The sequence below is a fragment of the Bactrocera neohumeralis genome, chromosome 6 (genome assembly GCF_024586455.1).
Source record: "Bactrocera neohumeralis isolate Rockhampton chromosome 6, APGP_CSIRO_Bneo_wtdbg2-racon-allhic-juicebox.fasta_v2, whole genome shotgun sequence".
Classification (NCBI taxonomy): Eukaryota; Metazoa; Arthropoda; class Insecta; order Diptera; family Tephritidae; genus Bactrocera; species Bactrocera neohumeralis.
The window spans coordinates 45630042-45702130 of NC_065923.1; the positions used below are offsets into that span (position 1 = coordinate 45630042).

Here is a 72089-nt window from a genome sequence, read left to right on the forward strand (position 1 = left end):
TGATCCCACAAAGCAAAGAGCATTTCCTTCTTTCCGAATCGATCTATCTTGCGTGATAGAGCATGATCACTATATGTCTCGATAACTCGATACGACTCTGTAATTAAAAACAAAAAAACTAATGCTTTCCACAAATATGCTATCTACGCTGGGCGGTTTCTACACTTTCAATGACGCATTTTATAGCTCTTAGAGTTGATCTGTCGGATCTTAAGACGTGTTGTCTAGAGGAGAGAACTCGAACTTCATTGATAGCCGCTGCAAGCCTGGGCTTAAGTAGCCTTTCATAAAGCTTGCACGCAAGCATTCATAGTGAACGGTATGCTGATGGCAAGTTGGAATCTCCTTCCCCCTTACGGATTAGTACCAGCCGTTGCTTTTTCCAGGGTTCAGGGAATATTCCGGATTCAAGGCAGACATTGTATATGTTCAATAGTACTTCCGGTCATTCTGCAGCGCTTGTTTTCAGGATTTCTGCTGGGACCCCGTCCGGGCAGGGTGATTTAGTGCCTTTGAGCTTGCCAGTGGCTAGTTTCGGCTTTTCGAGGGTAAACTGGGGATTTGCGGAAATCTTAGAGTCTGTTTATGGATCACTAGCTCTTTTTTCGCATTCTTGCATTTACGATTTTCTTCTTCATTACTATTCCATACACAAGTTCATAGTGATGTTTGTTAATATACTCACGTAGTTCCTCTTACTTTTTCTTTAAGCATTGTGTGCTCGACAATTTTCCTTGCAAAAGCTGCTCGATGGGTTGTGGTTGTCTATTTAGGGGATTAATTTCAAGGTTTCGAAATGTTCCACTTCCGTGTTCCAGTATTTTTCCTGTTCTGGTTCTTTGTTCCGGTGCCGATCGTGAAAGAAATGTACTGATGATCGCTGCCAGTTTAATGATTTATATTTAGTTTGCCACGATGTTTGTAACACCCAAAAGGAAACGTCGTACCCGAGAAAGTATATGTAAATATAAAAATTAGCGGGAAAAGCTAAGCCGTCCGACTGTAAGTCTGTATTAGGGCGACCTATTGCCTCGTTTTCATTTGTCGGAACCGCCGATGTCGGACCACTTAGTATACAGCTTCTAAACAAACTGGACGATCGGAACCAAGACCTTGTATGGAAAGCTTATTTGACAAGGCATATTCACAAAATATGAAATATAACAATATCAAATAATAAATCTAATAAACAAATACGCTGCTATTAAATTGAATGAAATACCGTTTTTAATTTGTTTCACATAGCACCAAACCCCAGTAACACCGTCGTCCTAAAAGAGTTTAGCTTTTGTTCGTCGATAGTGGACTTTACTTTTCAATTGCCCACTCAGTCCGAAGTAGCACCTGTTGGCAAGAGTTATCCTGCGTTGGATTTCCAGGCTGGCATTGTTGGTGGTGTTTACACTAGTTCCAAGATAGACGAAATTATCTACAACTTCAAAGTTATGACTGTCAACAGTGACGTGAGTGCCAAGTCGCGAGTGTGACGACTGTTTGTTTGATGACAGGAGATATTTCGTCTTGCCCTCGTTCACTGCCAAACCCCCTTTTTATTGCTTCCTCGTCCAGTCTAGAGAAAGCAGAACTAACGGCGCAGGTGTTAAGGTCGATGATATCAATATCATCGGCGTACGCCAGCAGCTGTATACTCTTATAAAAGATTGTACCTGCTCGATTAAGCTATGCAGCTCGAATTATTTTCTCCAGCAGCAGATTGAAGAAGTCGCACGATAGGGAGTCGCCTTGTCTGAAATCTTGTTTGGTATCGAACGGCTCGGAGAAGTCCTTCCCGATCCTGACGGAGCTTTTGGTGTTGCTCAACGTCAGTTAACACAGCCGTATTAGTTTTGCGGGGATATCAAATTCAGACATCGCGGCATAAAGGCAGCTCCTTTTCCGTGCTGTCGAAAGCAGCTTTCAAATCGACGAAGAGGTAGTGTGTGTCGATTCTCCTTTCACGGGTCGTTTCCAAGATCTCAGCAAAATCTGAATACAAATATTCTTACTTCTTTAATAAAGCTGAGACAAAGAAGTCCAATTAATTTTTCTTCACTTCCAGAATAAATGGTGAAAATTAGCTCAAATTTTTAGGGCTTTAACCGCCTTAGGACTTTAAGCAATTGTCTAATAAGTTAACAAATTACTAAAAACCTCAGCTTAATGAATACTTAGGATCATCCTACATCATATTTTTTTCCCTTAACATAGGTCGCTTCAAAGATAGTTGTGCGCTATTATAAAAGCCAATTAGCTAACTTGTTCTGTGTTTGAAAAACCTGAACACTGCTCGATTCGTTTCCCATGCTCTAAAGAAAAAAGCAATCAATGTCAGCATTTGCTCCTCCCACATGAGTCAACACTATGGTCGTTGATTTATTAAAATGTCACCTATACATATACAGTGTGGTTGTCAGTTGAGCTTTTGTTTATATTTTTATTCCAACTGTTATCCATTACCGATACCTCCTTTTAATTGCATAGGCTTCACTGCTGCTTTTAGTCACCTTTCAAATGTATCGATGCACAAGGGCAGTGTTGCAACAAACATTTGTATGTTGTTGTTGTGACTGTCTATCTGTGTTCATTGGTGATAGCGCACACTGTGCAACTGCTTTCTCCCCCAAGCATAGTTTCTGTTTTGGACAGCAGTACTCGTACATCACTATTTCTACGTTTGCTCCGTTACTATTCAGTTAGTGTCTGTGTTTGTCTGTCTGCTCGTCACTTCATTTGCCGCTTCGCCACATCTCCCGCCAGCATCTGTCACTTACTGCCATCAACTTTTATTAGCAATTTGTACATCACAGCAAAACACTCTTACTATTTGTGTTTGTGTGCATGTGTGTGTGTGTGCGTGCGTGACTCCGGTGAACGTGATATGTGTTAGGAACTGTCATAAATGTATGTATGAATAGAAATTTCGCTGGTTGCTGAATTTTTTGCATTAATTTTTTCACGGTACAAACACAGTATTGTGCAAAATATATCCAAAATGTCTAAAAACTTGCTACCCCAACTAGAAAATAGGATACCTACTGAACTTCAGCGTCCCATAACACCGTTAACTCAAAAGTGTATTTTGTACCATATATTCTCCTTGATGGCTGCGTTTTGGCGTGAGCAAGCGGTTGTATTCGCCGATGTTAGAAACATGGAAAAAAAGTGATATTGGTCGGTGTTTAGATTCTTCTTTTCTTAGCTAAAACTGCGACGTTGAATCAAGAAAAAGAGCTCTTTCTTCGATGGTAATCGTCAAAAATTGTTATATCATGCCGCGAAAATGACTACCATCAAGTTAACATTACAGAACTCTCCTTCTCTCGGTTATAGTCGAGTTTATAACAGCACGCCAGTCGTTCTTCCTTTTCACAGTTTGGCGCCAATTGGAGATTCCACGTGTAACCAGGTTCATTTCCACATGGTCTTTCCAACAGAGAGGAAGTCTTGCTCTTTTTCTACATTCTCTGGTGGGTACTGCGTCGAATTCTCTGAGGGCTGGAGGGTTTTCATCCATTCGTAAGGCATTACCTAGCCAGCGAAGCCGCTGTCTCCTAATACAGCTTCGTTCCATCGTCTGCGATATTCGCCGTTGCCAACGCGCAAAACACAATAAATATTTCGCAGAACCTTTCTCTCGAAAACTCGTAATGTCGACTCATCAGATGTTATCATCGTCCATGCCTCTGCACCATATAGCAGGACGGGGATGATGAGTGACTTATAGAATTTGGTTTTTGTTAGTCGGGGGAGGACCTTACTTCTAAATTACCTACTTAGTCCAAGGTAGCACCTCTAGACTGGATTTATTCTGCATTGGATTACGAGGCTGACGTTTTTTTTGGTGTTAATGTTGTTTTTTCAAGATAGACGAAATTATCTACAACTTCGAAGTTATGTGTGTCAACAGTAACGTGTCAGGAGATTTTTCGTCTTTTTCGTCTTGCCCTTGTTCCCTTCCAGACTCAATTGCTTTACTTCCTTATCCATTCTGGAGAAAGCAGAACTAAAGGCGCGGTTGTTGAGGCCAATGATATCAATATCTTTAACTTATTTTTTTTTTTAAATTTATAATAACAAATAAATAAACAAATATGTGTCATTTTAGTCGTCCACTTTTTGCCGTTACCGCTAGAGACATTATTCCATCAGTGTAAAACTTTCATCAGTGTAAATCGAAATTTCAAAATTTCCAGAACGGAAACGAGCGAACCATTGTTGTGCTACACGAACTGATACTGCATCGTCTCCATAAACTTCACAAATTTCATTGGTGTCTTGCGTGGCATTTTTTCCTTTTTTATACACAAATTTTAAAATAAAAGGAATTTCTTCATTATTTTCACTCATTTTTGAACAGCTGTAACTTTTTTTCAACTTCCGCGAATTTAATTTTTTTTTATTAAATGAAGCTTAAAATACGAACTACCCAATATATTCAGCTAATGAAAAAGCGTTCACATATTGTTCTAAATATCAGGTATGTATTATAAAATTATGTTAAAATAATATTTATTTTAGAAGGTGTTTTTGAACCACTAAGATGGCAAGGAAATGGTTCATAACCCTTTTCAAGATTCTTCCTTACTTCATAACTTCTTACAACAGATTCAAAAGACCATGCTGAAGGTGTTTAAAGATTACTCACACAAATTCGTACAATTTTATAGTTCATAAGTAAATATTTACTCGTCAGCAGCACACATTATAAATAATTGGTTGATGATCATATGACTAATATAGGAATTACATTGTATATACCGCATTCACAAAATTCGGTTGTCGTCATTTTACCACAGTATTCGAACTCTGAATATTTCAACGAAATATGTCGAAAACCTATATTTGGCCTCGACATACTTAACAAATAATTTATATTGATTATCTAAATGCATTCGAATATGCAATATACTCGTACATATGTCACTCTATTTTATCCATCCATTACTATTTTAATAAAGACAAAAGCTTGAAATCGGCTTAAATGAAAAACCTAAATTGAACGAAAGTCAAGCCGAGATAAGGGTAGCAAGTCAAGTGCAAACCCAAAATCCACATTTATGCTTACAAACATACAAACGTGCATATTTTCCACTGCTATATATGTAGGTGCAGGTATGACCTATATGCATTGAACAAATTACTAAAGAGGCGCTTAATTACAAATTCGCGAACGCACAAACAAGCATGCATATAAATCTGTATATAGCCACACAGACTTACATATATACATACATCCATTCTCTGCTGCACACCCACTAAAGTGAATTGCTGTCACCAGCCAGAGCCACGAATTCGTTGGTTGGCAGGCAGCCCGCTGCGTCATTTGGCCTAACGAACCGCGTCGAGTGAACGCAACCAGGCAAATGCACACTGAGCACAGCTCGACACCGAAAAAGAACGGAGCCGGGTGCAAAGAGTCTAACAAATAAACACTCAACACCAACTTACGTGCGTTGGAAGCCTACATAACCACCTATGCAGCAGCCATGCGGCACACAAGCACCAAAGGTGGTGAAGGTATGTAGTGGGCGTCAGAGTCGGCCTAACAATGGCCATAGTAGACACAAGCTGCCGGTTCGAAAGCTGTCAAGCGGCGCACAGGATATGGCGTGCGGTGAGCGCAACGAGACGCGCACTTAATTAAGAACTCATGTTAATTGTAATTATTTGGCACATGAAAATTTTATTAATTTCCACCGCATCGCGAGCTCAGCAGCAGCGCTGATGCAAATGACTGTATACAAGCGCTTGCATAAATAAATATGTATTGTAGTATAAATGAAACATTTTACAGTAAAGTCACAATAAATTGTTTAGTATGATTATTCAACGTACTAAAATATTTTATTTTCAAATGTGAGACAGATAAAAAAAACACTCGATGTATAAAGAGCTGCAAGACTCTGAGAAAATTAAATAACATATTCTCAGATTGTGAATCTCATTAATAAAGCTCTAAGTTTTTCTATACTTTTAAAGTTAGATTTCTTATCAAAAATTACTGAATGAAAGTTATTGGGCTCTAGCCCTGACCATGCCACCATTCGTAACGAGATCACTAAATTCCTTACAAATTATTAGAGCACCGACAACCGCAGCAGACATGCGATGTGTGGTCAGAGCTTCTTGATCTGATCCCCAAACACCTTATAAACCCATGACTGCCTCTTTGCTTGACTGTAAGCCGAATGCGAAGTGTGTTCAAAAAATAATGACAACTTTATTTTTTGTTTTAAATATTTATTCATTTGTCTACACTATTGTTGTCGCCTTTAAAATAGTCTCCATTCGCTACTTTCAATCGTCGAAGCACTTCTCAAACTCGATTTCAGCAAAGCATTTTTAATGTCATCTATGCTTGTAAAACGACAGCCCTTTAAGTTTCTCTTTAAGTTTGGAAATAGAAAAAAGTCACACGGAGAATATAGAGACTGGGGCAGCCTTGCAGCGTTCACAAGAATTCCCGAACAAATTCATTGCTTACATTATTATTTAAAACATTACAGTAAAAGATCTTCTAAGGATAAAACACTTGCATGCTGAATGTTTTTATGCTCATCTTAGCGGGCGGCTAATGTGTACAAAAAGCTGTACAAAAAGCTGCAACTACTACGATCCTGCATTCAACCAAAAGTCTTCATTTTGGGTATTTTAATCTCAAGGGCATAAGCCGGTATATACTTGTATGTATGTTGCACAGAGTTCCCATGAAACTACAACATCAATGCACCCATTATAACATTCAACACACCAAGTAAAGCTATACATACATAATTTATTTTCTCTGCAATACTGAAATTAACTATGAAAAGAAGAATTTTGATGAATTAGTTTCTATAGCGATTTAAACTAATTTTATTTGAGACCTAGTGATCTAAACCATAGCAGGAAAACTTAACAAAGATAGAACTTTTTTATACTCTCGCAACAAAGTTGCTAAGTAGAGTATTATAGTTTTGTTCACATAACGGTTGTTTATAAGTCCTAAAACTAAAAGAGTCAGATATTGGTTATATATACCAAAGTGATCAGGGTGACGAGTAGAATTGAAATCCGGATATCTGTCTGTCCGTCCGTCCGTCTGCCCGTCCCCATATACAGTTCAAAAATGAAAGAAATCGGATAATAACCACGCCCACCTCCCATACAAAGGTTATGTTGAAAATCACTAAAAGTGCGTTAACCGACTAACAAAAAACGTCAGAAACACAAAATTTTACGGAAGAAATGGCAGAAGGAAGCTGCACCCAGGCTTTTTTTTAAATTGAAAATGGGCGTGGCGTCGCCCACTTATGGACCAAAAACCATATCTCAGAAACTACTAGACCGATTTCAATGAAATTCGGTACATAATATTTTCTTAACATTCTGATGACATGTACGAAATATGGGTGAAACACAACGCCTTCTTCCAATATAACGCTATTTTGAATTCCATCTGATGCCTTCTCTGTATAATACGAGTATATACATTAGGAACCAATGATGATAGCGGAATAAAACTTTACACAAATACGGTATTTGAAAAATATGTAAATGACGGATAATGAAATCTCGATTATCACTTTATCATGCGAGAGTATAAAATGTTCGGTGACACCCGAACTTAGCCCTTCCTTACTTGTGTTATCTATATTTGACATTAAACAGAGTTAATTAAGGAAACTCACATATTTAGAAAATCCAACCGAAAGAATGAAAAAACTCATTATAGTATTTCAGGCTACTTTAATTCATAGACCGATTTAACTCAGAGCTCATATTAGGGCTTATACGAAATAGCATGCTTTGGCATTTATTTTTTTTTTACATTATCTCCTTCAAATGCATTTATTTTTATACTCTCGCAACAATGTTGCTAACGAGAGTATTATAGTTTTGTTCACATAACGGTTGTTTGTAAGTCCTAAAACTAAAAGAGTCAGATATAGGGTTATATATACCAAAGTGATCAGGGCGACGAGTAAAGTCGAAATACGGATGTCTGTCTGTCCGTCCGTCCGTAACTTGAGTAAAAATTGAGATATCATGATGAAACTTGGTACACGTATTCCTTGGCTCCATAAGAAGGTTAAGTTTGAAGATGGGCAAAATCGGCCCACTGCCACGCCCACAAAATGGCGGAAACCGAAAACCTATAAAGTGTCATAACTAAGCCATAAATAAAGATATTAAAGTGAAATTTGGCACAAAGGATCGCATTAGGGAGGGGCATATTTGGACGCAATTGTTTTGGAAAAGTGGGAGTGGCCCCGCCCCCTACTAAGTTTTTTGTACATATCTCGGAAACTACTATAGCTATGTCAACCAAAGTCTACAGAGTCGTTTTCTTCAGGTATTTCCATATACAGTTCAAAAATGGAAGAAATCGGATAATAACCACGCCCACCTCCCATACAAAGGTTATGTTGAAAATCACTAAAAGTGCGTTAATGGACTAACAAAAAACGTCAGAAACACTAAATTTTACGGAAGAAATGGCAGAAGGAAGCTGCACCCAGGCTTTTTTTTAAATTGAAAATGGGCGTGGCGCCGCCCACTTATGGACCAAGAACCATATCTCAGGAGCTAATCTAGACCGATTTCAATGAAATTCGGTACATAATATTTTCTTAACACCCTGATGACATGTACGAAATATGGGTGAAATCGGTTCACAACCACGCCTTCTTCCAATATAAAGCTATTTTGAATTCCATCGAGCCCCCCGACCGCGCGCTACCTGCTAAAACGGCTGTAGAAGCTAAAATAATGTGAATATCCTTCCAAAAATTTTACAGTATATTCTTAAAGGACTATACTTTCGAACTATCAAAAAAAATCGATTTTTTGAAAATTCTAGCCCACCGGGACGTTGTGAAAAATATTCACACGAAAATGTTCACCATTTTTTGGTCAAGATGAATATTTAAGTTACTTTAAAAAACACATATAGTGATCGTATGTCAGAACGTTCTGAGCGTGCATCAAAAACTTGTCAAACTTTATGAAAAAGTTGAGAGTTTCCATATTGCAACAGTAGTGTTGCCAAATCCCGAAATATTAAGCCAACCAACTTAAGTAAGGTATTTATTTAATAAAATAGCTCTTCCGAAAGAATTCCGGAACATTCACAGTTTTTAAACTTGCAACTAGGCATAACCCCTTAAGTGACCTCCAAACGAATAATGTACTATATGCTTAAAAGGCGTTGCTTGAGTGGGAGAAGCCCAGCTCTATTTAGCACTAAGTGCTGGCAGACACAATCCTTCTTCAGTTAATCCAAAATTTAACGGAGAAAATCAATCAAGATACAGTTATAATGAATTTTTCGAAATTTTTTCTAAACATTTAAATATTCAAGCTTTTCTCACTTTAAATCTTTAAATACGAGTACTGATATACGGGACTCTAATACTAATATTTTTTCGATAATGAAACCGTTATGTGCATGTGCGCTTTTCTTTATTTAGATACCCATCCTTTGTCTATATTGATTGACACCAAAGTGATTTCATTTGCTCTTTTTCCAATTCGCAATCAACTTTTGTCGGCGCACAGCTCGTTTTCGTGCTTTTGTATTCTGGATATTGTTTGTATTGTGATATTTTTAATTGTCATATTGGAAAAAAGGCACAAACGTGCCACTCCTATGTATGTATGTATGTACATACGGTTGGTTGTGTGCCGCACGATGAGGTTGTCATTATACTGGAATTCGCATTTTGTTTTTGCAATTTGTTAGTGTAATCGCTGTCAGTTTGCTGCTATTTGTAACTGCAACATTCTTATTGTCCTATTTGCTTGTTGTTGTTGTTTGCTGTACGTAGCACATTTCATTTGATTGCAGTTGTTGGAAATTGTGACATTAGCGGAAATGAGATTTTGCAATTGTATTTACACGCAACTACAGGCACATGCACACTCAAACGGATAACTGTATATGCAAATTTGCCGTTTTGTACATTTGTATGTGTGTGGCACTATTGTGTCTATCGGTATGCGTGTGTTAAATTAAGCGCATTTTATTTTGTTATTTGCGCATTAACATCATCATCATCGTGCCCCTCAACAGAATGACGAATGCGATGCTCGTCTAAGCGTACAACCAGCATTTGTCTGTTCGGGCCTGTGTTTGTGTTAACTGATTAAAAGCACTTGTCTCTGAATGCAATTTGATGCGAACACACGCAGCTTCGGCCGCATGTAATGAGCTAGCTAATCCCATACGCTAGGCGACAATTTCGCCCCAAAGCAGTGAAAGTAGCATTATGACTTCGGCACTAGTTCAGAACGAGTTCTAAGCCACATTTAAAAATAACATTTATATATTTTTGCCTTATGAAAAAAAATTTGATTAAATTTTTATTTCTGGAGTTCATCTATTACCCGCTTATATACGAAGTATGTTCAAAAAATAACAGGAATTTTCGTTTTTCGAAAAAAATGTTACAGTCTTCAGTATAGTCCCAATTTACTATTGTGCACTTAGGCCACGCTTCTTCCAATCGTCAAAACACTTCTCACACTAGATTATTGGAATAACCTTTACCTCTTTTGGCCATTTTCATCTGTCTGTCTTGTAAAACTACAGCCCTTTAAGGCTCTCTTCATTTTTGGAAGAAAGAGTTACACAGAGCCATGTCTGGTGAACGTGCCACCGTTCAAGTATTCAAGTATAAAAAATATTTGGTCTTTCAAACCATTGAAATTTAAAATAACGGATGATTCAAGTAGTTAAATTTCTTTCCTAAGCTTTTTTTTTTGAAAGATCATGCGTGACTTATGTATATCAAACTGTCAAGTTATTTTTGTTCAGTATTGTTTGACATTTCATCATGAAAATACTTACGAAAGAACAACGTTTACAAAGCGTTCAACTTCATTACGAAAATTCACGTTCTGTAAAGAATGTGTTTCGCACACTTCGCTCAACTTATGGTCAACATAATAGGCCTATTCACAACACCATCACCCATCTTGAGACCCAGCATTCATTATTGGATAATACTGGACCGACTAGAATACAGCCAGCACGCAGTGAAGAAAATATAGCAGCCGTAGTTGAGAACGTACTCGAAGTCCATAGAAAGTCGATTCGACGCCGTTCACAGCAACTCGGACTGACGAAACAAGCAAAATTGCCGCATTTGGGACGAAGAGCAACTTGAAGAGGTTCAAGGGCTACCATTTCATCTAGAAAAAACAACGGTTTGGTGTGGTTTGTGGGCGGATGGAATCATAGGTCCATATTTCTTCAAAAATGATGCCGGTGAGAACACAATGTGAACGTAATGACGACCGTTATTGATCCATGACAACCGACTATATTGCCTGAAATTGAAGCTTGGTTCGAACACGACGGCGCCACTTTCCACACATCGAATTAATCAATGGATTTATTGAGAGACCACTTCGGTGAGCAGATAATTTCACAAAGATCGTGTGATATCACACCGTTTGACTTCTTCCTATGGGAATATGTAAAGTTCAAAGTCTATGTGGACAATCCCGCTTCGATTCAGGGCTTGGAGCAAAACATACCGCCTGTCATTCGCCAGTTACCAATCGAAATGCTCGGACAAGTCGTCGGATATTGGACCCAACGGAGGAACCATCTGAAACATAGCCAACATTTGAAAGAGATAATCTTTCAAAAATAAATGCCGAAGAATGTTCTTTCCAATTATAATAAACATTGCCCAATAAGTTTGAAGTTTCTGTGTTTTTTTTTTTTGGTTTGTTAGAAAAAAAAGTGTGAATAGTTCACGAGAATCTTAATCTCACATAATGGGTCATCAATTCAATTAAAATTTTATGACCAACATTAACATATCGGTAAAAGGTTTGTTAGAAAAAAAAATCATTCAATTTATGTATTACATGGGAGTTGGGGTAGTATCGACCGATTTTATCTATTTTTGCCAATACCATACACTACTAGCATACCACATACTAATAAAATGTTCCCTGGGTTTGATTAAGGTACCTCACATACAATCATCAATCATATGAAGTAAAGTCACCCGAATGTTTCACGTTTGTTATATGGGGTCTAGGTCAAACTTCGCTCAAATTTATCTATTTTAGGCGCAAAGGTACACTATTATGAGTAAAATACGCCTTCTCATTTTCATAGAGATAACTCATATAATGGGCGATATATGCGGTATAAAATCACCCAAAAGTTCGAGAATATTTATATTAGGTATATGGGGCTAATGGCAGTATAGACCCGGTTCAACATATTTGTGAGACACAGAGATAGTACTATCAGAAATAATTCTCTCTGAATTTCAATTGTAACTATATTCCATATATTGACCAATATTTTAGGTGAAAAGTGAACTATACATATCTACTGGGGTCCACATATTGGGTACCTAGGGGCTTGAACAGTTTTAGCTGAATTTGGATAATTTTTAGTCACAACTTGGCATACTCTAAGAGCATTATTCCAACAAAGTTTTATCCCATTATATATATTGCTTCTTGATTTGTGTACTGGAAAGGAAAAGAATCAAATGGAATTTAAAATTTCGCGCTGTGGCTTAGGAATGTGATAAGAATGTCACGAACCGAAATCGAATTTAGTCGAAATCGGTCAGTCCGATCCCGTGATATGCGTTTTCACCAAAATGTGGGCGGTGCCACGCTCATCGTCCAATTTTTAAAGCAGTTCCCATAAAGCACTCTCATACCATCTTGAGTTCGGAGCAATCACCGAATAAATTGTTCAGATCCGATCACCATAACATATAGCTGCCACACAAACTAATCGATGTATTATTTAAAGAATTGTTTGTATTTTTAAAAAGTAAAACCGAAGAAAACGTTTTGTTTTTGTTTAATATTTCGTCGTGAAGTTTTGATTAATATCTTATGGCACTAGCTGGTAAAAAATAAGTCTTAAATCTATAAACGCAAGAAGGTATTTCATATAATTTAAGAAATAATAGATTGTCAATTACATGTTGACTGTATTTCAATAATAATATAATAAAAAAAATACTTCTAATTTTTATATTTTCAGACCCTTAGAGAATTTAAAAAATGCTCTCACTCTACTGTTCGCAATTTTACTTTCCGAAAAATATAAAAAAGTACTAAATTTAATTGACTTTTTTAAGAAATAGAAATACAAGTATATCGACAAAGTTGAGATCACACAATAATTACCTAGTTTTTCCAAAGACGTGGAAAAACTAAGTATAACTATATATTGATGTATTCCAAAGCTAGAAAGAATTGTGTACTATTGGATGACGTATGTATGTATGATGATGATGTACAAGATTATAGAAATATCGTTAGATCGAATCAACAATCAAACAAATCGAAACAAAATTATCACTTCCCTGTGCCTTGTGATTTGTAGAATAGCAAGTGCTTGTGTGTATTTGTGAACGAAAGGATTAGATATTTGTTTAGTTAAGTAAAACGAATGGCAGAGGTTGACAAGCCCGCCATGACAAGCATATTGAAATCAAGTTGATTTTGGTTATTTGCACGACTTTGTATGTTTGAGGTGTATATACATTTATATACAAGTATGTGTGCGAGTAGTTGTGTACAAAAATGTGTATTTTGGATTGTTTGCTTTAATTTTGGTTTCTCACTCGCATTTGTTTGTTTACGAAAACATGACACCGCTACACCCAAACTTATGCACCCATCAGCCCTCACTTCTTAGCTCTCGACTCACTCATTCATAATTTTGTTTGTACTATATTTATGGCGCACCCTGTCATCGCTGTGACCACGTTAAATTCACAGGATATTAAAATGTTCATTTTTGACGAGGGCACAGAATCCTGCAATTTCACATCAACTTAAGCGTTAATGTCGGCGATGGCAATGATCGCTGCATTGTCCATTTTGTTGACACAATGTTGCCTTTCGGTTAATTTTCACTTTATTCGCTCCTTTTTATACCCTGAACAGGATATATTAAGTTTGTCACGAAGTTTGTAACACTCAGAAGGAAGCGTCGGAGACCCTATAAAGTATATATATAAATGATCAGTATGTTGAGCTCAGTCGATTTAGCCATGTCCGTCTGTCTGTATATATACGAACTAATCCCTCAGTTTTTAAGATATCGTCTTGAAATTTTGCAAACGTCATTGTCCCCTCAAGCAGCTGCTTATTTGTCAGAACTGCCGATATCGAACCACTATAACATACAGCTGCCTTATAAACTGAGCGATCGGAATCAAGTTCTTGTATGGAAAACCGTCACATTTGACGATATATTTTCACAAAAGTTGGCACACGTTATTTTCTAAGGCAACTATGTAATCTCCGATGAAATTGTTCAGATAGGATTACTATAGCGTATAGCTTCCATACAAACTGAACACATAGTTACTAAAAGAAATGCACCTGTGAAGGGTATATTAGCTTCGATGCAGCCGAAGTTAACTTTTTTTCTTGTTTCTTTATATAATGGATGGACGTGGCACTACTGCAGTGCGTCAGTACCGCTGCTAAATGACAATTTGGATTAAATATTAATTTTAATTGCAACAAAAAAAGCGATAACTCACAATATATACGTACCTTCGGCGACAGTAAGTGAAATTTAAAGAGATAAAATAATTCAATTTGAAACTTTAAACTGTGCTTTACATTTTCATTAACTTCAAAAAGTGAGTAGATTTTGAATTACTGTTTTGTTGACAAGTAACGCTTTCAAGAGGTTAATTTTGAACGAACTAATGTATAACTATTGTAATGTGGGTCTCATGTATAAATGAGTTAAGGCAAAAAACAACTCGGCGTACGAATTTTCATCTACAGTTTTCATAAAATCGCTGTTGTTACCAGCAAAATGGAACCATTTCTGAAGAAAGTTAGTGCTGAAAAGTAAATCACTTACGATAACGTCAACGTAAGCCTTTGCAAACGGTGGTCGAGCCATGATTGACGATGATTAACAAGGAATTATCTACTATGAGCTGCTCACCTCTTAATTCTAACTGGTTCTGTCATTAATTCGATCGTCAGAAGGCAGCATTCGCCCAGAAACGGTCATCTTTAACCAGGAGATGAATTGTGTTCCATCAGATTAATCCCAGGTCACACACATAGACAGTGACTCGTCTTAAAATAAAATACTTTTATGACCGTTGACCGCGTCCTACTGAAGAAACCGTTTAATTCTGTGGAGTCTGATTTGTTTGTTTTCAGAAGATGACTCCTTCATCGACGATAAGCTTTCATGTGGAGATCATCTCGAATAAGTCCTGACCAGAGTAATGGTCGATTTATTCATTTTCATTGATTTCTAAGGGGACTTCTGCGAATGCGTTTGCGAACAGTTTTATGGCTGAATTTGTTTGAACCACGTGAGGATGACCACCTCCCATTCTGTCATCAAGCATACGTTTATGAATGCCAATTAATAAATAATATTAAATAATATAAAAAATAGTCTTAGAAAATTCTAGTGTTTTGAAATGCTTATAAATTTCACCAGCGCTTTCCCGATTTTTTTTTAGTTCCAAATTGATATACGAACATCCCGTTTATAAATATTTAGGTATGTGCATTCTCTCTACCAAGAAGATGTCGCGAAGGCTACCAACTGACAATTAACAAAAACAAAGAGACGATCCTGAGCAATGTTTGGACCTGTTTAAACGTTATAAACATCGATTAGTTTACTCCGCAGTATTTAAACCAAAATCTTAAAATGTTGAAAAACCCAACTCAAGGGGGAAAAGTTATGACATTTATATTTGTTTTAAAGAGATTAATTTAAAGACAAATCTTTGCTTTGAAAAGTAGGAAAATCTTTATCGGTCTTTCACCCTCAATAATAAATAATCGTAAATATTAAAAACGAATTTTGTCAAGAAATATGTATATTCTTGAAAGCGTCAAAAGATATTTAGCCTGTCTGGTACGTTGCCTATGTGAACCGGCTCACTAAAACCTATTGTTAGTTTTGGAATTAAATTACATTGAGCTTTTATCCTAGTTTTTCTGCAACAAGGAGCTTTTTTATAGTTTGACCTTCTAACGAAATAAGTCATTATACAATTTTGTGCTTTTGTCAAGTTAGTTCATAACTCAACCCATTAGTTATATGCGCCAAAAGCTTAGAAAAGCTTTGCCCAAAAAACAAGCAATAAACAGAACATTCAAATATTTTTAAATGCTGTGTTGCTTCTTCATGAGATTACGAGCAACTATTGAGGCTCCGAAGTACAAGTACTTTAAAAACGATGACACGATGTCAATATTCTGCCATTTAATATGATTAAAATACAAGCTACATATCTCCTTAATCTAACATCAAAACAAGCATTTCGCCCAAGCATTGCATTACATAGCACAATGGGATAATAACAACGAACAGTGTGTCACTGCCACTATCATGTGAAATCATATAGTAAGCCACAGGAACTACTAGACCAGTTTTATTTTCATCCGTGAAAACAATCTTAATTGAAAAACAACGCATACCAGTACGAGCCATATAACAAAATTTTAATCATTTCACATTTCTTATGGCCTAATGATCTTCCAAAATAGTTTACACTGGTCCTTACAATATTCCAGCGAAAGCAGAAAGATCTCTGACTGCTAATCGTCTATTGGACGTGGTTCGTCGTCAACGCGTTCTCGGCGCTCTTTAAATAGTTCGTACTAAACAAAAACAACATTCTCCAACATTCTGAACATTTTGACACCAGAAATTCGATTCCGCAATTAATGGAACTTAATTCTTAACTCATTTCAATAACCGTTAACATCGCCGAATGCACTTTGTGTAATTCGAAAAGGCAAGCCTATACTAAACTCGAATCATTATTTTGATGTGACATTTGGCACAGATGTCACTGACAGTCATACCAACCTAAAAAATAAATATTTCAAGGAATGGGGTTTTGCATGAAATTTAAATTAAAAAGTCTAACTAGTTAAGTACATTTGCGGCATGGTCATGTCGTTTGAATGGATAAAAGCACTCTCTCTCTGAGAATACACAGTACCCGCCGAGGGAAGCAGAGGAAGAGGAAGACCACCACTCCGTTGAATAGACCAGGAGAAGGACCTGACTGTACTTGGAATCTAAAATGGCGCCTAAGAGCAAAAAGGAAGCACGACTGGCGAGATGCGGCTATAACCGTGTAAATGGTGTCTACGCCAATAAAGAAGAAGTAAATTTGCGGGGAAACGTCCTCTCGATTGCATTTTATTTTAATTCCAAAAGTAATTTCTATCAGCCTCATTGTACCCAATTTCGACTTCTGGCTTTGGCTAACTTTAAACCGGTGGACAGGGCGAAGTACTTGGACCTTATCTTTGATTAGAAGCTCTCGCAATAATATTTTTTTTGAGTTTTTTTTAAAACTAATATACCAAAGTGATCAACGAGGACGCTCGATAAAATCAAAACTTTAGCACTTACCGTCTTCTATCATAAAACCGAAAACCTATAAAGTGTCTTACACACACATGTATTTGGACATTTTTTTGGAAAAGTGGGTGTGGCTTCACCTCATATAAATGTCAACCAAACTCTATAGAGTCGTTTCCTTCACACATATAATGTTCAAAAATGCTAATAACTAACCTCCCATACAAAGGTTATGCACTAAAAGTGCGTTAACCGACTAACAAAAAACGCCAGAAACACTAAATTTTACGGAAGAAATGGCTGAAGGAATTTGACTGGCTTTTTAAAAATTGTCGTGGCGTCGCCCAAGCAAAACCTATCTTAAATTCTACGTTTCTGAAATTCGGTATATAATATTTTCTTAACACCACATGAAGGATTTTTGAAATCGGTTCAAAGCCATCTTGAATAAACGATTTTGAATTCTCTGATGCTTTTTATAATACATGGATGGATAAGAAAGTTAGTAAGAAGGGTAGGAGGTGAAGTTTATAGAATTACTGAATTCTCAGCTCACATCAACAGTTTTGACCCATTCTATAGAACCATAGTATAGAACTTTTGTCTAACCTAAATTTAATAACTTCTGTCGGACATACTAAAAAATTGTAAAAACAAGTATGGAATTTATATATGTATTTATTGGATTGGATTTTTTAGTTATTGCATTACATTTCAGGCTATTAGAAATTGTTTTAATTTTTTTTCAGATTTACACATAATACTTTCATTTCAATAGTTAATTCAATAGAAAACGCAACAAAACTTTACAGTATTAAGAACAGTATTTATATAAACTTTTTTCTACAAATTATTGTACAATTTTTCTAATATTCATGCTTTCAATAAATTAGTCTAAATTAGAGTTCCCTTTAAGTATGTATGTGTGGCTTTTACATATGAGGCATATGAAATGGTTTTGTAGACACACTGTTCGAATAGCTTGCGATTGATGAATGTATTTTGCTTTTCAAATATGTATTGTATATGAGAGAACGTATGATATATATGTATGTATGGTATGTATGTATGGCTGTTTATTTTCATAGAATATTTTTGAGGACCTGTTTATATATAACACTAATATTGGCATTGTGTTTAATCTTGATTTGAACATATCTTAATAATTTTATGTTCAATTCTTTCGTTTTCGATAAAGTCAGAAAAGTGTTCCAACTTTACGGATTGCATAACAAAATTTCAGCTACATAACAAAAACTTAAATACTGAAACTTAAAGAAATTATTATTAATTATTGTTTTATAATAATCATAATTGGATTATTTTACAAATTTTTTTATTGATATTATATATTTCGTTATTTCTTTATCTCGTTGCAGCACATCACCTCAAGTTTATGAGGATGGTCTCCTGGGAGAATTAAGGTATTGAAATACTGAATACTTTCATATCCAACTAACTTTGGATTAAGTCAAAGGAATGCACCGATTCTGTGTTGTATCATAATTGATTCAACTAGTTTCACGAACTTCTTGTTCAAAGAATAACTCAGAATGAGTTAAATAGGAAAGTAAAAGTCGCTTCAAAGGAGCGTAAAATAGAATTGCCCAAGCAGAAGCAGTTTTAGTCTGCCTTTCGTCAGAGCAGAAAATTCACTAAGTTTTCAGAATGGTCACAATAAGTTTATATCCACTAAGTTTCCAATGTTCAAGATATAGAAAACAATATGTGCATATAAAAGAAAATTGAAAGAACACAAACTTTTAGCAAGTTTTCGAAATCATAGAATTATTCAAGGAAGGAGTAATCGTTGGGCATCTACATAAGTGTGTGTGTGTGAAAGAAAGTTTTCTGATTACCATTCACTTGGGAGTGGCCAGAAACGATTATTTTACATATATATGTCTCAACCAGATTACGACTTCCGGTCTTAGAACAAATATCTTCTGTGTAGCCAAAGAACATCCGGGTGAAAGCAAGCTAAACTGAGTAAGCGAACCATTCCTCCCAAGGGCTGTGCGCTGAGTTTGGGACCCGCCACGTAAAAAATGCTCCCCAGCCTCTCAAGCTGTTGTAAACTCAACTATAATCACATAATTCCATAAAAAATAAGAAATTAAAACATAATATGCTTTTTTCTCCACTAAGCGTGGCCTGCAGTAAGCTACTACTGTTACTCTGCTAAGGTCGTAGCTTAGCTCATCACTTCACTAGCGTATAGCCTTAGCATAAATAAGTGCGAATGAACATTTAAGTTGCTGCATGGTGTTGAAAAACATTTAGCGATGCGTGTACAACTTTGTTCATTTTTATGATGAAACTAGATTAACAAAGACTGAAGCTTTACAGATTTTCAAAAACATGAGTCGCCTGCTCAACTGGCATTTTGTGAAGTGTTTTGGTAAAATAAAGCATTAAGATTAAGAGCTGCCCAGGGATATTCGTCGATGGTTCAACCCAATGGCCTAACCTAACCTAACCTCAACCTCAAAAACAGCAGCTTTCTATTTCAAAAGTAAAATTAATTAGTATATTTGTTTTTGCTTTTCTGCTACACATACAAGTATGTATTTAATGGAAGAATTTCTTGCCAAACTTAATTAGTTTGAATTCCATTCCTAAAGCACGAGTTTAACTGAACAATCTAACTTAACAATTCAAAAAAAAAAAAATCTATATTTATTCTATTAAAATAATTAGATAAATTATAATTAGATATTTAGTTAATATTAAAGCAACTCTATATTTGTATATTTAAATATATATTAATATGAGTATATAACTATTGGCAAATGAATATTTCACTGAAGGTACTTGGCTATTAAACTTTAAATTAACAATTGACTGCAGCAATTTTTGTTTTTTTTTTTTCTTTAGCTATAATAATGCTTTGAATTCTCACTTATTGCATTTCCTTGCTTTGCTAACATTTTATTTTATTAGATTTACAGCATTTTAGCTATCGCTTTTGTTTGTGTAATTACTAGTATCTATAAGTAAATGTTTAGGTGTACATAGGTATGTAATAGCATATGAGAGTATATATCTAACAAGCACATTTGTTGAAGTACATTCGTGATTTTTCTTATAACTACAGTGGTGCATGAAATAATATTTTAATTTTTTAATTGAATTCGAAGGCAAAAAACTCAAATTTAATACTTGATTGTTTTGGCATGCCACTGCAGTTAGACGATTTCAATTCTCTAATAAATAAGTATATGCAATACTTTAGTATATGTGGTACGAGTATTTTAAGTGTTTTTATACGTAATTATAAGTATTTGTGAATGCACTTAGAGTAAGTATAACATTTTCCCTAATAATAGTTCAATTCAAGTGGAGGTTTATGAAAGCGGGTCATATACATATGAGTATCTTAGAGTTCGTCGTTATATTTTATATATGTTTACGTACATTTACCAAGGTGCAAAGTTGACACAACTGTGAAATTTCAGCGTACAATTATCTTCTGACATTAAGGCTCTTCCATAATACTTGCTTTTTATTACAATTTCTAGCTTTTTTTCGAAATCATACTAAGTGTGTGATACAAAGCATTTAAAGAGCGAAAATGAAATAGATTAATTTACATGCAAATTTTTAAAGAAACTGAAGATCACCGGAATGCTAAGTTGGCGTTAAAAATCAGCGTACTTGCATTTCCACTTGCTTGCCGGCTCCAACTCTACGGTGAATACACATACATATATTATCATGTAAGTACATAATATATACTATTATGTATGCCTTTATTCCCTTCAAATTTGCTCCTCTTCACAATGCTTACTCGATAATACTTTAATTGTCGCTTTTCCTTAGTGCATTTTTTTCATTCGGTATGTTAATCTTTAAATGCAAGTTTTGCTAATTTTCTAATACTGTTTAAGCATTTGACTCCTTCAGATTTTGCAATCGTGCCAATTGATTTGAATCCAATTCCTCGGGTATGCTTGCACGCCCACCTACAACCTGTTTAGGTGCTTGGACGTCTTCGGCGCTTGATTCGGCATTAATATCGGCAGATTGTGCGCCACCGGCAAAAGCGTCATCGAAATTCGCATCGAAGTTGGCTTCGAAATTCGCCTCGAATCCATCACCAGCATCAGCCACACTACCTTTTTCGTTAAATGGGTCTTCGGCCTCTTGTAAGGTCTTAACTTCAGAGTCCGGATCCTGATCGGATGAGTGTGTATCGTCTAAAAATATTTTAACATTGACTTAAGTTACTATTTCTGGACAAAAAGTGGGATTAATATATAATTATACAAGTATTAAAACATATAGCAACTGGAGCTGAGTGTGTACACGAAAGCCGTGGAGAGTTGCTTCGGCGCCTTTCGTGATATATGAGACGAATTGGTGCATTTTACGTCGACACCTTTAATTGAAATCGTACAAAACAGATTGTTCAAGAACTGAAGCCGCTCGATCTTTCCAAGAGACATCGCTTTGCTCTATGGGCTCTTCAAAAGATCCAAGAAGATCCGACATTAACGAGTCAAACTTTGTTTAGCGATGAGGCAGTTCTGGCCCAAATGGTATGTAAACAAGCAAAATTGCCGCATTTGGGACAAAGAGCAACCGACAATGGCGACCGTTATCGCGCCACTATTTGATGCCAAAAATTGAAGCTCGTGATCTCGGCGACATTTTGTTTTAACAAGACGGCGCCATTTCCCACACATCGCATCAATAAATGGATTTAATGGGAGGACACTTCGGTGAGCAGACAATTTCAAGTTTTGGGCCGGTAGATTGGCTACTAAGATCCTGTTATATCACACCATTAGACTTTTTCCTGTAGGGATAATTAATTTTAAGCTCTAAGCGGACAATCCCGCTTCGACTCAGGTCGATTCAGGTCAAGAATAAAATACCACGCTTGTCATTCGCCATTTACCAGTCGAAATGCTCGAACGAGTCATCGAAAATGGACCATCTGAGACGTAGCCGCGACCAACATTTGAGAGAGATAATCTTCCAAAAATAAATGCTAAAGAAAGTAATTTCAAATGATAATAAACATTTCCCATTAAACTTGAAATTTCTGTGTTTTTTCTTTAAAAAAGAAGGGAACCTCGACATGGATCTCTTTTTAATTGTCGCTCATGATTATATTATATATAGTATACTATATAACGGTAAATAAAGTGAACCATGCGAAATAATTTACTTATTTTTATATATAAACGGCAGAAACCAGCTTAAAAAATTTAGCATTGTTATTAGTCAACAATTGAAAAATAACTATAGTAATAGACTACCTATTTCGTAGATTTAGACATATGCCCCACAAAAAATAGACTAAAGTGCTTAAATCACAAATTTGTTGAACTGCCCATGCATCAAAAATGTGTTTGGTGTGGTCTGTACGCTGGTGGAATCATTGCGACCGTATAAGATGCTGTTGGACGAAATGTTACAATGGCGCTATCGTTCGATGCTAACAAACTTTTTGTTGCCAAAAATGAACAATGGAGGAGAAATTGCCCGGATGTTTCCAGCTCATCCTCCTCCATAAAATTTTGACAACTAGTGTCCGTCACGATTTTTAGCTTTACGGCTTGAATGCCTATGGGAAATTGAGTCACGTCTAGAAGTTCACGCAGGAAGTGGCCAGAAACGATTCTTTTACATATGGCTCAAGCAGCTCACGACTTCTGGTTCTAGACCAAGTATCCTCTGGGTAGCCAAAGGACATCCGTTTGAAGGCGAGCTAAATTGAGAAGGCGAAACATCCCCTCCACAGAGTTGTGCGTCACGTAAAAAACGACGCCAATGAAAAAGTATGAGAGATGACGACCATGGCAAACGTACTAAGGATAACGATTTAAGGGCGTACACCTGGAATGTCCGGTCTCTTAACTGGGAAGATGCTGCTACCTCGTTAGAGTGAAGGCTGACATCACCGCCGTCCAAGAAATGCGATGGATGGGACAAGGACTGAGGCGTGTAGGTCCTTGTGGCATTTACTACAGTGGCCATATAAAGGAGCGCAATTCGGTGTGGGATTCGTGGCGGAAGAGAGACTCCATCACCGAGTACTCTCATTCATCCCGATGGATAAACGTCTAGCCACAATCTATATCAAAACGGAGTTCTTCAACATATCGCTGATTTTTCCCCACGCCCCAATGGAAGAGAAGGACGATGTGAACAAAGATGCCTTCTATGAGCGCTATAAGAGCTGCCCCCGCCATGATGTCAAAATCGTGCTTGGCAACTTTAACGCTAGGGTGGGCAAAGAAGGTATCTTTGGCATAACAGTCGGTAAATTCAGCCTCCACGAGGAAACATCCCCATATGGGTTGAGGCTGATCGACTCGCCGGGGCCCGAAATATGGTTATCTGTAATACTAGATTCCAGCATAGAAAAATTCACTTGGCTGTTCCCAGTTCGAAAAGACCATGTAGTGATAGACGGAAGACACGTCTCCAGTAGTCTACGAAAAGATGCGGCGACTAACAGAAGGTTTTAAGATCGGAGCATACTCTTGTAGAACCCCCAGAGGTGATCTAGTGATTAATGCCCAGAACATACTAAAATAATGGAGGGGACACTTCTCCAATCAGCTGATTGGCAGCGAAAGCATATAATGTTGAACCCGATTCCCCAATCTATGTCAATGGAGCAGACGTTCCATTGTCCGACCATGAAGAAATTCCTATAGCAATTACCCGGCGGGGGCCGCTGAGCTGTTCAAACACAGCGCCGAAGAACTGATAAGGAGCATTCATCAGCTTTTTTGTAGAATATGGTCTAACAAAAGCTTGCCCAACGATTGGAATTTGAGTCTGCTCTGTGCTCCAAAAAAAGGGGACCCCACAATCTGCGCCAACTACCGTGGGATAAGTCTACTCAACATTGCATATAAAGTTCTATCCAGCGTATCGTGTGAAAGATTAAAGCCCACCGTCAACAAGCAGATTGGACCTTATCAGGGCGGCTTTAGGTCTGGACAATCTACAACTGACCAGATATTCACCTTGCGCCAAATCTTGAAAAATACTCATGAAAGGAGAATCGACACATATATACTACCTCTTCGTCGATTTTAAAGCTGCTTTTGACAGCACGAAAGAGAGCTGTCTTTATTCCGCGATGTCTGAATTTGGTATCCCCGCAAAACTAATACGGCTGTGTAAACTGACGTTGAGCAACACCTAAAGCTCCATCTGGATCGGGAAGGACCTCTCCGAGCCGTTCGATACCAAACGAGGTTTCAGACAAGGCGACTCTCTTTCGTGCGACTTCTTCAATCTGCTCTTGGAGCAAATAATTCCAGCTGCAGAACTAAATAGGAAGGTAATATCTTCTATAAAAGAGTACAACTGCTGGCGTACGCCAATGACATCGATATCATTGGCCTCAGCACCTGCGCTGTTTTCTCCAAAATGGATAAGGAAGCGAAGCAAATGGGTCTGGTAGTGAACGAGAGCAAGACGAAATAACTCCTTTCATCAAACAAACAGTCGTCGCACCCGCGACTAGGCTTCCACGTCGCTGTTGACAGTCATAACATCGAAGTCGTAGATAATTTCGTCTATCTTGGAATCAGTATCAACACCAACAATAATGTCCAAATTAAACGCAGGTGCTACTTCGGACTGAGTAGGCAATTAGAAGAGTAAAGATCTCTCTCAACGAACAAAACCAAACTCTATAAGTCACTCATTACTCTCGTTCTGCTATATGGTGCAAAGGCTTGGACTTACGAGTTTTCAGAGAAAGGTTCGTGGCGCATTGACCCGGCGAATACCGCATTCGATGGAACGATGAGCTGTATGAGATATACGACGCCACTAACATAGTTCAGCGAATTAAAAGACAGCGGCTACACTGGCCAGGTCATGTCGTCCGATGGACGAAAACATTCCAGCTCTGAAAGTATTCGACGCAGTACCCGCCGGGGGAAGCAGAGGAAGAGGAAGACATCCACTGTGTTGGTAAGACTACATGGAGAAGGACCTGGTTTCGCTTTGAATTTTCAATTGGCGCCACATAGCAAAAAGGCGAAACGCGCTGTTGTTATCTCGGCTATAAGCGGTGTCCACGCTAGTAAAGAAGAAGAAGCATGAATGCCTATTGGACAGTCTCCAGTAAGAACCAGTACGATGTATTTTGCTAAGAGCAATTAGTTCAGTAGATCTCCTGTTATCCACCCTCGGTCGTCGACCATCTTTAGGCAGGATCCTACCGAGTTCCTTAGCATCCCAAGACAGCGGTAAGCCATTTTTCAATAGTTTCGTCATCACCCTTTTCGAAGGACGATTTCATCGCCCTGGGTGATAATATCCCCTCCCGATAATTCTACAATTTATTAACTGTTCGACTTACCCTCATGATTTTCATTTTCATCAGCTGCTACTTGCACCACGGGTTTCGGTTCCACCTTTTTCTGTTTAACCGGCTTGTCGTCGTCGCTGCTGGCAGTTTTCGCTGTTCCTGCAGCTGCACTACCTCCATCACTCTCTCCTACCGGAGGGAAAGATTTATCTGTGCCGTCTTCAACCATTGGGGTTGCGGCAGTAACAATTATTTGTGCCATACCTAAATTTAGAGAATTACCTTCCTTGCTGGGTCCGACACTTAAAGCCGGCGGCGGCAGCGATGGTGGTGGATTACCATCGTCGCTGATATCGTCCTTTAAAAAAATTAAGAAAAATATTTTTAATTATACGAGCTTATCAGTTAGAGCAATTTTTTTATTAAGATACTATATACTGGAAATTTGTAATCATTACAAAGTAAAGCTTGCACCAATTACCTCCATTCCAGGCTCTTGTATGAGTACTGAGTGCGTTAAATGAGAAAGGATTTCTTAATGTTAACATGTTTCAAGTCTGTTAAAAAAGCTTTTGCTAGTAAATTTATTTATTTTATTTGTATATTTAGCAAAATTGAGAGGAGAAAAATTAACGGTAGCAGAACATGGTTTCTAACACACTACTTTTACATGATGGAGATATATTGTGACATGTACATATACAAATAGTATATAGTAAAAATTGTTGTAATTAATTACCTAAAATTTTTAAGCTTCTTAATACATACATAAGTAGGTAATTAATTTGTATTTAAAATTTGTCTATTTATAAATTTATTTTTCTCATGTACCTGTCACAAATATATTTTATTCATACTTTATAGTTTTTAGAGTATTATTTTACACATTATTTAGAAGGTAACTGTTATATAGTAATGTAAACATTTAGAAAAAACGTGCGCAAAATATAAAACGAATTGTGTACGAAAAAATATTTAAATAAATACTAATATATAAACTATATTTATATATTTTTTTTCCTTTGGAAAATATCGAGCTAAATATATAATTTATTACACCCTATTAAATTTTTCCTATTTCGAATATTGAAAAAGAACGTAACGTTGTTGAGGTTTTATTCCCTACCCTTCGAGAAACTAAGACATATTACTCGTAGACCAAGGTATAAATTTTTTAAAAACGAAACAAGACATAGGAAGAGGAAACCCGGAGGATGGGTTAAAAGCTATTTAACTCCATTTGCGGCAAAACTAGGAGTATTATAGAAAACAGGTATATGGCAATGTTTCAGGTAAGTAAAAGATCTATAACTTATATATATGTATATACATATTTACACAACTTTATACAGACTTTTTTCACATAACCTCAAAGTTTATATATAAAAACTCCAAACAACCTAGTTTTTGGGTTTTTTATTTTTATCTTGTGCAAAAAAAGTCTTTCTTGAAAACTACTTTCTTAATTCCCTAACACAATGTGATTTGTTTTATTTAAAATATTTATTTTTTCTCCTTATATTGTTTCAATATCGAAAAACTCTAATTTTCAATCAAAAAATTTCAAGTGAAATTAAAACTTTTTTAAGTCGGATGGCATAATATTCTTAGAATTCTCTTGATTATGATTATATTAAAAATATTTACATTGCATTTCTTAAAAAACGCAAAAACGACTCCCGCATAGTTTTCAAAAACATCTAGATAAACCATTTTTAACCTTTAAATATTTAATCCCTTCCTTTTCACGACTTTACCTTATTATTTTTTATTTATTTTCCCTTTCCTATGGGTTTCAATCTAATATGATTTTTTTCTTTGTCTATAATTTTCAAATTTCTGCACTAATCTATGATATATGAAGGTTTTATTCGCCGCTACTTGATATTATTTCGAGTTATTTTCAACACAAAATGTTGCTCAGTGTAGAAAAGTCACTTTTAATTTAGAGAAAATTGTTCAATATACACGGTACAGTAACGGGTGTTTTTTAGACTTGTGATTTTTAAAAAGAAATAAAATTATACTGTGAATGACTCATCAAATCGATGTTTTTGAATGCTCAAAAATCCAGTTGTTTTAGTCGATGTGTGAGAGCTCGCATTTTCGTCGTGAAGATTGATCCGTCTTCCGCGGTTGGCGGCAATCATCTTGGACTGATCTGCTTAGAAAACAGACTTCACTTAACCTCAAAACAAAAAGTCCAGCGGTGTTAAGTCACACGTCACACGCCACAGACTCACTACGCAAGATAATGCGCCCACCAAAGGTTTCCTTCAATAAATTGATTGTTTCGTTGGCTTTATAACATATTCAGCCACGAAAAATCATTAATCATGATTTTATAGCCATGTTCCACATTGACCATAGCAATATGAGCGAATTTTTTTTGAAGAAATGTGAACTAACCTTGTATGGGCAAAGGTTAGTTAGCACACCATTCAGTGACTTTTTGAAGTTGTAACGGTGTATCAACAATTGTGGTTTATCATCAGTCCGAATGCGATATTTTTTATTAATATACTCATTCACACAAAAGTGAGCTTTTTCGCTGAACAAAATTTTCTTGTGAAATTCGGGGGTGCACATGATGTTCGTTTGGCTTCAATTCTTAACGTTGTTCTGGATTAAGTTTGTTGGAAGAAAGAATGGAGAATCAAACTGAGTATAAATCAAGTAGCAGCTGTCAAAAAAATCAACTCAGAAAAAAATATTGCTTCTTGAAAACCATACGTCTAAAAAAACACTCTCATATTAATTAACAAGTAAGGAAGCGCTAAGTTCGGGTGTCACCGAACATTTTTTACTCTCACATGATAAAGTGATAATCGAGATTTCATTATCCGTCATTTACATATTTTTCAAATACCGTATTTGTGTAAAGTTTTATTCCGCTATCATCATTGGTTCCTAATGTATATAAATACTCGTATTATACAGAGAAGGCATCAGATGGAATTCAAAATAGCGTTATATTGGAAGAAGCCGTGGTTGTGAACCGATTTCACCCATATTTGGTACACGTCATCAAGGTGTTAAGAAAATATTATATACCGAATCTCATTGAAATCGGTCTAGTAGTTCCTGAGATATGGTTTTTGGTCCATAAGTGGGCGACGCCACGCCCATTTTCAATTGCAGGTGCAGCTTCCTTCTGCTATTTCTTCCGTAAAATTAGGTGTTTCTGACGTTTTTTGTTAGTCGGTTAACGCACTTTTAGCGATTTTCAACATAACCTTTGTATGGGAGGTGGGCGTGGTTATTATCCGATTTCTTCCATTTTTGAACTGTGTATGGAAATACCTGAAGGAAACGACTCTATAGAACTTTAATATCTTCATTTATGACTTAGTTATGACATTTTATAGGTTTTCGGTTTTCGCCATTTTGTGGGCGTGGCATAATGAAATTTCGATTCTCGAACTTAACCTTCTTATGGAGTTCGGTGAAATACCCGTTACCAAGTTTCATAATGATATCTCAATTTTTACTCAAGTTACAGCTTGCACGGACGGACGGACAGACGGACATCCGGATTTCAACTCTACTCGTTACCCTGATCACTTTGGTATATATAACCCTATATCTGACTCTTTTAGTTTTAGGACTTACAAACAACTGTTATGTGAACAAAACTATTATACTCTCCTTAGCAAGCAACTTTGTTGCGAGAGTACAAAAATAGTTCAATTTTTTCTGTGGTACAATACAAGTATTAATGGTCTTTCGAGTGCAAAATTGTAAGTTTCGGAAAGGTGGCGATTATTTGGGTTCTTTGATTCTACAAATTAAATTTACCTATGAAATAATATTAATCAATAACACATTTCGAAACTGTTATAAAACGTTGTTCATGATTTAAAATTAAAATCCTTTGTATGTATACCGATCATAAGAAGTTAAGAATATATATTTGAAATTTATATTTTAGATATACAAACAAATAAGTACACAATTAACATATATACCAATTATAACCTGTTACAAATTTATGTCTAATATTTTTACATTATTCAGAGGTAGAAATACTCAAACATAGTAGAAAATCAGTATTGAGACACAATTTAGTTATTTAGACTATAAAACTTTCAATTAAAACAGTAAGAAAGCAGTAAGAGTACAAGGACTGCCTACAGAGAGAAAATGTTAAATATTTATAATGCAGAACCCGAAGCAAACACTACGAGTATTTACCCTTTTTGATGCTGGCTTTATTACTTTGCACTTTTTTCAAATACAAAGTACCAATACAAGTATGATAAGTAATAAAATATATTTTTTATCAAATATTTAAATGCACATTTGCTTAAAAAATTGTGTGAACGTGTTAGGTGAAGTGAACTTTTCGTGTTATTCGACTTATGCACAAAGAAACATTGCAAATTACATACACACAAACACATATGCAGGTGAATTTTGTAAATATTTATTTAGTGATATTGTGTTAATTGTGGTTATGCAGTGCGGGGTACAAATATTGATGCAAATTCGTGTACTTTGTAGCGGCAACTGAAAAAGCTTGATTACAAAACGCACAGCACACACACACAAACAAAACGGTATTATAAAATATGGAATATTCAAATACATCTGATTGTTTTGGAAAACAAATATCACTTAAAATGCCAACACTGTTTGATGAAAAGAAATATACACTTCACATTTTGTTTTCGAAAAAAATTGGAAATAGGAAATTTTTTAGCACATTGTTAGTAAGATGGGTATCGTGGATTTTACCTCTAAAGATATTATAGAAGCAGGAGTATTCATAATATATTGTAATATAATAAAATGAAGTTCAAATTTTTGTAGAAGTACTAAAGGAGCAGTGAAAATTTCATTAAGCATGCTTGAGGGAAATACTAAATTACCTGGTGGAGGCATGCTGGGTGCGCCGCCGTTCGGTATATAGCCGCTATCATCATCTAAACCAATAATAGAAACACAATTAATTAATAAAATTTATATGTAAAAAACGGGTGATCCAGGTAGAGGTCCTTTTTCCAATATTGTTTTTTTGGCAGATCACGCGTGCGTCGTGTCAAGCTGTCATGTTATTTTTGTTCAGTATTGTTTGGCATTTCATCGTGGAAAGACTTACGTCTGAACATCGTTTACAAATCGTTCAACTTTATTAAGAAAATTTTCTGTAAAGAATGCGTTTCGCGGGCTTCGCTCAACTTATGGTCAACATAATCGGCCTACTGAGCGTACTATTCGCAACAACATCACCCACATTGAGACCCAGCATTCATTATTGGATAATACTCGATAGAATAGACCACGTTCAGCACGCAGTGAAGAAACAGCCTTAGCTGAAAGTGTACACGAAGACCGGGGAGAGCGATTCGGAGCCGTTCGCAGCAACTGGGACTGACGTATGGAACGACTTGGTCCATATTAAGTTAAGATCTGAAACTGAAATCATACAAAATACAGCTTGTTTGTGGGCCTGAGGAATCATTGGTTGATATTTCTTCAAAAATGATGCCGGTGAGGACGTAACCGTTAGGCGGCCGTTATCGCGTCACGATAACCGACTATTTGATGCCTGAAATTGAAGCACGTGATCCCGGCGACATTTGCCTTCAAGAAGACGGCGATACTTCCCAAACATCACACCAATCAATGGATTTATTGAGAGAACACTTCGGTGAGCAGATAATAGTTATGGGCCGGTCGATTTGCCACCAAGATCGATTGATACAAGACCATTTGACTTTTTCCTATGGGGATATGTAAAGTCTTAAGTATATGCGGATAATCCCGCTTTGATTCAGAACTTGGAGAATTTTCTTTCGAATGATAATAAATGATCCCCATTAAATTTGAAATTTCTGTGTTTTTTTTTTTAAGTAAGCACCTTGAAATGGATCACCCTTTATAATGGCATAAAAATATATACTTAAGAGCTCCAAAGCTCGTACTCACCTGCAGTGTCCTGCGATTCGAACATATCTTCAGTCAGTTCGTGCGCGTACTCTGGCGGTAGTGCGGGTGCGGGTGGAAGCGCAAAACTCGGCGGTGCAGTCGGTGGTGGTGACTCATCGCCACCTTCCGACAACGGTTCACCATTCTCATCACACTCTTCAACTACCAACGATGGAAAATTACCAAATTTACCATCTAATTCACCCTCCCACCAGCCATCGTCAACGCCATGCGCCGTCTTTGTAACAATCTTTATAATTTGACCCTCTTCAAAGGTGAGCTCATCCTCGGCAGTCGCATCGTAGTCATACAAGGCTATGCAATAGAGTATATCGGACTTCCGTTTCTGTGGCGCCATTATGACAGAGACCTGATCGGGTGACTGCATGGAATCCACGGTTTGATCTTCATTGTCAACGGTATAATCGACAGATGAGAATGAGATTTGTGAGCGCAATTGATTGCCTGAGCTACCGTTAACGGCAGTATCCTGTTCGATGTCCAGATAATTGTGCGGCACATAGCCCTCCTCGCCGCGATAATTGCGTGCGCGCAACCAGCCGTCACCATCACCCTCACCAATCACCTCCAGCTGTTCGTTCTCGACAATGGTCAGTTCGTCTGGATTTTGAGCCTAAAAAAACAGTTATTTTAGTTCATAACCATACAATGCATAACGAAATTTCTTACAGTGTAGCTATACAAAGCGGTGCATTTGAAAATAGCTTCCTTCGGTTCAGGAACAATGGATTCGTCTTTCTCCTCCTCTTCCTCAGCACCCCAGTTGACTTCAGTGGGATCATCCCAACCGGTAGTTGCGGCCATCATCGGAGCAGCAGCAATTGGTTCCGGTACACGTTCTTCCACATCTATGTTAATACACAAATCATTTTAATTATGCACAGAGAAATGTTTAATAACGGTTGGAACATACCCTCATCGCTGTCACTAAATGTCTTATCGCGCGACAACTCCTTCTCGACTTTAGACTTGGCAGCCACACCTGCCTGCGCACCGCCTGCGTCCTCTTTGTCACTGTCGTAGAATGAGTCCGAACTTGGATTTTCCTATAGATCAAATACAAAATTTAATTATTTTAGATGTGATAGTATTTATATTTATTTATCCGCTGTACTCACTCCTTGTCCAGAAGCATCTGTACGCATAGAGATGGAACTGGCTGAGCGTGCCAATTCTTGTACGCCCATAATCTCTGCCTCCTGCACCCATTCGTCAACATTAATGCCACCCTCACGCAAACTTTGCAAACATGCCTCAGCCTTTGCCTTCTCCGTTTCAGAGCGGCGAATCAAATCCCTAAACTCTTCAATTTTCGTGTCCAAATCTGGTCCATTAGGATCGTTAGGATCACTGCGTTGTCCCGAATCCCGTAGCGATACACAAATGGCTAATTTCTTTGCGGCATCTCGTATAGCTACGTTCTCCTTCACTACACGTCCCGCCAAATTCTTAGCCTCTTTCGTAAGTGTCTCCGATGCCGATTCATGTTCGGTGGTGATCTTTCTTATCGGATCGTTATCGCACGGTTCGAAGTCATATTGTATGTGTTGTTTTAATACTGGATAGAAGAGATAACAGCACTGTAAATTGTATTCGCGCGTCAATTGCTGTGCTTGATCACGTATTTTGCCGAACGAATTCTGTGTGGCCGAACAGGTGAGCAATTCGGTGCGGCCCATCAGTGTCAGGTACTCGGCTACTCGTTCAAATACATAATTCTCCATAGTGGTCATCGTTGTCTGCAGATCGACTGTGAAGTAACGGTTCTGATGTGCATTCGCTGCGGCCAAACTGAGTATGTAGTCATTGCGTGCGCCCGTCGATTTCTCTTCCAACAATTCTTTACGTGATGTAACACGTGCACTATTCTTTTGCAGCGAAGTGATCGATTGGAAGAATGAACCCTTCTTTTTCTTCAGTTTCTCTTCAATATCTCGTGCTTTATCGCGCACATCGTGTGCGCAATGCTCCTCGTCGAAATATTGCTTTTTTGTCTTATCGACATCGGAAACGCTGAGGTGCAACTCCTTTTGTACATTCACTATCTGTGAGAGTGACTTTTTGGAAATGGCCAATTTGTAATCGCGCAGCACTTTAGCTTCGTCAGCAATTTGCTGCTGGAACACTTCGATAGCTGCGAGTCGTGCGCGTGCTAATTTTTCATTCTCTTCGAGTACCGTACGCCAAACGCTCCACATATTCCTGTTCGAAGAAAATGTCATAATTTTCTAAGTATTATTACCAATTAAATTATTAACTGATTAAAGAGACTGTTGCAATTTGTAATAATATTCATAAGAAATACTTTGAGAAATTAATTGCCAAGGCTATGACATGATTTTTTATCGCAACGATTTTGATAAGAATGTACTATCTATCAGAGAACCCGCGCAAAATATACCAAAAAGCCCCCCCAAGGGCTAAATCTAATCAGACCCGTAACTGAAAGTGCTAAATTTGAAGCGACTTGGCTCCATCTGTGATATGTTCGATTGTAACTGGAAAAATAAAGAAACAAGGGGAAAAGCAACGATACTCATCTCACTCTATCTCTATCTCATTCACTCAGTGTGATTCTTCAGAAAGAATCGATCAAGCTGACAAAGGCATCAAAGATGAAAGATACGCTGTTTGTAACGTTTCAAAATCAAAGAAAAAAAAGCTGAGGAACATTTTCGATCCATTTATTCAGAAACGAAAGAAATGGCAGCAGTACTGAAGTTGACGAATAAAAAACGCGAAATTTTCTGTGTGATAACTTGCGGATAATACTACAGGGTCTCAGTGTACATTCCTCTGTTGGATACAATCGGCGAAGATTTGAAAACACGCTTTTCTAGAATAGTATTGGATGGATTTCAACTGAGTTTGCTGCTTCCAGCAGAAGTATGTGCTTTGAAAACCAAAGAAATAGAAAATCTGATTGACTGATTGACAGATAGATAATGACAACGTCGTGCGACGTTTGAAGATAAAAGGTGAACATGATCACAAGCAGTGCCATTGGGGGCAGAAGCAAAACTCAAAAGACTCATTGGAAACGTTGAAGAACTGCGATGTAGACATATACCCTATAATTCATAGTTATATTCGTATATTCTGCACACTTCCTATGACGAATGCGAGCTCTGGACGCTCTTTTTCGACACTTTGCCACTTTGGCGTGGGTAATTGTCCAAGGCAAATGTAGAACAGCCGAAGAAATAGTGCAGATCGAGCTGCTATAGTATGCAGCTACCTTACAAACTGATTTGAATCAAAATTAAGATATGCATCTTTTTACATCCTTTTATGCTTTAAGAAATGCACCTGTGAATGGTATTCGGTGCAGTCGAAGTTAGAATTTTTTCTTTCGACCTTTACAAGTAATTTCGACAGTTTTTTGAATTCAAAGTCAATCGATGAAGCAATTTATTGGTCGCTGTAATAAAAATTCTTAGTGCCGCTTTTTCCATTCTGAGCGTTTTGGAAGGTTACTGGAGGCAAGACTATGACTACGACCTTTCAATAACAGTCATTTATGTGTAGTTTGGTCGTATTATATGTTGCTGTCACATAGTTAACAAATTTTAAAACCAAGCAACTTAAAGCAAAGAGTCTTTGATCAAGTTAATGGTTAGAATTTGTTCTCCATGATATTGTCATACTAATGAAGTTAGCAGACGAATAAAAGATATCAAATGTCTGCCGAGGAATGCATAAATCTAGCGTACGTATTATATTCTATGAAATTTCACTTAATATTATGTTCAAACTCCCTCTATGCAGAAATCTATTGAATCATCGTATTCTCAATTCTCATCTGTGTTCCAGATATCTCTAAACTGAATACTAATTATAATGTAAGAGTTGATTTATGAAGATATATGGAGTATATAAACATATATAGGAACAAAATATTCGAAAAATTTCCGGTAATAGTTGCAGAGCTCAACCGTAGTAAAATCACCTCAGCTGGGTGTCGAATATGTAGTAGACTTTTGCCAATCATACTGTGTACGATGATAATCTCTGCAAAAGAAACAGATGAAGGCGGCATGCAGTTGTGACAAGACACTCAGCGGCCGCCACAATGACAACTAGCAAAGAGCTATTCGAAATATTGTAATTCCACATAGTGACATCATTCAGTCATTCGTCATCACCACGTTTGATGTTTCATAGGTCATAAATCCATGCGAATAATAATTATTCAAAATCAACAACTTTCATTGTCATTACTCAGAGTGAATCAGAATTGGAACTATAATATTTGGATTCCTTTGATTTATTTTCACAATTTCGAACTTAAAGATAAACCTCCCACTTTTACATTTAAATCACCGATCCTATCTAAAATATGTAGTAACTCTTCTCAAGCACACATTTCCTTTATTTCTGCTTACCAGTATATATTTCATACAAACCTTCGCATGTTTACAAACCTTCACATGAAAGAGCAACTTAGGTGAAGGATGTTGATACAAATATTTGTACACATACAGATGTATGTGGCAATTCGCAGCATCTACGACAAAGCACCCGTTAAGAAAAAGAAATAAATTGTGCTTTAAAGCTTAGGAAATTTGATTTATGACTTTTTAAATGAATATCGAATGTGTAACAGCAATGTCTTTAACCTTGTTTAAAGCTTTGAAAACCTACTTCCCAATTGAAAATAATTTTTAAATTTGTTTACATTTTTTTTTACTTCCTCATATACTTGTACACTATTTTGCGTTCAACAATAAGAAAAAGCACCAACGCGAATTTAATACAACCTAACCTACAGTCATGAGCACTTTGTGATACATAATACATAGTATAATATGAGCAGCAGATGGAATATTTGTAGTGCGTCAAGGTCAAGGATATCAATTGAGTGGCGTTAGGAAAAACAATGGACAGCACTGTTATAAATATTTTAACACTGAAAACAATCAGAGCAACACAAAAAAATTGTACACAGCGCAGAAACATTTGTAGAAGGAAGGACAGTTCAATTACCAGCAACACTTACTTATATGTACACATGTTAATTATATATTTCTATGAGTATACGAGAGCGATTCGGTAACTCATTATCCTACAGAGAAAACCCAAATTTCGGAGAAATAGCCAAAAATTTTCAGCGCAGTATCTTTTTTATCTCAATACACTTGACCCAGCGATGCTCCAATTTATATATTTGTAGGTTTTAAATTTTGAGAACAAAAAGTGCACACATTTGAAGAAGACGTTGAAAGCAGCAACAGTTCGTAGTGTGATTTGAATAATTTGACTGTGGCGACAGCGTTTTGATGTTGGGAAGCATTATTTTTCGCCAATTCCTATCGTGTCTACCTATTTCTCATGTCAAATATTTTACGCAGAATAAGACCTGCAAGGTCTTTTGAGTTGCCTACTATCTCAGTAATCAGTTTTAATCGACAGTCCATTAATGAGAGATCGCGAATCTTTATCACATTATTTTCCATGGTAAAAGCTTTCGGAGACATCTTGGTAAAGCTCAAAACCCGAAGTGCATCCACCGTGCAGTCACCGTGTACAGAACCCAAGTACTCAATGATTGCACTACGCGATTTCCTTTCCAAAAACAAAAATGGAATCACCAACTTACCCCACGCTACCACAAGCGGTTCTCATTCAAGTGAATGTAGGTATTAAGTACAAGATTGTAAATCTCTTCGCTTATTCGTACTACCTTGCGATAGTGTTACCATTTGGCGTTGAAGCTAAGTACTTTTCTCACCGCCCTCGTATGTACACACATTGTAAATATAGTCACTAAACTATTTAAATCTCCGATTGAAAACAACTAGAGGTTATTACTTTACTCTCTACTCACCATCTCTCCTCCATGCCTTCCATTTTTATATCTGGTATATTTGGTATTTTTTTGTTCAAATACTGCGAGGAGATCTTGAGCAACGATTCGCTGTAGGATTTCTCAATGGCGGAACGTTTGATAGTGAACTGTCGTATGTCCTCGAGCAAATCGCATTCATGTTGATTTTTTAATTGCAATTTGGCCACTTGCTCTGTGTGTAAATTCTTTAAGAATTTCACATAATTTCCCTGTGAAAGAGAAAATATTTATAAATGTTAGAGCGTGCGATGAGCATTAATTTGAATAGCGGCACGTACAGGAAAAAAGCATTTAAGCATACGGACACGTTTATAATATGTAAAAGCAATAAAATTATATATATGTACATAAATAATAAAAGCACTTATTCAGGCAGATTTCATTAAAAGTGCAGAAGCAAATTAGATAAAGCAAGAAACATGCTAAATATTCGTATTTATACAAAATGCGTTAATGATAATATAAAAAAATAACCTACGATATATTTTAATTTACGTAAGAAAAAAAAATACTTAATTAATAATGGATAACATGGAAAAATTCGATTTTCCAAATATTTTGAAATACTTTTGCTCATGTTGTAAGACTACTTCATCTATACTAAGATTGTAAAGAGGACAGATTTTTACCTATTTTTGTATGTTTGTAACGAATAGGCTCAGTACGGGGCCGATTTAAAAAATTATTTCACCAATAGAATGCTACATTCTTCCAATTTGACATAGGCTACATTTTATTTTGAAAAAAATTAGGGATCATTGGTAAAATTTGAACAATGTAACCGAAGGAGTAGAAAAATGAGTCTTAAAATGTCTTTCGTCGAATGCGCTGCCGAAACTATTAGCGATAGAACAAAATAATGTACAACAATATTGAAGAACATCATAATGTCTACAAAAAACTCCGCGGTAGCATATGTCTAACTATTGGAGTTATGTCACTACAACAACTTATTTCATTTTAAACATTAATGAAAATGCTAACCAAATTCAAACCATGCTATTTATGTGTTTATATTAATGTGTATTTCAACTCAAAGAATACAGTGCAGCCAGTGGAAACACCGCCAGCAACAAAATTCACATTGACGAGTTTTTTCTCAACTTTCTTCACTGATCCGTTTGCGAGAACATTGCTCTATTCGGAAATACCTTGATATTATACATGGAATGCATCCAGTAGATTGACATCCAGATGTGTTCTCAACTAATGCATTAGGACGAATTTACACAATCCACCCGAAAAACGACGATTGCTCCTACCTTCGGTTGCTATTGATTAATGTACGCGGTTCATCTTCATTTGAGTCATTGCGTACTGTGAATGGTACGGTGTGTACAACTTTTTAAGAAGCATGCCAGCAATTACAATTGCTGGAACATGATAATCACTTTAATGAAAATGAAGTTCGCACACTTTTCGCAATAATCATTTCGACATATCAGCCTTCAAATCCGCGTCAATTATGGGATACGAACAAAAAAGACATTGCCGAAGACATTTTACATGGCCTTCGCTAAAAATTGGAAATCGTAAAATTTCGGTTGATACTTCCGGTGGTTCGATATCAATTCCATCTTCCCTTTGTCAATTCACGAAAGATGAGCTCATCACAAATGTTCGGACATTGGCCAAATTATCGTAACTACGATTCCTTAAGTGCACGCGCAATGTTAGCTGCCAAAAATACCGATGTTGTTGACTTAAACTGGAAGATTCAAAGTCAAATTCCGGGAGACTAGCGCTCATACAAATCGATCGATCGTCTTGACAATGAATTATCCAGTGGTATTTCTGAATTCTTTGGACAGTCTTGGTATGCCACCGCATCGTTTGCGTCTCAAAGTAGGATCGGTCTTTATTATGTTTCGCAATCATCATGCCACGAAACTGTGTAATGGAACCCGACTGATTGTGACGCACCTATCGAATACAAGGGGCAGAATGCTTGATTCTACGAATTCCATTGAGTTCTAACGATTTCCCATTTCAGTTCAAACGTATTTCGTTTCCAGTGAAAATTGCATGTGAGATGACAATCACCTAAAGATAGTCGCATAGTGTAAGGCATAAATTTGGAAATATTATGTTTTTCACACGACCGTGGCGTGCTCACGAGTTGGAAAACCATCTTTTCTGTACACCGGAATAAAAACCAAAAAATGTTGTTTATCAAGCTGCGTTACATTGAAAACAAAAATAAACAAAAATTAAATGACAAATTTAACTTTCTTTTCATTTCGAACACACATAATTTCTCGCAGGACAACGGCTGCGGGGTCAGCTAGTATTTTATATTTTGATCCATTATGTACACTGCTCAACGATGAGCTAAGAGGCTCGTAAGGTATTTGTGGACTTCTGATTACGATTTTGAGCTCAAAAATTTTCCATCGCGTACAGCTATTTTTATCATACTAGAAAATGGTAGTGATTCGAACCCTCGCTTAGGAAATGTGTAATATAATTTTCGGTATTAGCAACCTAAAATTAAGAGCGTTTAACATAGATTTCGTAAATGGAAATATACTTTAACAAATTTACTTGAATTCTTAAACCATGTATCATTGGGTTTTAGAGAACACAAGCATGAGGTTGTTATACAAGTATACACTGACTTTAGCAAAGCTTTCGATAAAGTAAACCACTCGACGGTCGTACATTAACTTGGCCGTCTGGGCTTTCAAGCAAGATTTCTTCAATGGGTATCTTCTTATCTTTATAATAGAACACAACGAGTGATATTTGAGGCGACTCTTGCAAAATGTAGTCATATTGATCCTATTCTTTTCTTCTTATTTATTAATAATATCTCTTCTGTCATTGAATTCTTAAAAATTTTAATATATGCCTACTATGTAAAGCTTTTTAAATCATACACTTCAATTGATGAAAGGTGTCTGTCCCCAACAGACTTAAACAATTTGGTTGCTTGGTGTGATAGAAATGATTTGCCATTGAATCTCAAAAAATGTAAGACAATGTGCTTTCTCGTAGATCTGGGCTCCCTTCTTCTTATACTATTTACTACAGCAAGTTTAAATTTTGTTGATTTGGAGTTACTATAAGCCCTAAACTTAATTTTAGTCTTAAATATTGATACCATAGTCTTGAAAGCAAAAGGTATTCTCAGTTTTATTAAACGTTGGTCTAAAGAATTTAGAGATCCGTGTGTTACTAAAACAATTTTACAACATTGGTTACACTCATAGTTATTAAATCCGTTCTGTCAAGTTAGAGTCGGTACAAAAACAACTTTTACTTTCTACCTTAGTGTATTTCCGATGGGATTCTAGGTTAAGTCCTCCTCCATACCCTAGTCGTTTAAAACTTATAAATCTACTTGCGAGTCGTAGAAAAATGCTTTGTGTTTTATTCTTGGTAAAAATCCTGAATGGAACAGTTAACAGTTCTTTTCTCATGTCTGAAGTTCAATTCAATATCCCGGTTCACTTTTCGAAGCAGTTTAGGCCCTTACTCTTAAAACCTTGTAGATCAAATTTTGAACTTAACGAACCATTCTGTCACATATGTCTTGATTTAAATTCTCATTCTTGCACATTTGATTGATCTGATTCACTTTTCGAAATTAAAAAGACTATCTTGGTTTTTCTCAATAAATAAATTCGCAACAATTGTTTATAACGTATTTTAAATCTTAGCTCTTGAACTTTATGTTTCTGTAGCTAAGCAGTTTTAGATCTCGACGCTTAAAAACTCTCTTGCCCTTCATGAGTTAGCTGATTCCAAACGTATGCGGATGCGCCCCTCGCGTCGGTTGGCGGGGGTAATCGTTGGGTTATAATAATAATAACGACATCACAGTCGTAAAATGACTTTAAACTAGTGTTTTCGGATGTTAATAAGAAAATTTATTTTTCCAGTCAAGACAAGGGTTCAGCGCACCTTTTTTCTCTCTCGCATACAATCATCACAACTCGTTTTGTTCACTAACTTGTTTCGAAAATCCTAAAAATCAGATATAGGGTTATATATACCAAAGTGATTCAAGTTTGAATACAATTTATCCGTTCAAAACTTATAAAAATTGAGATAATGTTCTGTTATATTTCTTGGCTTCATAAAATTTAAGTTCGAAGATGGGCAAAATCGGCCAACTTCCTCGCCCACAAAATGGCGAAAACCGAAAACCTATAAAGTGTCATAACTAAGCAATAAATAAAGATATTAAAGTGAAATTTGGCACAAAGGATCGCATTAGGGAGGGGCATATTTGGACGCAATTTTTTGGCCTAAGTTTTTTGTACATATCTATTTGAAAACTACTATTATCATATGTCAACCAAACTCTATAGAGTCGTTTCCTTCAGGCATTTCCATATACAGTTCAAAAATGGAAGAAATCGGGTAATAACCACGCCCACCTCCCATACAAAGGTTATGTTGAAAATCACTTAGAGTGCGTTAACGGACTAACAAAAAACGTCAGAAACACTAAATTTTACGGAAGAAATGGCAAAAGGAAGCTGCACCCAGGCTTTTTTTTAAATTGAAAATGGGCGTGGCATCGTCCACTTATGGACCAAAAACCATATCTCAGGCTCTAAACCGATTTCATGTTTCGGTATATAATATTTTCTTAACACCCTGACGACATGTACGAAATATGAGTGAAATCGGTTTACAACCACGCCTTCTTCCAATATAACGGTATTTTGAATTCCATCTGATGCCTTCTCTGTATAATATATACATTAGGAACCAATGATGATAGCGGAATAAAACTTTACATAAATACGGTATTTGAAAAATATGTAAATGACGGATAATGAAATCTCGATTATCACTTTATCATGCAAGAGTATAAAATGTTCGGTGACACCCGAACTTAGCCCTTCTTCACTTGTTTCGCATACAATCATCACAACTCGTAGGCTACTTACCGAAAATATGTCAAAAATTATATGAAAAATTCAATCGTGCAGATATCTAAACTTACAAACTACAAAATGTTCTGTAATATTTATTGAAAATCTCCCTTTGGATTTCAAAAGTCATTGGAAAGCCTTCAGCAACAATGACGTTGTCGAATGTGTAGAAATCGGTACTCTAAATTAAAGCTATTTTCACAGAATCATGAAAGAAAACCCCGGGGAATACTTTACAGACCAATAAGCCTCCTGCCTTTCCAAAATATTTGAAGAAGTATTACTATCAATGATCCCCTTTTCCTACAAGAAAATTATAATAATTCCAACGCACCAATTCGGTTCGTTTATATCGTTAGTCAACAATTTTCTAAGTAACTATAAAGTCCTAAATTATTAAGAAATTGTTTAAAATCATCGGGCCAACTTTCAGGTTCTATTTCGGATAATTAGAAAATAATAGTGAGGAGTAGAGAGAGCGGTTTCATCAGGATCTAAAGATGATAGAATAAAGGTATCAAAGTTGATGGGATCGCCGAATGAACGGCACATTACTACTTATACTTAAAAAAGAAATGATAAAAGGAGCTTTAATGAAATACATTGTTACAAAAAAGATCCCAGAAATTTAAAATAAAACGCAAAATATTTAATTATTCATCAATATTTATTTTTTCGCCTTCAAAGTAATCCCCACCAGATGTAATATACTTATGCCAATGACTTTTTTAAATCTTGAAATACTTTTCATAAGCACGTTTTGGGATGGCCTTCAGCGAATATTGTTGTATCTCTTCGTTCGACTGATCACGGGTTCACGGAGCGGCAATTTCAGTTTGGTGAAAAAGAAAACATTTTATGGAGCCAAATATGGTGAATCTGTATTTGATCGTTGGTATTCATTGCGTTTTTGGATTTAAATTTGGTAACAATCGTGGTCTTGATGCGATGGTGCAATATCATCGTGTAAAATCCATGAATTGTTCTTCCACAATTTCGGCCATTTTTGACTGATGTTCTCACGCAAACGCCTCAATATAACAGCAAACCACGAATATCGAAAAACAACAAGGATCATCTTGATTTTTGAGCGAACTTTCAAGACGTGGTTTTAGCCTAATCGTCAAGCAAGAACGCGTTTCATACCCAAAATATTCACCAAATTAATTCGCGCTCATATTTGCAACAGTAATTAAGGATCGTCCTACGAACTTAGCAAAATATATTTTTTTGAAAAATCATTTACCCGGTGAATTTAATTACAATTTCCGGGAGCTTTTTTGTTCCAATGTAAAATGAAAATAACAAGGATTAAAAAATAAATGTGTTGTGAACACACATTGTAACTTTATCTAAAATCGATCCTATATCTAAAGTAACAAAACCATTAACTGATTTTTCGGAATCTCCTTTAGATGAGACAAGATGTGATGATGAACTGATGATGATTAAACTCAATTTATGTACTTAGCAATATGAAAAATATTTACCAATGAAATTTTGATAAATACAGGTCAGCATCATTTAGTTAAAGTTCTACTTCACTTTCAAAGAACTAATACAGTCGGATTTAGGCTTAATCTCCGTGTCTCTCAATGTAAACATATTGACTGATATATAGTGTGTATAAAGTTAACCAGGAAATACATTGTATATCCAGTCCCAATGTGAAAAAGACCAAATTCAACTAAGTATGTTTAAAATAAAACTGAAATAAATATATAGGACTCGGACTTTAGACTGATTTCACCCGTTGTTACCATCAAACTACAGTACAAGTTTGCTTAAAATTTTATGTGTTTTAATTCAAATTGCACAAAGCATTCAGTGCAGGGCGTGAAGTCATTGAAAACTTGTCTCATGTAACTCGACGATCTCTTCTTATAATTAAAAATAGCATAACGTCATTTTTAGTGATGAAAAGAAGTTCAATCTAGATGACCCTGATAGTTGTAAAAGATATTTTAGAGATATGCGCCAAGATCGGCGATCCTGTTTTAAGCGAGGGTTTGTTTGGCGGTGGCAGTGTGATGGTATGGGCTGTGTTCTGCTATAGGGGAAAGTCATCTATGTGCTACATCTCTACCCGAGAGAATGCTTAAATGTATGTGGGTCTCCTTGAAAGTGAGTTAATACAGTTTGGTGGCAATTTGTATGGCAACGACTGGACTTTTCAACAGCACAATGCATCAATACACGCAGTTCAGGTCACCAAATCCTTTTTTACAGAGCGAAAAATACCTGTATTGGACTGGCCCGCCTTAAGTCCGGACTTGAATCCTATTGAGAACCTTTGGGGTGTCCTCTCTGCCAAAGTGTTCCAGAACGGTAGACAGCTTGAAAAAGCAGGAAACCTTAACAAGGCAATAGACCAAGAATTGGCCAATATTGATCCAGCCCACCTTAAGAAAATACATGATGCACATATAATTCTTTGTATGAGATATTAACCGCGATAGCATCGAACCACTTAAATAAACAGTACACGAAATTGTTTTTAAAATTTGGGAGATAGCAGAGGATTTCAACATCACTAATTTGGTTACTGTTTTGGGTATGAAGCATGTCAATACTAGACTCGTACCAAAAAATCTGAATGTACCATCACAGTCTAGCATATTTGTGACTGACTTTTTGGTCAAACACGAAATGAGAGCTGAGTATTGACCAGATTTGGCTCACTGTGACTTTCTCCTGCTATTGACCCAATATACAAGTATAAAAATAGCCAGACAAACTGTTCGCGTCGTAAACAAACACATACTAGTTGACATATGTATGTAGGTCAAACATTTACATGAATGTAAATAACAGTTGTACCAAGATAGCAATAAAATATTTATCGATTTGGCTTGTACGCGCAGTTTAAATGGACCACTTCTGGTCAAGTTTGATCTTGAGTGTATAACAAAGTGTATGATAAATACTATTGAAGTTAGGTGTGATTATAAAGTTTTGAAAGATATTGCGGAGTAATTATGGATTACTTGATTCTACAAAAGCAGCTTCATTATGATCGATTAATGAACTCATACTTCAATGCGTATACTGCATAATAACACTATAACTGCAACTACAATTTTACTAAAATTACAAATTGAAGGAAGTGTTAAAAGCTAAGTTGCTATACATATGTCTGTTTGCTCTCCACAAACACATTTATGCCAAATGTTTAAATTTAGTGAATGTAACCATGTAGATGAAAGTCCCGCGATTAGCCTGTGGCTTACCTTTTCCCATTAGTTCATTCACTTTTGATTCGTTGGCAAAATTAAATATATATCTACAAGGAGCAAAATTATTTTAGCTTACAGACGTACTCTTAACTAACCAAAAATTATAGAACTGAAATAAAATACGAATCGTCTTAAAATACGTTAATTGACTGTGTGTGAAACAATGAGTTTGTTCATGGGGCAAAATAGTTTAAAATAGTTGAAATCTGATAGACCATAATACATAGTTTTAATACCACAATTTATCAATAAATAATGAAATTTTCGAAATATTCAGATCCTATAGTTGCACCGGATAATTTTAAAACTAGTTTTCACTTTAACCTTAATGATCAGCGTTTGTAATTTGCCGGTATTACTGGCTTAAATCTATTTTAATAAGGTTTTTTACCGTTTTAATCAAAGATGACCTATGAGAGAATCTTAATAAAAGAGGCGGCTTTTTACCAGCAAACTTATACGTAATAGATAGATAGGAGCAGCTAGTAATCACTTGGTTCCAGACTATAAGATGTACTTAAAAACTTTTTAACGAAGCTTCCACAGCTTCTGGCAAGTCACTATCAATGTACGTACACTGCCGTTTTTCTAATGGAAGTTGTGGTTGGAGCTTGGAGCATCTTGGCGCTTGACTTGTGTTTTCGGATTTATCGAAGATAAACTTTAATATGTAGCGTATTTTGTTCTTGATTGGAATCCATATTTCACGCGCGGTGAAAGAATTGAAGACAAGTTTTCACAAAACTGTCTGACAAGTTTTTCTTAGTACAAAATCTTATATTTCTAGCGGCATTTACCAGAACAGACATACTTTGGGATAACGTTTGCAAATCGTGAAAATTTATTACGAAAATATTGGTTCAATTTGTGCTGCGTCCAACACTCGATCGACATAATCGCCCAGCAGAGTTGGTAATTCGGCGGCCATGGATCTATTTTGCACCGCGTTTACTGTAGTGGATAATGCACATCTTCAGAGAGGTGGAACAGAGTATGGGAGAAGTCCCGAATGAATTGGACGTGGTGATGTGGACAACCTTTGACTCCAACAAGACGACGCTATTACATGCTATTCAGCCAAATAAACAATCACTTTATTGACAAAAATTTTTGGTGAGCGCATTATCACGCGTCGCGTGGCGTGGACTCCAAGATGGAGCGATTTAACATGCTGAACTATTTGTGTGGGGTTATGTGGAGGTACTTGTCTAAGCAGATGAGCCTGAGAGTATTGCAGCCTTAGAAGAGAATATTGGGTATGTTATTGCTGCAAAAAGTGTTCGAAATTGGAATTCTCGGATGGAATTTATTGGAACCAGCCGCGGCGGTCATTTGCACGAAACATAATGGCAAACCTTTATCCTTATACCGAGTGATCCAAGGAGAGGTAGCTTTTTCAATAGTATTTTTTTGTCAGATCACGCGTTTATCGTGTCAAGCTGTCATTTTATTTTTGTTCAGTATGGTTTGGCATTTCATCATGGAAAGACTTACGCCTGAACAACGTTTACAAATCGTTCAACTTTATTACGAAAATTCACGTTCTACAAAGAATATGTTTCGCACGTCGCTTAACTTATTGACAACATAATCGGCATACTGAGCGTAATTCGAAAAACCATCACCTATCTTGAGGACTGACGTATGTAATGACTTGGCGCATTTTACATTCTAAAGTCTATGCGGACAATTCCGCTTCCATTCAGGCCTTGGAGCAGCACATTACGCGTGTCATTCGCCAGTTGCCTGTCGAAATGCTCGAACTAGTCATCGAAATGTGGGCTCAACGGAAGGACCACCTGAAACGTAGCCGCGGCCACCATTTGAAAGAGATAATCTTCCACAAATAAATGAAAAAGAATGTTCTTTCAAATTATAATAAACATTCCGCATTAAATTTGAAGTTTCTTTGTTTTTTCTTTAAACATATCTGTTATTTCTTTCAGAAAACCACACGTCTAAAAGTATCCTTTGCAACGCAAGATACAGATTACTAAAGTCTTCTATAGGAATAATTATGGATTTATTTTTATTAGGCCTTATACTTTGCGCTAACTAATTAAAAAGTGCATATAAAATTTGAAAATTATATTTTTTCTATATATTCTATATATACATATGTACATATGTATGTAAGTGTTGTAACTAAAGTTGAAGAAATAATTGCAGAAAACTAAACGCGTGGGTGTCTACTTTAGCGCCTTCTCGTCTGTGTAAAAATCAACTAAACACGGAACAGTAAATGACAACATCGAAAATGTTAACAAAAAGGGGGAAATAAACAGTACTCTACAAAACAACACACACATTAACACGAGTGAAACGTACATTTTAATACACATACATAAATTTTTTCGGCCAAATTCATGGGGGCGGAACTTACCTTACGTGGCGGGGGCTGCATTTTCGAGTGTGTTTGCTTGGAACTGCACTCAGCGCAACCACTTCAAGATAGATTTGGAAAAATATTACTCTAATTGTTTATTATTGTTTTTTTTTTTTTTTTTTTTCGATATTGCGTTAGTGACGCAGTTGATAGATTACGTTATTTTACTTTTTACCCTTAGCAAACGACTATTTTCAATTAAAATGCGGACATAATAGCTATTTGGAATATCGAAGGAAAAAGGAAATGAAAATCATAAGGAAATAAGAAAATAACGAGTAGTAATGGCACACAAATATTCAAAGCTTAGCAGAAAGCATTTTGATTAGTTTGTTTGTTGTTGTTTCGTTTTACTTTGTTTTTTGGTTAAGAGAGGCACAAGGCACCAGAAGTATGAGTGTGTATAATCACACAAACTATGTAAAAAGGATATACTGCGCGATAGGAAATTTTCGAGTTATTATATAAGCACATGTATCTGACGGCAAAGCCGTGCAGATGCTAGTATACTGGAGCGCTTATGCGAAATTGAAAGAAATATTGAACTAGCAATGTAGCATAGCACTAAAAAGCACTTCACATACACACTTTATGTAATGAGCTGAAAAAGAGGTTTAAAACTGTATATTGAAACACCGCTGTTTCGTTACTTTTAGCGTAGTTTACATGCAAATATCCAATTTCTCGATTTTTTCGACAAAATAATGATTTTTCTTCAAGCACATCAGCAAAAGTATCGCACAAGCATTTAGTTTAAGTACGTCGAATATCCATATATTTATATAGGAGCATAAAATAAATTTAATTTTCATGTATGCAGTTATTGGATTCGCACTAAATAATTAATGACTTCACATTAGCAGGCAAAATTGCGTTTATTTAATATATAATTTTGTGCTAACACTTTTCTTAGACATATCCACTTCGTTGTGTTGTCGTTTTTTCATTTAAACAAATTGCTTATAATATTCGTCACACTATAGATTTTCACACTTTTCAGCAACACTTCTGTTAAATATTATAATTTCTTAATAAAAATTATATTTTTCACCAGTTTTAGCAAATTTTTCAGCGAAAAATACGGTCGCGCAGTCTGAAAATATCTGATTTTCCTGCGAACTTATCGATTTCGTGTGGTTGCGTTGAAAATTTCTTTTCAAATTTCATCTTCCACTTTTCTCATTGGAAGTCGTCACACACAATCATTCATATGTATGCTCACAATTAAAATAGCTCTGCGTTTAGGTACTTCCTGGTCGTTTGGCAGACTAACCGACTGAATGACAGGCTGATACACTCAACTCCCGAATAACAGCGAAATTCCACAGCAATTGGCAGTTAGTAGAAATCATTCATTCATATGACAACTGGAAGCAAATAGTTGGGCTTCCAACCTACACTCATGTGAGGGCATGCGCACTGCATATATCCTTTGCACACCGATTTTCTCTCGTATAACGCTCTGTATTATCAACTACTGCTTTGCTCCTTCCTGAATTTGTTTTCACTTTCATTACTTTGACTATTTATAGTAAGCGCCACCAGCTGCAACTATTACCAATATTTTTCAATGTTTGTTGTTTGTATTCCAGCGCTTATCGCGTTGTCATCAAGTTGCCATAAACTTGGTTGCGTGACGATGAGGTAATATTTGTTACGATAATTATCGTACACGGTCAGCAGCTGGGGAATTCTATTGGCTGATTTATAAGACTACTTATAAACAAAACGTTCATGCACAGAGGTCATTGTATCGTCAATGCAATTAAAAACGCACTACCACCGCTGACTAAAACCACAAGCCTTATTATTATTACTTTTTTTTAACAGCGAAAAGTTATTTTATTTCACTTTATGACACGTCTCCAACTGAAAGCAAAAAGTAAAATTTCACCAAATTCAGCATGACCAAATGTGATAAATTTGAGTAGTTGGGGTTTTTGAGTGAATGCATACTTATGCGCGTATGTACATATGTTTTATCAGCTAAAGTATGTACATTTAAGTGCTTATCGAGTGGCTGTGATAAGGTAATAAATATCAAGAAACAATTTTGTATACCCTAAATAGCATATAAAGTTATTTAAAGAGAATTTTATTGAACAATTTTTTTATTAAGCGAACTCAGAATATACAAATTTATACAAATTGAACTAAAAAGTAATAAACAAAATTTATTCATCAATAACAAAACTACAATTATACTATTATTTATATTTTTATAACATAATGTAAGCCTTATAATATCAGCAATTTATGTGGTTGCACATAAATTATTTCTTTAGTTTTCCCGTCTACAGTTTTTAAAGTATATGGCTCAATGGTTGAATCAAAGAAAGCTTCTATTCTGCTACCCACTTTTACATATGCTGCAGTGTCGGCATCAATTATAATCCGAATATTTGCAGCTGAATCCCAATTTACAGCGTTTTCAATGTACTGCTCCAACTTCACGGTTGCTATGTGCACCCCATAAGCTTTATTCAATTCTAACACACACATATGCGTACCATTCTGTAGGCCCAATTGTTGATCGTTTCGTAAAAAATTACGCTCTATGCGATTTGCTTCCTCCAATTTTTGCAAACGTTCCGCATACCCGCCTTGAACATATCGCTTCTTCTTTTGATTAAATGCCGTTGGGTGAGCTTTAACTTTGGCTGCAGCGTTTTCACGTTCAATTAGCGCTACTAATAATTCCAACTCTGTGGGTGCTGTGCTCTTTTGAGTTTCCGTTATGGCGTTTTTGGGTGTGCGCTTTGGTGAACCATTTTCTGATGAAGAAGATGACCAATCAATTGATGTATCTACCGTATCATGTTGTGACAAACTGTTTTTTGTCGGTGTTTTTTGTTGTTTTTCATTTGATAAGCAACTTTCTGGGATGCTACTTTGGCAACGTAATATTGAAAATGTCTTACGCACCTTACACCACGGGGAGCTATTTAGGGTATTACTGTCTAATGGAATATTTCTGTTACCCAACGTGGTTCTTACTTCTCCTTGTTTTTCGATGACTTTACTTAATTTACGCTTAATCCCCACGTTAGGCAATTTTGATTTTCTCGCTGACCGCGAGTACCTTCTACTAAGAGGTGTTGAGGCACTATTGTGGAAGCAGCTTATATTGAGAAAGCTTTGGCAATTTTCAGTGGACAACTCATCCTCACTACTCCATGTTATATCTAGCGCTGCAGTCTCATTGGTTTTGGACAAATTATGGCGGGAAAATAATGTATTCTCCTCGTCACTGCTGCAATCGGATATTCTTAGATCGGGTGGTTGTTCTTTGGCACTGCATGGAAATGCCATCGATATGTATTATAAATAACAAATAAAAAGCACAAATGTGGAGTTATTTAGTTACCATCCTGTATGCAATATTTATTAACTCTTATTAGTAAATTATATACTTCGAACCAATCATATTAAACTTAAAACATATGGTTTGTAGAGTTGCCGAGTTTTGGTTACAAAATTACTAAAGTTTCAACGACAGATGGCGCAGTATAATGTTAACTAACAAACCGTGTAATCAGAGATATTGAAGATTACAAATGACAAATTTGATCATTTTCAAATTATGAATCGCAATTTATGCACATTATTTTGAGAAATATCTAATTTATGTAAGCAAAAGCTATAGCAGTGACCATTTCATAACAAAAAAATTGAAATACAGAGGTCGCTATAAAAACATTAAAATTATTTCCTTGAAGCAAAATTTTGAATTTCAACAATATAAGGAAGTGACTGCGTAATTTTGTGTAATTGTATTCTTCAGACTGAGGACACCTCTGCATAGGTAGATTGAAGGCTCATTAATGCACCGTGACCTGTGGTTTATTGTGCCACCACCTGCTACCACTACACATTATCTAACCCAGTTAAATCATAATACTTAGTAAATTTCGTGGGGTAATGGTTATGCTGTGTAGCCTTACACTTTCTTCTTGCTATTTTGGTATAATCAAGGAATATGTGCTCTTGAGTATCTTAGAAGATAGAAATGATACATATGCGAAGGACAGTGACCCAAGCTGTACAGAAACTAATTTCTTTTTTCATCAGCTCCTCTCGTAATGTGTGGTGACCGACAGTGAAAATGGCCGGATAGTGTTAATATTTTTAAGAATTTAAATTTAAGACACGCAACAAGGAAATGGTTTATTTCGAAATATTGTATAAAGAATTCAATGAAATCAGAATTGTTGTAGTAATGTGGCTAGTGTGTCTAGATAAGCCGTTATTTTTCCATTCGGTAATTTCTATAATTGGTAGTGGACAAGGCAATCCCAAATACTCTTAGAATACGAAAAATTTGGACAGTAAGTATTACAAGGCAATTTTTGTGAAAATCTATTTAAAATCTATCTATTTCGAACCTTTGTATCAACCAAGACAATAAACCGATCGATGATTATATATTTTTATTAAATGTTTATCCAGCGATAATTTTCTTGAAGCCTGAAAAGAAAACAAAGATTAAAATTTTTGAGAATACCATATGCCATTGTTTACACTGATTTGAAATTCATTATCATTTTGATTGTTACATTTTTGGAGTCTTCACTTTCTCGGTCAATCTCATTTATGGTTATTAAAAACACTTTTTTCGTATGTAACGCCCACTTCCCTTCATTGTTTTCGAAGTTTATAAGAATTATACGGAAACCATTTAGGAATGATCAGCAAGCCTAGAGCAATTACTCAGAAACACTCATAAAACTGATAAAAACAGGCTTCCTAGTAGAGATGATCTTGTGGAAGCAAAATGTTCCAAATCTTAAAAAAGTACATAAATATAAAATGTATACAAACTAGGTAAATTTATTTAATAATACTGTGTTCAGTTTGGGTGCATGTCCGTCTGTCTGTCCGTCTGTCTGTATATATACGAACTAGTCCCTCAGTTTTTAAGATATCGTTTTGAAATTTTGCTAACGTCATTTTCTCTTCAAGAAGCTGTTAATTTGTCGGAACTGCCGATATCGGACCACTATTACATATAGCTGCCATACAAACTGAACGATCGGAATCAAGTGCTTGCATGTACGATATATCTTCACGAAATTTGGTATGAATTATGTTTATAGAAATAATGCAATATAGAAAGAAATTGCTCAGATCGGCTCACTATAGCATATAGCTGCATACAAACCGAATGATCGGAATCAAGGGCTTGTATGGACGTGAACTATCTTCACGAAATTTAACATGGATTACTGCTTAAGGTAATAACATAATCTCCGAAAAAATTGTTCAGATCGGATTACTATAGCATATAGCTTCCATACAAACTGGACACGTAGTTACTAAAAGAAATGCAAATGTGAAGAGTATATTAGCTTCGGTGCAGCCGAAGTTAACGTGTTTTCTTGTTTTTATTGAGATAACTCAAATATTGGCCGATATGTGCGGTACAAAGACACCCCGAAGTTCGAAAATATTTATATTAGGTATATGATGGCTCAGGGAAGGTCCGGTTCAGTACATTTTCGATACACAGCAAATGGTGTCCGATTCAACACCTTTTTTAAATACAGACAAATCATTATAAAAGGAGGATTATCCATTCATTTCAGTTATACTTGTATATATCACACATTGACCGACATTTTCGATCAACAGTACCGGGGTATAAATATGCGATACCTAGCGGCTTGAACAGTTTTTGTTGGATTTGAACAATTTTCGGCCATAAAGTGACATTCACTAAAGGCATTATTCAAACAAAGTCTTATCGCGTCATATTAATTGCTTCTTGGTTTGTGTACTGGAAAGTAAAAGAATCAAGTGGAATTTAAAATTGTGTTATATGGGAAGTGGGCGTGGTTATTGTCCGGTTTCGCCCATTTTCACAATGTGACATAGAAATATGAAAAAAACCACATACCAAATTTTGTCGAAATCGGTTGGTCGGGTCCCGAGATAAAGGAGGCGCTGCCAAGGACCATTATCCATTTTTTACCCCGGTCACTATAAAGCCTTGTCATACCATCCCGGCAGCATTTGGTTATTGATTTATCGCGCTTTTAGTAGTTTTTAACAGTACCGTTATATGGGGAGTGAACGGGGTTTTCATCCGATTTAATCCATTTTCACACTATAGGTAGGAGTTTTTGTAAAATTCGTGCTAAGCGAATTTGGTTGTTGTAGCTTTAGTGGTTTAGGATATATATAAATTAAATTTATTAGAAAGCGGGGCCACGCCCACTTTTTCAAAATTTTTTTGCGATCTCCTGTGCCAAATATGAGTTTTATATCTTAATTTGGTGCTTAGTTATGACACTTTATATGTTTTCGGTTAATGGCGATTTGCGGACGTGACAGTGGTCCGATTACGCTCATCTACGAACTCGAATTTTTTTTTGTACCAGGGCACCTGCAAACAAGTTTCGTCAAGATATCTCAATTTTTACTCAAGTTACAGCTTGCACGGACGGACGGACAGACAGACAGTCAACCGAATTTCAACTTTTCTCGTCACCCTGATCATTTATATATGTACATATGTAAATAACACCCTACATCTATCTCGTTTAGTTTTACGTATGTTGATACGTACAACCGTTAGGTGAACAAAGCTATACATAATACTCTTTAGAAACTGGTTGCATGAGTATAAAAATAGTAAGGTTTTGTTCATAAGACGTTAACGCCACACTGTTTTAAAAAAAAATTAAAGATTTTGAACGCAATCGTGCTTTCACTTTTCTTGGGGTCAAGTAATCTTTTAAAATGGTTTTCACGTATCCTTCCGATATTCCAACGATGCCAGTAAGATCTCTGACAGTTAATCATTGATTCTAAAACACCAATTCCTTTAGTTCATTGAAGTGTTGACAATCAGTTGATGTTGATGGCGGATTCTCGACCTTCTTTGAATAATTTGTTTCGATCAAAAAGACTCGATCACGACAAACAATTATCACCGAAGGCTTTTTCCAACGTTCAGAACGTTACAGCACCAGAAATTTGATTCCACTTACAAAATTTTATGGAACTTCTTTGTTGAATAATTTTACTCATCGTAAAAATGGCCGAATGCACTTTATGTACTTCAAAAAGATAAGCGTATACTAAAACTAATGACTATTTTGCAGTGACATTTGGCACAGATGTCCCTGACAGTTATACCAACTTAGAAAAAATATTTCGACGAATGGACTTCGCGCGAAATTTAAATTATAAAGTCTTACTATTTTTTGCCCATAGTAGTCTTCATTGATTACTGAGCAGCTATAAAATGCAATTTTAATTGTGTATGCACATACATATGTATGTATGTATAAATGTACTTGCGTCACTGCAGCAGCAACATGTTTTTGCGTTTGTTGATTAACGCAAGATAAGCACAAACTTATGTTTGGAAAAGTTTAACTCAATACACAAACAAATCCGTATGGCTTAATTGTTAGACCTTTATAGATGACCCAATCACCATTTGGAAGATTGTTTCTTACACGTTGGAGCGGAGTTGAGTTCAAATGGTGTATGCCTCTTCGAAATCATAATGTTAGAGAACTACGAGTATATCACTTATGTATTATAACATGAAATTGTTCGGATATAGCATATAGCTGCCTTACAAACTGAATAATCGGAATAAAATACATGTAGAGAAAATTTTTCCATTAGACAAGATATTTTGACGAAATTTTACTCTGGTTACAGAAAAATTTATTTCAAGTATACTTTGCTCGCTGGGAGACAAAAAAAACTGATGTGCACACAGCTACCTACGAAAGGAGAAATGTAATCTTAACGTTTATTTTAAATAATAATATTTTACATAATTTTTTGTTAAACAATTAAAATTTTACAGGTGTTCTTGACGCTTTCTCTGACTTTACAAAATTTAATCGATTTATCTCTAGTAGTTTATGAGAAAAAAATGTTTCAATTTTATCAAGCTTTAAATTTCTTCTTTCAATAACTTTCTTCCTAATCCCTTCCTAATGAACTGCTAAATTCAAAATCGGAGATTTTTCGAAATTTTCGTGGACCACTTGACGTGGTTTGACCCAACAATAAGCTAATGAAAAAGCAGCAATAGTTTCCTCTATCGGGTCTTTAAGGGGTCACATGGGTTTCAAAACATCGTTTTTTTTTTAATTTAATTCTACAACACCTCTAGAATATTGTTTTAAGTTGATCCAAGTAATAGTTTCGGAGAAACAGCCTTAAGAACTTGTGAGCCCGAGACTAGCTTGGCTAAGTGCGCCGTCTTTAAACGCGTTTTATGGTACTCGAAACTGTATTTTTGAAGCCGGTTGGCAAGATTTATCGAGAACTACCAAACCGATCTGCATGGAATTTTACACAGGCCTTTGAGATACAATTCTTAAAAACGTGGACGAAGGATTTCTTCGATTACAACTATTTGAAAAAAATTTCAGGAAATTTTCACTGAAATTTTAATTTTTTGTAAAAATGCCTACCAAAAATTCAATTTTCAGATTTTTTTCCTTTGTCCAAGTGCTATGTTAAGGTTTTAACTAAAACACGTATTTTTTCACTTTAGATGATCCTTTAAAGAGTTATCCTGGCTGGCGCATCTGTTTTCCGATTGGTCACCAAAAATAGCGTCGCAATAGCCGAATTTAAAATATTTTTTTTTCCAAAAATTGCAGAATTTCTTTGTATACGTTTGTAACAATACAAAATTCGAATAAAATATTTCATTATTTATATGTATTATATATATATTTTTTTTAGCCGAGGAAATCCATGTATCCCCTTAATTATTCACTAAATTTCTTAGAAAAAATGAGCCTTCCTTTGTTTATTAATTCGGTTTACGTGCGCTGTTTCTCTTGAGTAGTCCGAGTCAATATTGATCAGATGGTGTATTGTTGACATACATACATGCTTTTTATATTTATCAAATATTTTTTAATCGAAATTAATTTTACTTCATTTCTGGTCTTCACTAATACTTTAAAATTAAAAGAAATGATTCATATTTTTAGTAGGTATTTTATTTATATTAATTATGGTCTATCAAAACATTACTGATCAGGAGATATATTTTTATGATAATCAAGGGTAACAAAAAGGAATTTAGTTACTGAGGTAATATTTTATATTGTGTAGACATATCTGACTATCTACAAAAATAATTAGCTTGTTGAACTTGAAATTTAGTTTTGAAAAAGCTAATATCTCTGGGCTAAAAAAACAAAAGAAACGTGAACAATTTGCTTTTAAACTGTCAGCTTATACATACATACTATGTATATATATTTACGGTATACAGTTGAAGTTTCATAACTCGTACTTTTATAACTCGAAATTCTCCATAACTCGAACTCTTGCATTGCCAATAGAAGTCAAATTTTATACAAATTTCATTCCATAACTCGAAGTCTCTCTAACTCGAAGTTCTGTTGTGGATTATGGCGATTCGAATTAGGGAAGTTTAACTGTATAATAATAATATACTTATACGAAAACATCCTTAATTATTTGATTATGATGTTGTTATCATCGTATACATAAACACAACATCAAACACTGCCGGCTTAATTATACAACAACAGCTAACTCTCAAACAGGTTGCGATGCCGACTATGTTATGTTAAATAACATAACAGTGCAAGAGCGTTAACATTAAAGTGTTATGTGTGTGTGTTATTGCACGCCAAGCTATTTATTAAAATATAATGCACTACTAAAATGCTTTTGATAACCACTAAATTTTGAAAAAAAATGCAAAATTTATTTGAACAACGAAAAAATTATAGAATCCAATATTTAAAAGTATTTACTTGGTTATGTTAATGCTTAGTCAAAAATTTCGAATTTAACTACCTTTCGCCGCGTAGAGCTTTTCTAACAGAAAGCTCAGCATCGGAAAATGCTTGTTGCAAATACCTTCCGTATGCCAAAGTAAGAAATTTAGATTGCAGTGTCGCATCGTTTTGCTGTTGAGCGTTACAGAAAACGCATGGCATTGTCGGTTAAGCATACGCACTGGCGGTCAGTGATTTGATTTTAAGTGTGTTAATATATAACATATTGGCTGATTTGTAAATATTAATGAATTTTTGGTGATATTAATAAAAATTAATGTTCTACTACGTTTATTTGGAAGAATATAAGGAATAGTGAAATGAAAATAAAAGTGCTTGAGACAAAAAAATTTAGTAGAAAATGTGTGTGCTCATTAAAAAAAATAATAATTAATATAATAATAATACTAAAATCATACCCAACAAAAATTTTGTCCTGTTTGTGTATTAAATTACAATGGCAATGGCAACATTGTCGGTCGCAAATTTGTTCCCTGTAAAACGCAAAACAACAAACACAATCCAACGTTGGCGCTGAAAGAATAATTTGGGTTGTGAAAATTTAAAAATTATTGTGCAAATATTATGCGAATATAAGTGGCTCCACCAACTACTTAACGTCTAGGAAAGGCGGTAGGTGATCTGCGTTTGGTTACTTAGCAGGAAGAGGTGAGTGGGAAAAAGCAATGCAAATACGTTGTTACTTACCGTGTTGCTGTAGGTCCACCTTATTTAGCTATGAGTGTTTGTTTTGACCTTTTTTGTAGTGCATAATGCCATTGAATGACCAAAACAGCTTTTCGTGTAAACAAAAATGGTTATAAGTGAAAATTTAAAAAATATGGAACCCATCAGCTTGTCTGGGAAATTCTTTATTTTTGCATGTGGCACAAAAGCAGCTTTGATAAATAAAAGTTTGCGGTGAAGTGTGTTCGAGTGCGACATTACAAAATCTTAAGAAAGAGTAAATAAGACCTTTGATAGGGGTTCCTATTAGAATATAATGATTTAAGTATAGGAAATAATTCGTTTATATATAAATAATATGTATATCATTATAGTAGTAAAATTTTGGGACTATGCTCAAATTCTAATAATCCGAGCTCTTCACTCGAACAGTCGTCTGCTGGACAGTTATTTAATTTTGCAGTAAGATCTTAATTTAATACGTAATAATTGTACTACGTTTTCTCTGTGAGTGTTTTGAAAAAATATGTCAGTTTTCTCATAATATTGCAACAAGTTACACCGAGAAATAATATCTAACGACTGATACTAAAAATTAAAACTAAACGAAAGAGATTCGATACACATTTTCATATACCATAACTCAGTCACTAGTAAAATTATAGAACTCTAATTTCAATTAGATAATGATTTTGGATTTAAAAGGAGTCTCCGATTGCCACCTTGTCTGAAGGTGGCGTAAGTGTTGGTTAAAAAGTGAAACGGCGCAAGCCTCCCCGAAATAAAATTTACACTCAAAATAAGCGCAAGGGATAGTAAAATGCAGTTTCGGTTACAGATAACATTCAAAACAAGGAGATGTGGCCAAATATGGTCAGAACTAAAGTTACCAATAACTAGACACAGGGTGCAACATATTTTCCGGAAACAGTTGCAACATAAATTTGATGCCGAAGTGTCTCTATTAGAACTTTTAGCTTGACATAAGAAGGCACAGGATTTAGGGTAAAGAAATGCAAAAGTCATATATAGCAGTCAGAAAAAGTTGAACATAGACGTTTCAAATGGAAATTAAAAGTATTGGCGTGACCCAACGCATCCCTGACAATCTTGCTGTAAGAAGAAAGGTGGAAATCTGGTGGCTCTCTCATGGTAAGGTCAGTTTTTAACTCAATTGGAAACGAATCTCCTTTAAAGCGAACCATTCGCAGAAGACTTTCTTGGCGAGGATATTTCAGCAAAATCTTTCACTGTGTATGATGATCATTCCGAAGTCGAAAAATCTTCCATTATTGGAGATGGAAGATAGTTAAATTCCTAAAACCACTTAAGTGAAGGTCAATGTTCAAACTGAGCAACTATCGACATAAGCATACTTTAACATTTAGTAATTTCGATACTCCGACTTTATATTTGAACTCACAACAAAAAAGAAATTCCATACCTTTCGATTGCACAAATATCAACTATCGTTAAAGAAAAATGTCAAATTAATTTTTTATAAATAAATGATTCACAATTTAATAACATTTTATCTATTGAACTTAATATCAACAACCAATTTAGAAGCCGAAGAAAGTATAGACTCGATTCAACCCATTTTGACACACAGACAAACCATTATTAGAAAGTATTATTTCAGAATTTCAATTATATATCTCTTAGATTGACCGATATTTCAGATCAAAAGTCCGAAGTATATAAATATTCGGTAGCCAGAGGCTAAAACAGTTTTGATTCGATGGATAATTTTTGGTGATGGAGTGGCATACTTTAAAGGGACTATTTGTTCAAAGTTTTATTTCCTTATAAGGACTGCGTCGAATAAAATTGTCCGTTACAAAAATGAAAAAATCTTTTAAACCAGTTGTCCGATTTTTATAAACTAAAATATTTTATTAAAAACATTTATTTTAAATTTGAAAAGCTGAAGAACAAACCAGGAATTATGTGTTATTAATAAATATTTTTATTTTTTCCGCAACCCCGTCCATTAGTGCTTTTATGGTAGTGTCCGGTACTCTCATAGCTGCTGAAGACCACTTTCTTTTAAAATTTTGAAGGTTTTTGATCACTTTTTTTGTTGCCTTCATCCCCTTTTTATTAAAGCTCAGTATCTCTCAATCGGCCTTAGTTCTGGACAGTTAGGTTGATTTGCTTCTCTTGGTACATAAATCACTCCATTCCGTTGGAACCACTCTAAGGCTGTTTTGCTATAGTGACATGAAGCGAGGTCAGGCAAAAAAAAACGTGGACACTTCATGTTGGCTTAAAAATGAGAGCAATCTCTTTTGTAAACATTCCTTTACATATATTTCGCTGTTGATTGTACCCGATGTAACGAATGAGCTGCTCCTTTTGCCACAACTGCAAATTGCCTGCCACACAAGAAATTTCTTTGGAAATTTTGTCACATTTTTGGCTTTGAATTTTTCGTATTAATTTACTTCTTGATTTGTATCCCGGAAACTGAAAGAATCACAGGAAATTTAAAATTGTGTTTATGGGAAGTAGGTGCGGTCATAGTCCGATTTCACTCAAATTCGCAATGTAACACTACCTATTTAAAATGAATATTACAAAAAAAATTAACAAGTGAAAGTTCGGAAAAGCATAACAAAACATGAAGCACTGTTATACGATAGAATGATTTATCTGAATTTCTTAGAGTGATATGCCGTTCTTTTGTTCAATAATTATTGTCAAAATTCTTGAAGGCATCTTGTCAAATAAAACGTTTTCCATGCAAGAAATTGATTGTGATCGGTCAGTTTGTAAGACAGCTATATGCTATAGTACTTCGACCCGAAACATTTATTTGGAGATTATATGTATTTTTCTTTTGGATAATAATTGTTACACCAATGATGATATCTCGATAAATATAAAAGTTTTTTTATTCAAGGGCATTGTTTTCATCGTGCAGTTTGTATGACAGCTGTATGCTACAGTAATCCGATCTGAATAATTTCTTCGGAGATTGCATTAATTTCTTAAATAATAATACATGCCAAATTTCTTGAAAAATATCTCGTTAAATAAAGTAGTTCCCACCTAAGAATTTGATTCCGCTGGCTAAGTTTATATGGCTGCTATGTGCTATAGTTGTTCAATATCTGCAATTTCGGCAAATGAGAAAGTTCTTCAGATCGATGTCTCATAAACTGAGGGACGAGTTTTACACAGACAGACAGATGGACGGACACATATGATAAGCGTTATAAACTTCGTGAGAGACTTAATTTATCATACCACTGTACTCTAAAGTAATAATTGAAATTAACCAATTTTTCATGCCTGTATAAAAAACCACGTATTGCTTGTTTAGTCGTTCCTGACATGAAAATCAAAAATGCTGAAAACTTGAACATCTTCTTATACTCATATAGTAGGTATGTTATTCTTCAGGCTCTGCTGTTTTTGTGGAATTTTTACATTCCTGTGTGGACGCTTTGTGTTCGTTAGTTTCGTTTTTAAGTATTTCCTTCGGCTCGCTTAATGGAAACTTTATGTTCCTCGTTACTATTGTTTTGATTTTTGAATCCATCGGCTCGGTTCATGGAAACTTAAAGTCCTTATTATTATATTTTATTTGCGTGCCTAAATTGGACTGACTTGCAAGGAGAATCCGAAAAAATCATTCACCAGATTTTCTTATAAAGGAACATAAATTTTACTTTGAAATATTGAAAAAATAATAAATTCTCTTCAAATAACTCAATTTGAGATATTAGTTTTTAAGACTGACAAAAAATAATTGGAAACTAAGGCGTAATTAAATTTAATTTCTATTATACAAATTTTCATTAAAAAAATATTATTTTAAAAAAGTTCTCAAACTAAAACATTTTTTTAAGAATATTAACGAAACGTGAATTTTTCCGCCTGTCCAAATAAATGTATCCGCCACTGTAAATCTTCTGACCGTCACAAACTGTTTACTTGCTGTTTTTTACATGTTTTTACTATTATTTAAACTCAACTATTTAAATATTCTATCACAGCTAAATCAAATATTTGCATAATAGGAATCAAATGAATAAATTTTTATGGCTTTTAAATAATTAGCAAGTCAAACAATCGAAAATATTTGAAATAAATAAATCACACAAAACCACGAACAAACAAAGTTATTTGCGACAAACACTGGAGCGCCAAATGAACATGAAATGTTTGCACAGCTTGCAAAGCCAAAAATAAAATTAACACTATGACAACGTAATAATATTACTATATTGGGATATAATAATAAAAAATAGTAAAACATTTTGCTGTGCTAAAAACTTTTATAATTAATTTTCTTTATAAACATATGTACATTCCACTATACTATAGACAGATTTAAGGTGGCAAGAACAAAATACAATGGTAATTTAGCGACTAAAGTACAGCAAAATCACACACACACTCAGACATATTCACCTGTGTATCAGTGCACTTACACACACAAAAAACAACACGCGGCACACATGCTTAACGTGCCGAAAAAAGAAATAAAACACTTTTATTGGCACACATACGCAAATGTTGTTCCTAGCTGCAATACAGTATTTTTTAAGGTGTTCCCCAATGGTAGGCTTCTGGGGTCATTGCTACATGTTCTGTATGCGTATGTGTGTAGAAACCGTTAGGTAATGCGACCACATTTGCAAAGCAAAACAAGAAATGTCAGCGCCAAAAACCCACATTTGAATATGAACATATGTTTAAATACATACATATATATGAGATATAGGTGGCTACGTGACCAACTTGAAGAACGACACAAAATCAATGCAAATTATTGCAGCATCAACGGGCAACAGTTTAAAAATAAATTCCAGCCGAATAAAGTTCAATGAAACGTCGAGCCATTCAAGCAACCACCCTTCAGGGCGAGTATGCTACTATGTTATGTATTTGAATGCTAGCTTTGGAAAACGGAAATGGCGCAATTACGGCATTTAATCATTGCTGAGGTTTTCCACGATCTACATGTGTATTTTTAAAACGGTTATTTTCGTCGGTGTTCTATTTAAAGTGTCACCAAGTTGATTTAAGGGTGAAATTGCGGTGAGTTGGTTTGGAAAATTACAACTACACTGGTATGTAGGTATGTGAAAAGAGCTGACAACGTTGGGCACTGACATACGCATGCATGATAATTTTGTTGAAAGTGTTTATTAACGAGACCACACAGAAATGACAACCTAATTTTGGGTAAAATGTTTTGGCATAACACTATTTAGGTGGATGCCTAACTGTAAATGTAGCTACAAGGAAGGTTCAATAAACTCTTAATCCAGAAAGCAAAAACGAAAACTTCTTTAAGCTGTTGCAAAACTAAGTTTTTTGGAAGTCTGAGAAGGAGGAGGATTTCTACCCGGAAAGTTAAGTTAAGTAAGATTATATTGCAGATCTTGACAGATCGCACGTGAGTCCTTTGTGAAGCCATAGAAAAGAACTCCTGTGCTCGAACTTAGCAAAATGCTTAGTACCCAATACAAATTTGCACAGGTGTTTAATGTCCATCCCCTCCAGTTCGATGGGATGTCTGATGGTATGAGCTCCCGAGTGTTTAAGTCTTGACTTCCTATACGCGGAAGAGTCAGGAAGGAAATGTTGAGTTATTTGCACTTCGTCTTCTTCAATACAGCTTCTGCAGATGGCCTTACAGCATGAACGCCAATAGCGCAATTGTCTGTTAAAACCCCCCCACAACTAGGGAGAGGCTACTCGGCGAGTTGCTTTTTCAAGTTTGAAAACAAGATGATGGCGAACGAGGCCAAATCTGTGAAATATGATAGATGCCGCAACAGTTCATAGTCTAAGTCGACTGATTTGACGGTGGTGACGGCGGAGGTGTGAGTCGGTCCATCGTTGTTCGATATTTTATTCGCTAAATAAAATGGAGCCCATTGACCGTTTGTCTTTTTTCGGGTAGTCAATATAGTCATATCACCTTATGAATCCTATAAAAAGATAATCTTTATCTATTGCAGAATAGGTTCACTAGAATAAGTCCACCTTTTCGAATACTTCTTGATCTCTGCTTCGTAACAGCAGACAGTAACGAAACACACTTACAGAAACTATTGTATAGTAGCCTCATGGTTAAGCTTGTTATCCTTTCGAGACGATAGCTTTTCATTACCAATTTTTCAACTGGGTATGATACTTGCAGTCTTTTGAGGTGCTCTTTATCGTGCACCACGTTGAAACCCGTTGACTCAACTTAGCATGGTTCGAAGAAAAGCTTTTGTGTACAATATCTAAGCGTTGATCCAATTTAATGCGCAATTTTTCTTCAAAAAACAATAATCGAGTTACCGATTTATCTTTTTTTAGTGTTTCTAAAATCCGCAGACACACTCGCTTCCGTACACGGTCACAATAAGAATACGAATCCAATCCGTCTGTATTTTTCTTGTATATTCTCTTTATAGAATGAAGAATAGGCAGAAGTCAAGCCGAGCTATGTCTGGTCAATATGGAGACTGGAGTTTCTTTACAGTATTGTTTTGGTCAAGATTTCATGAACCAGCAACGAAGTATGAGCTTTTAACGAACGAAAATCGTCAAATAAAAACACGCGAAACTTTAACGGCTGCTTCATATAAAGTTGACAACGAATGCAGCTCAAAATAATAAAAAAAATTGACAATTGGACTCTGCAAACCTACACGATACAACCCATGCCGCCATCGTGCAGTGAAGCCAAACCCCTTTTGGACTACCCTCGTATTAACTCGCGTACTGAACTGCACTTGCCTTTATGAATGTGGTCCTCCTATGTGGCGTGTAATTTCTGTAAATAGATTTGTCCATGGCTTCCGCATTTTCTACATGTTTATAAGTAAATACCAGAGAGTCCACACGGTTATCCTGCGCCTTTGCTGCTTAGTTTCTACAGCGAGCTGTTTTATTTGAAGCGCTTCAGCGTAAATTCATCAATGTCAGCGTTTGGATGATTAAATGGAAACAAATGAAATTAGTGGCAAAATTAATAAAATTGATTAGCATTTCGCTTCTTGTTCTTGCTTTCAAAATAATGCCCAGTTTACTGCTTTTAGTTGTAGAATCAAATTCTTGACAAAAAGAAAGAGTTTGCATTTTCGAAATAACAGCATTTAAGATTGCCTTCAGAAATTTTGTACAAAAACAAAACATTCTTATTTCATTTATATACTTATTTATAATTAAGTCATAATAAGTCGGAAAAAGTAGCATAATTTGAGGTATGTATTTTGTTGTTGGACATCATTTCTGGTAAATTACTTTAGGTACACTTATTGGACAAAATAAAACCTGACAACGATGGCTTGTTATGCAATGGCACTCATGTTTGATCCCATTTTGTGATATCTCCTAATTTTGTTTTTTTTTTTACGTAGATACTTTGAAAAGACACTCAGAAAATGTAATATTTTGTATTAATCATTGACTTAATGGACTGTTACATTCGCTTTTCGCAACGTCCGAAAACTGCAATTTGACCGTGTTCCCACAAGGGTCTAAGTAACCGGAAAGGACCCGGATTTGTATCCGACCAAGGAATTTCAAATCGCACCATTACTCGAAATTTCTTCAGCAATGTTTTCTCGTTTGCCTTTGGTTTCTTAACCACAAAATAAAAATTGCATAACAAGTAGGTATTCTTGAGTCAGGGGGTATACTAAGGGTAAAATTTTTCTTTACTGGCGTAGACACAGTTCAGCCGAGTTAACAACAATGCGCCAGTCGTTTCACCTTTTCGCAATGTGGCGCCAATTTGAGATACCAAGTGCAGTCAGATCTTTACATTATTTCACATCGTGTGATTTGAGACCTCAGGACTATTTTTTGTGGGCTTATGTGCAGTAGCTTGTGCGTTGGCCGATAAGATCGATTGTCTTAGCAGAGAATATTCGGCACATTATTGCTGATATACGGCACCGACTGCTACAAAATTGGGTCTCTCGCATGGAATTTATTCGAACCAGCTGTTCACTTGCTCGAAATAAATTTTAAAACACAACGTCAAATCCTTATCTTAATAAAAAAGATAAATTCTTGGTTATAATATTAAATTATATGTGTATTAAAACCATACATCCAAAAAACCCATTATGTCGATAGAGACTATGATTTCGTAAGTTAAAGCATTTATTCCAAAATTTTCCCAGAAAACTTAATTAATAATAATATGTATTTCGATACGAAAGACTATGTTGAAACCTGGTATGAAAGCACGAAAGATACAATTTAATTACTTAATATACTAAAATTTAAAATTAATATTTCAGTTAGTTTTTGAGTTACAGGATCCTAAAATATAACCACTCAGTTCAATCAGCTTCATTATTTTATGTCCGAAACGTTTTTACTGGAAACATAACTTTTTTGAATTTGCTGGAGTGCTTACTTAGAGACAGATGAACCGATTAATATTAAGTTGGTGGGAATCACTGCTGCCATAGAGAACCTTGTGTTTTAGCGCTGTCGGAGATCCCGTGTAACTCGAAAAATATTTAAATTTATTATTTAATAAATATACTGTGTATCCATAGCATATACTCTTAAAATATCGCCTGGTTAGACTGTCAAGTGACCATTGAAAAGCAAAAATGTATGTAAGTTGAATATTATGTTTCACTGTTAATACATTTACAGAAAGAAATGGCTTTCGTTAAAAAGTATATCGAAAACAGTATAAAAACCTTTTTCGTATAATCACTTAGCATCACACAAGCGATTAAATTTCAAATCACGCATAAATTTAGTCGCCGTTACGGATCATTATACTTGTAGTTTCACTTCCAGCAGCCTCTGCAGCGCGTATTTTCACATATACTCTTGCTTTTACTTGGATTATAATTCGCTTTTTGGTGGTTTCTGCCGTACTTCTGCAGCGTTTGCAAATATTGCCAAGAAATAGAAATAAAAAGGCTGAAACAGCCAATGCAACAAAACAGCAGTTATTTATGCCTTGCTGTGCATGCCACTGGAAGAACTGCCAATAGAGGTTGAGGTTATAGACTTAAGTCCTCTCAGCGCACTCTGTTGACACAACAATGTTTAGCGCAAACGCCACTTTAGATTGTTTGTAGGCTTATCCCTATATGAGAATTTTATGTTATTTAAGTATAAACAGAGATTAATCGAACAACTGGGTAAATTATTATAATAAAGCTCTCTGAAAGGATCTTTTTTAAGATCTGAGAATATATCTGTCTGGTTGACAGACATTTTTCAGCTTTCCCATTGAATTATCTTGATGAAAAAATTTTCTTTTTCCGTTTCTCGACAATTTCGTTTTTCACAAGTTCCAAAAAAGCTATAATCACTGTAGATGTTTTTTATGCTTTGAAGATAGTCGATAAAAGTTATTTCAAGTGATTCCCATGGCATGTTATTTCCACGTTTTTGACTCGATTCATATCGTGCTGTTCATTCGGTTTACTACCAAAGTTTAATAGTTTAAATTTTACTACTAACTGAAGGAATTTTTATGTAAATTTTTCTTTCTTTGTTAAAGTACCTAGGATAGTTTCTCGCCTTTACCTATGAGTTGAATGTTGGCCAACCGGTAACACCACTATACAGATAGAATTCATCACAATTGGCTTAAATTTTCCGGCATGTTGTATGCGAATTTAAAGCAACTGTGTGCTCTCTGTCTGTCCGTAAATGCAGTATTGTGTTCCAAACCATCAACAACATTATTGCTTTGACTGCAGCATCTATAAATCCTTTAGTAGAAGTCTGTCGGTTTCTGTATTACCTGTTATTGTCTGGCTAAGAGTATTATGGATAAGTAGTAGTGATAAAAACTACAGCAAAGTTCTCCTCACAGATTACTTATATGCATATATTTAAGTCTTTAACTATGAGTAGTAAGTATGTGTAGTGTGTAAATCGGTAAAAAATGTTTTCTCTTCTCCCTTCTCTTTGATAATTGTATGTCCGGCAAACTTAAAAGCAGACAGAGTCTGCTTTAAAATTTAAAAAATCAAAATGTTCAAAACAAATTTTATTATTCTAATATCCACGGCTGTATAACATTAATTCTCGTACGAAATGAATACCTCCCTTACTCCTATTAATTGCCTTCACTTCATTCGCGCGTTTTATTGACTTCTATGCAATTTGTTTGTCGCATGCAGTTGGAAAGTTAATGTTCGCAGATTTATTATCTGCAAGTGAACTATTTTTAAAGTCCGTAAAGATTTTATCGTTCATTTGTATGTCTGTATATACGACGGCGTAAATAAATACAGGAATTCAAAGCATTTATGATTTGTGACAAAAAAGCACCCGGAAATTGTGAATAAATTCCCCGGGTAGATTATATTTAAAAAAATATATTCTACTAACCTATTTTCACCTATTTTAACGAAAAGACCGAATTAAGCGATGAAACATTGTTGTAGGATGGAAAAAAACACCGTTGATCAAAGCAATGGCTTGGATAACTTTTATGGCAGTTTTACTCCAGCATAATCAATGGTCAATTACTGGTTTACTGAATTTCGCTGTAACCACATAGTCGTAATTGGTGCATCATATGAGAGAAAGCCAGAACAAGCCGTACGTAAATTGGCTAAAATACTTAACATCGTTAAGTTAGTTAATATCATCACAGGGAAACGTATAAGTTCTATTATTCATGCTGTTTTTTTTCGAATAAACGAGGTTGTGCTCTGATTAAAAAGCCATTGAATCTATTCCATGATAAAATCTAGCTGACTAAACGTCATAAAAAGGGTCAGATGTCCCCTAAATGGTTATTATTCAGTAAAAATAATCGAAACCGTAATCATAATAGCCGGTCGACGTCGTGATATTAAAATGAAATAAAACACTCAATTTTGATCCAAATTGTTTCTGCTTTTTTTTTTTTTCGTTATGAAGATATATTATGAGATTTTTGATTTGAACACAATATTGACCGAATGGCCATCATTGTTCCGTTTGCATGTCTCTACCCATTTACGTAACCCGGTTCAGCTTTCGGTTATAGTGCACTAAATGTTGTCTTCGAGGCTCTCCAGCGTTGTTGGTTGATGGGCGTAAATCTTTTATTTAACATATCCCTCGAGAAAATAATCGTGAGGGTTAAATCACGTGGTCTTGGCGGCTATTTGACTGTGTCATATCTCCGAAATTTACAAGTCACCAAACTTTGCAAGCAATGTATTCATGTTTAGACGTAAAACATAAAATGTCTCGTTGGAAATATATATGTTTTTTTTTTTTTCATTTTAGAATATGCTTAACGTTTCCTAAACAACTCGAGAATTTCACTCACTTCAATAGTGATTTTGTTTGCTGACGAACTTTGGGGATACGATGAACGTACTTTAGGGTCCGTTGGAAGTTTTACAATGTGTAAAGTCTTGCTACGTAAACATATTTTTTTACACCGATCAAATAAATGAAAATAAATTAAACTTACATATATAAATGCCAGACCATTAATATTATAATCGCTTGAGCATTTGGAGAAGCAGTGCTGGTGTTTTGTTAGTCTTCAGTGGGTGCAAATATTTGAGGTCAATTGTTTGATATAAAAACAGTTCGCATTCTGTTTAAATGCCAAATGCCAGCCCAAATCACTGATGAAATTTATGAATATACACGGTATCATCAGTTTGATTTATTATCTTGACATCTAAAGACGTACGCGTTATATATAACTCTCTACGTAAATATAGGAATTATACTCTTACATGCGCATGTACTACGTAATAGTGGGTGTTTCTCTGACACAATTCCTTTACAAACGTGATTATAAATGTCACATTTTATCTTTATTACTTGGACATTGCTTTTTAATAAGTCGTCATGACGTATCCGAGTGTTGTTTATTAAAATTATGTTAATTTTATTGGTATTAGCACATACTTCATCATTACATACAACTTTTTCATACAAATTTTAGAAAGACGATTTGCAACAGTTATTGTTGAGTCATTTTTGAACTTAAATGTCTCATGCATGAAATAACATACCAAATCGAGCACTACTTTATTGTAAGGGTTACTAAGAAATAACGATCGTGAATATAACGGAGTCAGTTGGTTCATAAATATTACAAAAGAAGATTAAATATTAAAATCATGGAACATGCAAGGATTAAAGCCCGAGAAATTCCTTCAGGTGATGGCAAAACTTTATATTAAGGGGTTACATTGGTTTACGGATTCCAAAAAAATGTGTTTTCTATTGTATTACTAAATTCTACAATACCTCTGTAGTTTAGAGGATACAGTCTTGAGAACTCATGCGCTCAAGGCTAGCTAGGCTGAGTGCACCGTCTTTAAACGCGTTTTTCTCGAAACTTTGTTTTTGAAGTCGGTTGGCATGATTTCTGGAGAACCACTCAACCGATCTTCATGAAGGCTTAGGCGAAGGATTTTTTTTCGATTATGACTATTTGAAAAAAATGTCGCAACATTTTCATTGAAATTTTCATTTTTTTGTAAAAATGTTCCCCAATAATCCATTTTTCGTTTTTTTTTTCTTCGTTCAAGTTCTAATTTAAGGTACTAACTAAACCACGCATTTTTTTACTTTGTATGATCTTGTAAGAAGTTATCCTGCTAAGGCGGGCGCATCTTTTTTCCGAGGGGTCACTGGAAATGGCGTCGCTATGGCCGAGTTCAAAAATATTTTTTTTCCAAAAATTTCAGATTTTCTTTGTTAATAGTTGTATGTTACAATAAAAAACTAATAAAATATTTCATTTTTTCTAAGAGAAAAAATTGTTGAAAGAGGCAGTTTTTTGACATTCCCAATGTCGAAAATATATGAAATAATTACCGTTTTTATAACAAATTTTATTTTGGTATATTAATGGTTGGGCGATGAACATTATTGGAGTTAACCTGTTCCCAACTCATATGTCTCCCACGGAACCACCCTATTAAGTACGACATCACTGGAGATAGAAAGACTTTAAGTCTCATCTATAATACGGACTGAGTGACGCATAATATACTGTATACATATGTATGTATGTATGCCTTAGTTTTGTCAAAGTTGGAGCTGACGCTTCGCTGACAGCGTTGCTTTTGCTATTAAAGCTCACCGGCTGAAACGCACGCAGTCCCTATTGACCATCATTTTTGATAAACCATAATATATTTTGTTTGCTTTACCCAAAGTATACTCCAAGTATTCCTTAAATTTTAATTTGGAGTCCAATATTACTTCCAGTTACTCCAGCTACGGCTGTAGATAATACCGCATTCCCCTATGGTGAGTGATACCCTTTCTTCCACCTTCCTTGTGCTTATGAGCAAGACTTCCGTTTGCTGCTCAGTCAACTTATGGTAGCAAACCATTGACGCAGACCATTTATCCTATCATTGCATTTGAGACGGACGTCAATCATTTGTTTAGCTACCGCTATGAGACCATTCGCATATGCGATTGTTTTCAATTTTTTGGAGTTGGTTCTTGGTCTTAATCTTTTCCGATATTTGATATTTTGGTTGACGTTTTGCACATCAATTCAATATATTGCTCTCATTTGTGGGTGTTTTTACAAGCTAACGCGAAGTATGGCAATAGAATTAAGTGACTTTATGACCCATAATATAACATAATAAAATACCTAATTTAATTGTAATCCATTCACGATTTCGTCGAAGAATGAGTGTACCTGAAGGGCTGATTTGTTCCCCGCATG

The 72089-nt window shown here is 35.5% G+C and overlaps 1 protein-coding gene across 11 annotated transcripts; it reads right to left on the reverse strand.

Moving 5' to 3' along the window:
* Positions 1 to 18010: 18010 nt before the first annotated feature.
* LOC126762750 (protein nervous wreck) lies at positions 18011 to 49230 on the reverse strand. 11 transcript variants are annotated; one of them, XR_007667513.1, is made up of 12 exons: positions 48854 to 48987; positions 37420 to 37649; positions 32711 to 33794; positions 32506 to 32638; positions 32262 to 32440; positions 31572 to 32205; positions 30512 to 30565; positions 29835 to 29864; positions 26122 to 26147; positions 25692 to 25998; positions 21141 to 21549; positions 18011 to 21038 (listed from the first exon to the last, which is right to left on the reverse strand). XR_007667513.1 is itself a non-coding variant. In XM_050479750.1 (12 exons), the coding sequence occupies exons 2-12, from the start codon at positions 47967 to 47969 to the stop codon at positions 21236 to 21238; spliced, it is 3012 nt and encodes a 1003-aa protein (XP_050335707.1). In that variant the 5' UTR covers positions 47970 to 48169; positions 49174 to 49230; the 3' UTR covers positions 18011 to 21235. The 11 variants fall into 11 exon arrangements, 9 of the variants coding, with proteins under 9 accessions (XP_050335707.1, XP_050335706.1, XP_050335711.1 ...); XR_007667512.1 differs by having other exon boundaries at positions 21089 to 21549; positions 48854 to 48986; XM_050479750.1 differs by lacking the exon at positions 48854 to 48987 and adding exons at positions 47949 to 48169; positions 49174 to 49230 and having other exon boundaries at positions 18011 to 21549.
* Positions 49231 to 72089: the final 22859 nt, after the last annotated feature.

Excerpts from the sequence above, each read along its gene's own strand:
- LOC126762750 (XM_050479747.1), bottom strand. The coding sequence starts at position 48,898 with ATGAAAAAACGACAACACAACGAAGTGGATATGTCTAAGAAAAGT. Across the intron at positions 26,148-29,834 it reads TAAAGCCAGCATCAAAAAGG|TACTCATACAAGAGCCTGGA; the intron begins GTAAATACTCGT and ends TAACGCACTCAG. Across the intron at positions 21,550-25,691 it reads TGAAAATGAAAATCATGAGG|ACGATACACACTCATCCGAT; the intron begins GTAAGTCGAACA and ends AAATATTTTTAG.